General features: G+C 40.0%; 2 protein-coding genes and 1 non-coding gene across 3 annotated transcripts; 2 read left to right on the top strand and 1 right to left on the bottom strand.

Annotated features, from left to right (window-relative positions):
* The first annotated feature begins 29,603 nt into the window (after positions 1-29,603).
* LOC140861386 (uncharacterized) lies at positions 29,604-45,040 on the top strand. Its single transcript, XM_073264406.1, has 4 exons — positions 29,604-29,827; positions 30,365-30,896; positions 43,996-44,253; positions 44,549-45,040. The coding sequence occupies exons 1-4, from the start codon at positions 29,604-29,606 to the stop codon at positions 45,038-45,040; spliced, it is 1,506 nt and encodes a 501-aa protein (XP_073120507.1).
* A 5,015-nt stretch (positions 45,041-50,055) lies between these two features.
* LOC140867732 (uncharacterized) lies at positions 50,056-50,471 on the bottom strand. Its single transcript, XM_073272780.1, has one exon. The coding sequence runs from the start codon at positions 50,430-50,432 to the stop codon at positions 50,226-50,228; it is 207 nt and encodes a 68-aa protein (XP_073128881.1). The 5' UTR covers positions 50,433-50,471; the 3' UTR covers positions 50,056-50,225.
* An 8,019-nt stretch (positions 50,472-58,490) lies between these two features.
* Positions 58,491-58,595, top strand: LOC140870212 (small nucleolar RNA R71). Its single transcript, XR_012147184.1, has one exon. It is a non-coding gene; the product is annotated as a small nucleolar RNA R71 (small nucleolar RNA).
* Positions 58,596-72,089: the final 13,494 nt, after the last annotated feature.

The following is a 72,089-nucleotide window of genomic DNA, read 5'->3' as shown; positions in this document are numbered from 1 at the left end:
CTTTTCAGTATTTCATACAATGAATTCGCGAAATCCATTATTCTCGATCTTCGAACAAAACAAGTTGACTGGCGCCAACTATACGGAATGGTTCCGGAAGTTGAAGATTGTCTTAACTTCGGAGAAAATGCTCTACGTGTTAGAGAAAGCACCTCCGAAGGAAGCACCAGCTGACATAAGTCCGGAGGAATTGGCCAAACTTGATGCATGGTGTGACCATGACATCAAGACCAAATGCTATATGCAAGCCTCGATGTCTGATGAACTCCAGAGGCGATTTGAGGACACGGTGAATGCTGCTGACATTCATGCGCAACTCAAGGAACTTTTTGGGGCTCAGTCGAGGGCTGAAAGGTTCGCTACTGTTAAGGAGTTGATGACGTGCCGCATGCGTGAAGGGACTTCGGTCCGTGATCATGGGGTACGAGTGATTTGGCTCATACAGAAGTTGGCGACCCTAGATTTGGTGTTGGAGCATGAACTCAATGTGGATTTATTGCTTCTGTCTCTTCCTTCTTCATTTGATGGATTTGTGATAAATTTTAATATGAACAAGATAGAGGCCACCCTAGAAGAGATGGTCAATATGCTCGTTACATATGAATCCACACTTAAGAAGGATAAGCCAGCTTTCTTGGTGGGCTCCTCATCTTCTGCTAAGAAGGGGCCAAGTATGAAGGGCAAGAAACGTTCTACCCCACCCAAGAAAGTCGAGCCCGAGAAGAAGCAAAAGACAAAGGCTTCAAACAATGGAAAATCCAAGGATGTTTGCCATTACTGCAAGAAGCCGGGTCATTGGAAGCGCAACTGCAAGGAATATCTTGAGCAGTTGGGAACTGCAAAGGGTATGTTCTATATTGAAATAAACATGTCACTTAATACAACTTCTTGGGTATTGGATACCGGATGTGAATCTCACATTTGCAATGATTTGCAGGTGATGACAAGAAGTCGCAGGCTTAGAATGGGTGAGACCCAGCTGAGGCTCGGGAATGGTTCCAGAGTTGAAGCTACGGCCATTGGAGATGTTTGTTTGACTTTGCAGAACGGTTTTAAATTATTGTTAAGAGATGTTTTATTTGTGCCAGATTTAATTAAAAACATTATTTCTATTTCTATGCTTGATAGAGATGGTTATTCTTGCAATTTTGTGAATGGGATTTGCAATATTTACAAGAATGAATGTTTAATTGGAAATGGACAACTTGAAAACGATCTATACAACTTAAAACTAAAAGACGTTCCAGTGAATTATGTTGATAAACCGGCGACAACAAACAAAAGGAAAATCGATAGTCAAAACCCGGCAAACCTTTGGCATGCTAGGCTAGGTCATATTTCCTCAAGGAGGATGAACAAGCTAGTGGGAGAGGGCATGTTTGATATGTCTGATATCAACTCTCTACCTACTTGTGAATCCTGCCTAAAAGGAAAAATGACTAAATCTCCTTTTAAGGGAAACCTGAGCGTAGTCAGAATCTGTTGGATTTGATCCATACAGATGTTTGTGGTCCATTTAGAGTAGGGACTCAACATGGCCACACCTACTTCATTACCTTTACTGATGATTATTCAAGGTATGGGTATTTATATTTAATGAAATATAAGTCTGAAGCATTTGAAAAGTTCAAAGAATTCAAGGCTGAAGTAGAAAACAAGCTAGGTAAAAGTATTAAAGCACTTCGATCGGATCGAGGTGGAGAATACTTGAGTACCGAGTTTTTGGACTATCTGAAAGAGAATGGGATTCTCTCTCAGTGGACTCCTCCTATGACACCACAGCTTAATGGTGTATCGGAGCGTCGTAATCGAACTTTGTTGGACATGGTTCGATCTATGATGAGCTTCACTGAGCTTCCACCTTCGTTTTGGGGCTATGCGCTTGAAACGGCGGTATTGTTGTTGAACAACGTCCACACTAAAGCAGTGGACAAAACACCATACGAGTTATGGAATGGCAAAGCTCCTAAGTATTCGTACTTGAGGATTTGGGGATGTCCTGCTTACGTGAAGCGGACAGTGGGAGATAAGTTGGATAGTCGATCCAGCTTATGTTATTTTGTAGGGTATCCGAAGAATTCGATCGGATATTATTTCTATTATCCTGCTGAAACAAAGGTGTTTGTTTCTAGGAATGCCACCTTCTTGGAGAAGGAGTTCTTATTGGATAAGAAAGGCGAGATGATGGAACTCGAAGAAGTTCGAGAAGAACCCGAAATACAAAATAACGATCCTACACCTCAGGAACCATTGCTGGACACGCCTGCACCTAGAAGATCCGAAAGGACTTCTAGACCTCCAGTTCGATATGGTCTTCTTCTTGAAGGGGATCAAGATGAACCCGACATTGGATGTGATCCAAGAAACTTCAAGGAAGCAATTTCTGATGCGGATTCAAATTTATGGCTTGAAGCTATGCAGTCAGAATTGGATTCGATGCATACAAACCAAGTTTGGTCTTTAGTAGATCCTCCCGATGGAATTGTTCCAATAGGGTGTAAATGGATCTACAAAAGAAAGCTTGGGCCTGATGGTAAGGTATTGACCTACAAGGCGCGATTGGTGGCGAAAGGTTATACTCAAAGGCAAGGAGTTGACTATGATGAAACCTTTTCACCAGTTGCTATGTTCAAGTCCATAAGAATCCTTATTGCCATAGCTGCATGGTATGACTATGAGATATGGCAAATGGATGTGAAGACTGCTTTTCTTAATGGAGACATTAAGGAAGAAATCTATATGAAGCAGCCTGAGGGGTACACATCCATGGGAAGCGAGCATAAGGTATGCAAGCTTCAGAGATCAATTTATGGTCTAAAACAAGCATCAAGAAGTTGGAACCAGAAATTTGATGAAACAATTAAAGATTTTGGTTTCATCAAGAACCCGGAGGAACCTTGCGTGTACAAGAAAGTAGTTAAGGATGCGGTGACATTCTTAGTACTTTATGTTGATGACATCCTACTCATTGGGAATGATGTAGGGATGTTGCAGTCAACAAAGATATGGTTATCAGGTAGATTTTCGATGAAGGATTTGGGAGAGGCATCCTACATTCTTGGGATACAGATCTATAGAGATAGGTCTAAGAGAATGATAGGACTCACTCAATCAACCTACATCGATACCATATTGAAACGGTTTTCAATGGATGGGTCCAAAAGAGGACATCTACCCATGTGTCATGGAGTTTCTCTATCCAAGTCTATGTGTCCCAAGACTGATGAAGAGATAGAGAATATGACACATGTACCATATGCGTCAGCTATAGGTAGTATCATGTATGGGATGATATCTACCAGACCGGATGTAGCATTTGCTCTGAGTGTCACGAGCAGATATCAGTCTAATCCTGGTCAAATGCATTGGAAAGCCGTGAAGGACATTCTTAAGTACTTGCGAAGGACTAAGAATATGTTCATGGTTTATGGAGGACGAGAACTCAAATTGGAAGGCTATACCGACTCTAGCTTCCAAAGTGATGTGGATGACTCGAAGTCAACCTCTGGATTTGTGTTCATGCTCAATGGCGGTGCTGTCTCTTGGAAGAGTTCCAAGCAGGACACCACAGCGGATTCCACCACTGAGGCTGAATACATTGCAGCATCAGCTGCTGCTAAAGAGGCCGTTTGGATGAGGAAGTTCGTCCAAGAGTTGGGCATCATTCCTGAATTTGTTGGTCCAGTCCGGTGTACTGTGACAACACGGGTGCCGTTGCTCAAGCAAAGGAACCAAGGTCTCATCAAAGATCCAAACACGTACTGAGGAAATACCACATAATCCGGGAGATTGTGGAAAGAGGAGACATCATTGTCGAACGAGTGGCCTCTGCAGACAATATCGCTGATCCGCTTACTAAGCCCTTGCCAGGACCATTGTTTGACAAACATCGCGAAGCAATGGGTCTACGTAGTATGACTAGTTGGCTATAGGGCAAGTGGGAGATTGTAAGAGTGGGTGCCCAGTGAGCCAACTGTGTGGCTATGGGCTTTGATGACTCTTTGTATAAACAATCTTTTGTTTAATATTATTTACACTTTTATGGCAATGACTTTATATTACTTCATATTGTTATATTGTGATATACTATTGTTGTTTTGATAAAGACCTTGAATATACTATAGTGTATGTAAGATGTGGTAGAACATGGAGATGTCTATCATGAAATACATCTTATAGTCACTGTATATTCTAAAAACCGTTCCTAGTCGATTGAGCCGTCCGATAATAAGGATAAGGATCGCTCGAGTTTGAGACTAGCATTTGCGATGCGGAGTACCACGTTTCATTGGTAGGGAACATGGAGATGTTCGAAGCATGCAAATGGATATTCATAGGATGAATAATCGAACTACCCTATCCGGACTTTCCAAGTGGTTATCACTTATCGAGTGGATAAAGTCCGCGGTTTTGGTTGTACACCATTAGTCCTTACGACTTGAAATATCATGGAGACTCTATATGCTAGTGCTGTGCTTTGACTCGTTTACCGACTCTATGGGGGTCATCAGGTGTCGAGATTGGGTACAGTTACGACACATATAGGAGTCAATGCATTGTTGTCAAGGATTCACCACATACTTGCGAGTGTGGATATCCTATGCGATCTGAGGAGATATTAGTGTGACAAATCTCTGGCCAGAGTACTTGATGTGATTTAAGAAATGGTTTCTTAGTAGCACATGCGATGTCACTAATTTGATCTTCAAGATGCATTGCATAGTTATCGAATCTTGAGCGACTCTCGATATACCAATGGTTGTTGATTCGATCGGGATATATGGATGAAGGGACCGTACTGTACGCTAACCAAAATCTACTGGTTCTTGTAGGCACTATCAGTGATACCTAGGGAATCATGGGGCGATGTTGCTAGGCGCTTTACCATGATTCGTTGGGCAAGTCGGAAAGTGTTGTTCCGAGTCACAAGGAGTTGTGAGCCCACGGCTAGCTGTATCCCTGAACCATTGAGGGTCACACAGTGTAATGGAGTTTTAATCCCCGTTGAGATAGTTAAATTTAAAGAGTTAAATTTAATGAACTAAGGAGTTGGACTTCTTAAATAAGAGTAAGGGAGTAGGATTTCCTAAAATGACATAGGGATGGACATTTTAGGAAACCACTGAATTCGGATTCAGGAAAATTTATTTTGACTTTAAAATGTGCAGAAATGGTTTCTGTGCACATTGGTAAAATCGGTTTATCAATTGGAGTCACGATGAATTTTATATTAATTTCTGAACGAGCGGGCTTTGCTTGTCGGGCCTCAACTTATGACTAATGGGCCCTAAGGTGTTAGTGGCCTGCATTATAAATAAGTTATTTCAGTACAGAAATTAAAGAGAACAGCTCATTATTTTTGAGAAGCAAAAATCGAAAACCCTAGCCTCTCAAAGAAATAATCGGCCGACCTCCCATACTCTGCCCGAGAAATTTCGGTCTGTGATTTTGAATCGCAGTCAGGAATAACGAATCAGATTCGTTTAATCTCTTCGCAGAAAACTTCTGATAGATTTTCTAGTGCAATCTATCAGAGGGATTTAAACCCTATTCGTGGACCTGATTGAAGGAGTTCATCGGTTCCTGGGAGAGACAACAAGAGCAGATTAATTCTGTTGGTGTCCATTAATCTCGCTTCGAGATTGAAGGTAAAATTTAATTAATTGTTATTTGAATTTTACACACACAATAATTTAATCGTTGAATGGTTGATACCCACACCATGGAATTGTTCCATGATAAAAATTTTAAACTTCCGCTGCACCGGGTATCAATCGTGATTGATCTGACCGCCAGTTTTTTCCAACACCCGTGCCCAAACTTTCAAGAAGTCTGGATCTTCTTCTTCCTCTGGTTCTGGAGGTGTTGTCCGTTACGGTAAGAAGGACAAGTGTGATCACTGTGGGAAGAACCATCCATCCGACAAGTGCCGTAGAGCTTCTGGAGCTTGTTTCCATTGTGGAGAGACTGGTCACATCCGGAGGGATTGTCCACTGTCTGGGGGAGGCAGTTCTGGTTCTGGTTCAGGATCGGGTTCTCAGGCCACCGTACAGCAGAGGTCGCAGGGACAGTCTGCTGGGAGTTCTCATTTGAGGCCACGAGCTTCTGGCCAGGTGTTTGCCCTGAGACATGATCAGGCTGTGGAAGAGAATGAGAAAGTCATCGCAGGTACATTTCTGCTTTATGGTATACCTGCTCTTGTACTTATTGACACTGGTGCATCTCATTCCTTCATTTCTGCACGTTTTGTTAAGAGGCATAAGTTACCATGCATTTCACTAGACGTAGTGATGTCTGTTTCTACTCCGACGGGCCAATCTGCTTTGGCTAAGCGTCTAGTGATGGGTTGCCCTTTAGAGTTCGAAGGGAACATTTCTGTTAGCGAATCTCATGGTCCTGGCGATGGACGACTTTGATTGCATTCTAGGAATAGATGTGTTGACTACCTATCGAGCTTCAGTGGACTGCTATCAAAGATTAGTACGCTTTCATCCGGAGGGGAGTGAGAGCTGGTTTTTCTATGGTGAGGGAGCGCGACCCCCGATGCCTTTGGTATCAGCTTTGAGAGCCTGTCGAGCTCTAGAGTCTGGCGGGGAAGGCTACCTTATCTATGCAGTTGATTTTTCTGCTGAGAGTATTGGGATAGAGAGCATTTCTGTTGTGGATGAATTTCCAGATGTGTTTCCTGATGAGATTCCGGGTTTTCCTCCTGCTAGGGAAGTCGAGTTTGGCATAGAGTTGATGCCGGGTACTTCGCCTATTTCTAGAGCACCGTATCGTCTGGCTCCGTCAGAGATGCGTGAGTTTAAGAATCAGCTACAGGATCTTTTGGACAAGGGGTACATTCGTCCTAGTGTGTCTCCTTGGGGAGCTCCTGTTCTCTTTGTGAAGAAGAAGGATGGGTCGATGCGGCTGTGCATTGACTATCGGCAGCTGAATCGAGTCACTGTGAAGAACAAGTATCTGTTGCCTCGTATTGATGACTTGTTCGATCAGCTGCATGGCACGTCAGTTTACTCCAAGATTGACTTGAGATCTGGGTATCATCAGTTGAGAGTCCATGATCAGGACGTAGCTAAGACTGCATTCCGTACTCGCTATGGGCATTACGAGTTCCTAGTGATGCCATTTGGTTTGACTAATGTGCCGGCTATATTCATGGATTTGATGCACCGTGTCTTCAGGGAGTATTTGGACAAGTTTGTCGTGGTTTTCATTGATGACATCTTGGTGTATTCACGTAATACGAAAGAGCATGTTTCTCACTTGCGGTTGGTACTACAGACTCTTCGAGATGAGCAGTTGTACGCCAAGCTGGGCAAGTGTGAGTTCTGGATGGATAGAGTGGTCTTTCTTGGCCATATCATATCCAGGGAAGGGATTTCTGTTGATCCAAGCAAGATTGAAGCGGTACTTAATTGGTCGCGTCCGACGACAGTTGCTGAGATCCGTAGTTTTCTGGGTCTAGCAGGGTATTATCGTCGCTTCATTCTAAACTTCTCTCAGTTAGCTCGACCGTTGATGCAACTTACCCGCAAGGGTGTGGATTTCGAGTGGTCCTCCGAGTGCAAGGAGAATTTCCGTGAACTTCGACGGCGGTTGACTTCTGCGCCGGTGTTGGCATTACCGTCAGGATCTGGAGGGTATGTAGTTTACACGGATGCTTCTCTTCAGGGGTTAGGTTGTGTCTTGACTCAGAATGGGCATGTGATCGCATACGCTTCTAGACAGCTGAAGCTTCACGAGGACAACTACCCAGTCCATGATTTGGAATTGGCAGCCATTGTGTTCACTTTGAAGATCTGGTGTCATTATCTATATGGCGAGAAATTTGAGATCTTCACCGACCATAAGAGTCTCAAGTATTTGTTCACTCAGGCGGAGTTGAACATGAGGCAGAGACGTTGGATGGACTTTCTTAAGGACTATGATTGCGAGATTAAGTACCATCCGGGAGCTGCTAATCTCACCGCTGATGCTTTGAGTCGCAAGGTGCGACTATCCGCACTTCAGACTTGTTCGATGTCTAGTGCGATCAGTGACTGTTGTACTTCAGGTTATACCTTCAAGAATAAGAAAGGTATGCAGAGTATCCAGATGTTTGCGATATTATCTGAGCCAGCCTTGTATTCGCGGATCCGAGATGCTCAGATGTCTGATTCGAAGACCCAGCGTTTAGCTCGTCTAGCTAACGAGGGTAGCTCATCTGGATTTCATTATCAGTCAGATGGTTTTCTGTGTTTGTCTGGTAGGCTTGTGATTCCGCAGGATGAAGAGTTGCGAGAGGAGATTTTGTCTCAGGCACATCGCACTAAGTTGAGTATTCATCCTGGGAGCAACAAGATGTACAAGGATCTACGTACTCGTTTCTGGTGGAAGGGAATGAAACGCAGTGTTTATCAGTTTGTTTCGAGATGTTTGGTGTGTCAACAGGTCAAGGCAGAGCACCGACGACCTGGAGGATTGCTTCACAGTCTGCCTATTCCTGAATGGAAATGGGAGTTTATCACTATGGACTTTGTGACCCATTTGCCGGTATCCCCGAGAAATTGTGATGCTATCTGGGGTGTGGTGGACCGACTCACCAAATCAGCACATTTCATTGCCTATAGCCGGGAGTACTCTGTGGATCGCATGGCACGGATGTACATTCAGGAGATCGTTCGACTTCATGGAGTGCCTGTGAGCATTGTCAGCGATCGGGACCCCAGGTTTACTTCTAGATTCTGGGGGAGTGTTCAGCGTGCGATGGGTACTACTCTCAGTTTGAGTACAGCCTATCATCCGGAGACTGATGGTCAGTCAGAGCGCACTATCCGTACGTTAGAGGATATGCTTAGAGCGTGCGTCATGGATTTTGGTTCAGCCTGGCAGGATCATTTGTCGTTGATCGAGTTCGCTTACAACAACAGCTATCACACTAGTATTGGGATGGCACCTTTTGAGGCGTTGTATGGGCGACGTTGTCGTACTCCACTCTTCTGGGAAGAAGTGGGGGAGAGACAGGCTGAGGGACCGGAGTTTATCCAGCAGGCGATAGACATTGTTGATCAAATCAAGAAACGGATTAAGACTGCACAGGATCGTCAGGCCAGCTATGCTAATATCAAGCGTAGGCCTTTGCAGTTCGAGGTCGGGGAGAAAGTGTTTCTGAGAGTGTCACCTTTCCGCAAGATTCTCATATTTGGCCTTAAGGGCAAGTTGTCTCCCAGATTTATCGGTCCGTTTGAGATCTTGGAGAGCATTGGCGATTTGGCTTATCGACTAGCTTTGCCACCGCATCTATCCAGTATTCACGACGTTTTCCACGTATCTCTGTTGCGACGGTATGTGGCGGATGAATCTCATATTCTGCAGCGGTAAGAGGTTCAGGTAGACAAGGATTTGACTTATGTTGAAAAACCTCTTCGTATCCTGGATTATAAGGATAAGGTTTTACGGAACAAAGTCATTCCTTTGGTTTTAGTTCAGTGGCAGCGCCGAGGCACTGAGGAAGCTACTTGGGAGCTTGAGGACAGGATGCGTAAAGACCATCCTGAGTTGTTTTGATTTCATTCTTTAAGTTGTATTCAGTTGAAAACTCTGTAAACGTTTGATTTGAATAAAGAATGTTTCTGATTTCTGTATTTGCATTCGGTACTTAAGATCTGATTTCGAGGACGAAATATCTTAAGTGAGGGAGAATGTAGTAGCCCGTACCCTAATTGAGTAATTAAAGTATTAATGCTAATTAATTGAATTGGGTATCGGACGGATCGGAAGCTCCGAAGGCACGATCGGAAGCTCCGAACAGGATCGAAAGCTCCGATGAGCGATCGGAGGCACCGATGTTATTACGTCAGGCATGACGTGTGGTTGGATCGGAAGCTCCGATCAGGACCGGAAGCTCCGATCACCCCTATCCGGAGTCAACAAGTGATATTTTGACACGTGGCAGATCAGGATCTTCGGAAGCTCCGATGGCAGGATCGGACGTTCCGATCGAGGTTCGGACGTTCCGATCAAGGATCGGAAGTTCCGATCGTTGTCTATAAATAGAAGGCCGAGGCTTCACTTTCATTTGCCAACTCCGAATTCTCTTTTCCCTTCTAGTCTTTTGGAGCTGTTCTAGTCTTCTTAGGCTTGGTCCGGAGGTCGGCGAGGCGTTCGATAGTCGTAGCGGAGTTGTGCCCAAGTTCTAAAGGCATCGACATCAAAGGGCTAACGACGGACGAAGGTATAGCTTTTGCTTCCTATAAATATTTAGGAGTATGCAATAGCTTAGTTAAGGCTTTTAGAGCACTTTAATGATAGTAGTATCATTTGGCAGTGTAGAGCAGACTATAGGCGTGGACCTAGAGTTGGTAGAGCTTGCACTGTTTTGAGGTACGAAAGTACTGTTCGAGATATCCTGACTGAGTATACATGTATTATGTGACTGCATGATTTATATGCCATGATATTATGCTGCATTCATTTGCATCTTGTTGTATCTCTTTCGAGATGTCTGTTAGTAGGGTTGTACCCTATCCTGTTAGTGGATGGACTTCCATCGAGTTGGGTCCGGCGTATCCACGGTTATCTCGGTATGAGAGCCACCTCCTGAAGCGACGGCACAGCATGCTACATACCAGGGCCCGGTCTGTCTCTGTTATCTGATCCTTGACCTCGAGTCTATAGGGAGTTCACTTTGCATGCATGTATACTCATACTCTCGCACTGAGCGTTTTATGCTCACGTCTCGTACTCTGTATTTTCTGGACACCCTATTCCATGGGGCAGGTTTGCGATTGGACGAGGAGGGTGGATCCAGGAGGGGCTAGTCAGTGGTTGGCCAGCTGGAGCTCCGCTTAGGTTTTATTACTGTTGTTTGGGTTTATACAACTATTCGATTTGGTTGTATATTATTGGATAAATTATAGATTTCTTTATTTGGGATTGTATTTTGTTTATGGATTCCGCAGTTTTATTCTGATATCTGTTTAATTAAGTTAATTGCATGCATAAGTTCTGTTTAGTAGGTGATCCGGGTAAGGGTCACTACATAAGATGTGGTAGAACATGGGGATGTCTATCATGAAACACATCTTATAGTCACTGTATATTCTAAATGGTTCCTAGTCGATTGAGCCGTCCGATAATAAGGATAAGGATCGCTCGAGTTTGAGACTAGCATTTGCGATGCGGAGTACCACGTTTCATTGGTAGGGAACATGGAGATGTTCGAAGCATGCAAATGGATATTCATAGGATGAATAATCGAACTACCCTATCCGGACTTTCCAAGTGGTTATCACTTATCGAGTGGATAAAGTCCGCGGTTTTGGTTGTACACCATTAGTCCTTACGACTTGAAATATCATGGAGACTCTATATGCTAGTGCTGTGCTTTGACTCGTTTACCGACTCTATGGGGTCATCAGGTGTCGAGATTGGGTACAGTTACGACACATATAGGAGTCAATGCATTGTTGTCAAGGATTCACCACATACTTGCGAGTGTGGATATCCTATGCGATCTGAGGAGATATTAGTGTGACAAATCTCTGGCCAGAGTACTTGATGTGATTTAAGAAATGGTTTCTTAGTAGCACATGCGATGTCACTAATTTGATCTTCAAGATGCATTGCATAGTTATCGAATCTTGAGCGACTCTCGATATACCAATGGTTGTTGATTCGATCGGGATATATGGATGAAGGGACCGTACTGTACGCTAACCAAAATCTACTGGTTCTTGTAGGCACTATCAGTGATACCTAGGGAATCATGGGGCGATGTTGCTAGGCGCTTTACCATGATTCGTTGGGCAAGTCGGAAAGTGTTGTTCCGAGTCACAAGGAGTTGTGAGCCCACGGCTAGCTGTATCCCTGAACCATTGAGGGTCACACAGTGTAATGGAGTTTTAATCCCCGTTGAGATAGTTAAATTTAAAGAGTTAAATTTAATGAACTAAGGAGTTGGACTTCTTAAATAAGAGTAAGGGAGTAGGATTTCCTAAAATGACATAGGGATGGACATTTTAGGAAACCACTGAATTCGGATTCAGGAAAATTTATTTTGACTTTAAAATGTGCAGAAATGGTTTCTGTGCACATTGGTAAAATCGGTTTATCAATTGGAGTCACGATGAATTTTATATTAATTTCTGAACGAGCGGGCTTTGCTTGTCGGGCCTCAACTTATGACTAATGGGCCCTAAGGTGTTAGTGGCCTGCATTATAAATAAGTTATTTCAGTACAGAAATTAAAGAGAACAGCTCATTATTTTTGAGAAGCAAAAATCGAAAACCCTAGCCTCTCAAAGAAATAATCGGCCGACCTCCCATACTCTGCCCGAGAAATTTCGGTCTGTGATTTTGAATCGCAGTCAGGAATAACGAATCAGATTCGTTTAATCTCTTCGCAGAAAACTTCTGATAGATTTTCTAGTGCAATCTATCAGAGGGATTTAAACCCTATTCGTGGACCTGATTGAAGGAGTTCATCGGTTCCTGGGAGAGACAACAAGAGCAGATTAATTCTGTTGGTGTCCATTAATCTCGCTTCGAGATTGAAGGTAAAATTTAATTAATTGTTATTTGAATTTTACACACACAATAATTTAATCGTTGAATGGTTGATACCCACACCATGGAATTGTTCCATGATAAAAATTTTAAACTTCCGCTGCACCGGGTATCAATCGTGATTGATCTGACCGCCAGTTTTTTCCAACACCCGTGCCCAAACTTTCAAGAAGTCTGGATCTTCTTCTTCCTCTGGTTCTGGAGGTGTTGTCCGTTACGGTAAGAAGGACAAGTGTGATCACTGTGGGAAGAACCATCCATCCGACAAGTGCCGTAGAGCTTCTGGAGCTTGTTTCCATTGTGGAGAGACTGGTCACATCCGGAGGGATTGTCCACTGTCTGGGGGAGGCGGTTCTGGTTCTGGTTCAGGATCGGGTTCTCAGGCCACCGTACAGCAGAGGTCGCAGGGACAGTCTGCTGGGAGTTCTCATTTGAGGCCACGAGCTTCTGGCCAGGTGTTTGCCCTGAGACATGATCAGGCTGTGGAAGAGAATGAGAAAGTCATCGCAGGTACATTTCTGCTTTATGGTATACCTGCTCTTGTACTTATTGACACTGGTGCATCTCATTCCTTCATTTCTGCACGTTTTGTTAAGAGGCATAAGTTACCATGCATTTCACTAGACGTAGTGATGTCTGTTTCTACTCCGACGGGCCAATCTGCTTTGGCTAAGCGTCTAGTGATGGGTTGCCCTTTAGAGTTCGAAGGGAACATTCTGTTAGCGAATCTCATGGTCCTGGCGATGGACGACTTTGATTGCATTCTAGGAATAGATGTGTTGACTACCTATCGAGCTTCAGTGGACTGCTATCAAAGATTAGTACGCTTTCATCCGGAGGGGAGTGAGAGCTGGTTTTTCTATGGTGAGGGAGCGCGACCCCCGATGCCTTTGGTATCAGCTTTGAGAGCCTGTCGAGCTCTAGAGTCTGGCGGGGAAGGCTACCTTATCTATGCAGTTGATTTTTCTGCTGAGAGTATTGGGATAGAGAGCATTTCTGTTGTGGATGAATTTCCAGATGTGTTTCCTGATGAGATTCCGGGTTTTCCTCCTGCTAGGGAAGTCGAGTTTGGCATAGAGTTGATGCCGGGTACTTCGCCTATTTCTAGAGCACCGTATCGTCTGGCTCCGTCAGAGATGCGTGAGTTTAAGAATCAGCTACAGGATCTTTTGGACAAGGGGTACATTCGTCCTAGTGTGTCTCCTTGGGGAGCTCCTGTTCTCTTTGTGAAGAAGAAGGATGGGTCGATGCGGCTGTGCATTGACTATCGGCAGCTGAATCGAGTCACTGTGAAGAACAAGTATTTGTTGCCTCGTATTGATGACTTGTTCGATCAGCTGCATGGCACGTCAGTTTACTCCAAGATTGACTTGAGATCTGGGTATCATCAGTTGAGAGTCCATGATCAGGACGTAGCTAAGACTGCATTCCGTACTCGCTATGGGCATTACGAGTTCCTAGTGATGCCATTTGGTTTGACTAATGTGCCGGCTATATTCATGGATTTGATGCACCGTGTCTTCAGGGAGTATTTTGACAAGTTTGTCGTGGTTTTCATTGATGACATCTTGGTGTATTCACGTAATACGGAAGAGCATGTTTCTCACTTGCGGTTGGTACTACAGACTCTTCGAGATGAGCAGTTGTACGCCAAGCTGGGCAAGTGTGAGTTCTGGATGGATAGAGTGGTCTTTCTTGGCCATATCATATCCAGGGAAGGGATTTCTGTTGATCCAAGCAAGATTGAAGCGGTACTTAATTGGTCGCGTCCGACGACAGTTGCTGAGATCCGTAGTTTTCTGGGTCTAGCAGGGTATTATCGTCGCTTCATTCTAAACTTCTCTCAGTTAGCTCGACCGTTGATGCAACTTACCCGCAAGGGTGTGGATTTCGAGTGGTCCTCCGAGTGCAAGGAGAATTTCCGTGAACTTCGACGGCGGTTGACTTCTGCGCCGGTGTTGGCATTACCGTCAGGATCTGGAGGGTATGTAGTTTACACGGATGCTTCTCTTCAGGGGTTAGGTTGTGTCTTGACTCAGAATGGGCATGTGATCGCATACGCTTCTAGACAGCTGAAGCTTCACGAGGACAACTACCCAGTCCATGATTTGGAATTGGCAGCCATTGTGTTCACTTTGAAGATCTGGTGTCATTATCTATATGGCGAGAAATTTGAGATCTTCACCGACCATAAGAGTCTCAAGTATTTGTTCACTCAGGCGGAGTTGAACATGAGGCAGAGACGTTGGATGGACTTTCTTAAGGACTATGATTGCGAGATTAAGTACCATCCGGGAGCTGCTAATCTCACCGCTGATGCTTTGAGTCGCAAGGTGCGACTATCCGCACTTCAGACTTGTTCGATGTCTAGTGCGATCAGTGACTGTTGTACTTCAGGTTATACCTTCAAGAATAAGAAAGGTATGCAGAGTATCCAGATGTTTGCGATATTATCTGAGCCAGCCTTGTATTCGCGGATCCGAGATGCTCAGATGTCTGATTCGAAGACCCAGCGTTTAGCTCGTCTAGCTAACGAGGGTAGCTCATCTGGATTTCATTATCAGTCAGATGGTTTTCTGTGTTTGTCTGGTAGGCTTGTGATTCCGCAGGATGAAGAGTTGCGAGAGGAGATTTTGTCTCAGGCACATCGCACTAAGTTGAGTATTCATCCTGGGAGCAACAAGATGTACAAGGATCTACGTACTCGTTTCTGGTGGAAGGGAATGAAACGCAGTGTTTATCAGTTTGTTTCGAGATGTTTGGTGTGTCAACAGGTCAAGGCAGAGCACCGACGACCTGGAGGATTGCTTCACAGTCTGCCTATTCCTGAATGGAAATGGGAGTTTATCACTATGGACTTTGTGACCCATTTGCCGGTATCCCCGAGAAATTGTGATGCTATCTGGGGTGTGGTGGACCGACTCACCAAATCAGCACATTTCATTGCCTATAGCCGGGAGTACTCTGTGGATCGCATGGCACGGATGTACATTCAGGAGATCGTTCGACTTCATGGAGTGCCTGTGAGCATTGTCAGCGATCGGGACCCCAGGTTTACTTCTAGATTCTGGGGGAGTGTTCAGCGTGCGATGGGTACTACTCTCAGTTTGAGTACAACCTATCATCCGGAGACTGATGGTCAGTCAGAGCGCACTATCCGTACGTTAGAGGATATGCTTAGAGCGTGCGTCATGGATTTTGGTTCAGCCTGGCAGGATCATTTGTCGTTGATCGAGTTCGCTTACAACAACAGCTATCACACTAGTATTGGGATGGCACCTTTTGAGGCGTTGTATGGGCGACGTTGTCGTACTCCACTCTTCTGGGAAGAAGTGGGGGAGAGACAGGCTGAGGGACCGGAGTTTATCCAGCAGGCGATAGACATTGTTGATCAAATCAAGAAACGGATTAAGACTGCACAGGATCGTCAGGCCAGTTATGCTAATATCAAGCGTAGGCCTTTGCAGTTCGAGGTCGGGAGAAAGTGTTTCTGAGAGTGTCACCTTTCCGCAAGATTCTCATATTTGGCCTTAAGGGCAAGTTGTCTCCCAGATTTATCGGTCCGTTTGAGATCTTGGAGAGCATTGGCGATTTGGCTTATCGACTAGCTTTGCCACCGCATCTATCCAGTATTCACGACGTTTTCCACGTATCTCTGTTGCGACGGTATGTGGCGGATGAATCTCATATTCTGCAGCGGTAAGAGGTTCAGGTAGACAAGGATTTGACTTATGTTGAAAAACCTCTTCGTATCCTGGATTATAAGGATAAGGTTTTACGGAACAAAGTCATTCCTTTGGTTTTAGTTCAGTGGCAGCGCCGAGGCACTGAGGAAGCTACTTGGGAGCTTGAGGACAGGATGCGTAAAGACCATCCTGAGTTGTTTTGATTTCATTCTTTAAGTTGTATTCAGTTGAAAACTCTGTAAACGTTTGATTTGAATAAAGAATGTTTCTGATTTCTGTATTTGCATTCGGTACTTAAGATCTGATTTCGAGGACGAAATATCTTAAGTGAGGGAGAATGTAGTAGCCCGTACCCTAATTGAGTAATTAAAGTATTAATGCTAATTAATTGAATTGGGTATCGGACGGATCGGAAGCTCCGAAGGCACGATCGGAAGCTCCGAACAGGATCGAAAGCTCCGATGAGCGATCGGAGGCACCGATGTTATTACGTCAGGCATGACGTGTGGTTGGATCGGAAGCTCCGATCAGGACCGGAAGCTCCGATCACCCCTATCCGGAGTCAACAAGTGATATTTTGACACGTGGCAGATCAGGATCTTCGGAAGCTCCGATGGCAGGATCGGACGTTCCGATCGAGGTTCGGACGTTCCGATCAAGGATCGGAAGTTCCGATCGTTGTCTATAAATAAGGCCGAGGCTTCACTTTCATTTGCCAACTCCGAATTCTCTTTTCCCTTCTAGTCTTTTGGAGCTGTTCTAGTCTTCTTAGGCTTGGTCCGGAGGTCGGCGAGGCGTTCGATAGTCGTAGCGGAGTTGTGCCCAAGTTCTAAAGGCATCGACATCAAAGGGCTAACGACGGACGAAGGTATAGCTTTTGCTTCCTATAAATATTTAGGAGTATGCAATAGCTTAGTTAAGGCTTTTAGAGCACTTTAATGATAGTAGTATCATTTGGCAGTGTAGAGCAGACTATAGGCGTGGACCTAGAGTTGGTAGAGCTTGCACTGTTTTGAGGTACGAAAGTACTGTTCGAGATATCCTGACTGAGTATACATGTATTATGTGACTGCATGATTTATATGCCATGATATTATGCTGCATTCATTTGCATCTTGCTGTATCTCTTTCGAGATGTCTGTTAGTAGGGTTGTACCCTATCCTGTTAGTGGATGGACTTCCATCGAGTTGGGTCCGGCGTATCCACGGTTATCTCGGTATGAGAGCCACCTCCTGAAGCGACGGCACAGCATGCTACATACCAGGGCCCGGTCTGTCTCTGTTATCTGATCCTTGACCTCGAGTCTATAGGGAGTTCACTTTGCATGCATGTATACTCATACTCTCGCACTGAGCGTTTTATGCTCACGTCTCGTACTCTGTATTTTCTGGACACCTTATTCCATGGGGCAGGTTTGCGATTGGACGAGGAGGGTGGATCCAGGAGGGGCTAGTCAGTGGTTGGCCAGCTGGAGCTCCGCTTAGGTTTTATTACTGTTGTTTGGGTTTATACAACTATTCGATTTGGTTGTATATTATTGGATAAATTATAGATTTCTTTATTTGGGATTGTATTTTGTTTATGGATTCCGCAGTTTTATTCTGATATCTGTTTAATTAAGTTAATTGCATGCATAAGTTCTGTTTAGTAGGTGATCCGGGTAAGGGTCACTACATAAGATGTGGTAGAACATGGGGATGTCTATCATGAAACACATCTTATAGTCACTGTATATTCTAAATGGTTCCTAGTCGATTGAGCCGTCCGTTAATAAGGATAAGGATCGCTCGAGATTGAGACTAGCATTTGCGATGCCGAGTACCACGTTTCATTGGTATGGAACATAGGGATGTTCGAAGCATGCAAATGGATATTCATATGATGAATGATCGAACTACCCTATTCGGACATTCCAAGTGGTTATCACTTATCGAGTGGATAAAGTCCGCGGTTTTGGTTGTACACCATTAGTCCTTACTACTTGAAACATCATTGAGACTCTATATGCTAGTACTGTGCTTTGACTCGTTTACCGACTCTATTGGGGTCATCAGGTGTCGGGATTGGGTACAGTTACGACACATATAGGAGTCGATGCTTTGTTGTCAAAGATTCACCACATACTTGCGAGTGTGGATATCCTATGCAATCTGAGGAGATATTAGTGTGACGAATCTCTGGCCAGAGTACATGATGTTTTTTAAGAAATGGTTTCTTAGTAGCACATGCGATGTCACTATTTGATCTTCAAGATGCATTACATAGTTATCGAATCTCGAACGACACTCGATTTACCAATGGTTGTTGATTCGATCGGGATATATGGATGAAGGTACCGTACTGTACACTAACCAAAATCTATTGGTTCTTGTAGGCACTATCAGTGATACCTAGGGAATCATGGGGCGATGTTGCTAGGCGCTCTTACCATGATTCGATGGGCAAGTCGGAAATTGTTGTTCCGAGTCACAAGGAGTTGTGAGCCCATGGCTAGCTGTATCCCTGAACCATTGAGGGTCACACAGAGTAATGGATTTTTAATCCCCGTTGAGATAGTTAAATTTAAAGAGTTAAATTTAATGAACAAATAAGTGGGACTTCTTATTTAAGAGTAGAGGAGTAAGATTTCCTAAAATGACATAGGGATGGGCATTTTTGGAAATCACTGAATTCGGATTCAGAAAAATTTATCTTGACTTTAAAAGGTGCAGAAATGGTTTCTGTGAACATTGGTAAAATCGGTTTATCAATCAGAGTCACGATGAATTTTATATTAATTTCTGAACATGCGGGCTTTGCTTGTCAGGCTTGAACTTATGACTAATGGGCCCTGAGCTGTTAGCAGCCCACATTATAAATAAGTTATTGCATTACAGAAATTACACAACAGAGGTCACAATTTTCGAAAACCCTAATTGTTTTATTAAAAAGTGGCCGCCCCCCTCCCCTCTGCTCGGGAAAAATCCAGCCTGTGAATTTTGAATTTTCAGTCTGGTTTAACGGATCAAATTCGTTAATTCTCTTCGTAGAAACTTCTGATAGATTTTCTAGTGCAATCTATCAGAGGGATTAAATCTCTGTTCGTGGACCTGATTGAAGAACAGTTCGTCCATCAGTTCCAGGGATATACAACAAGAGCAGAGTAATCTGTTGGTGTCCATAATCTCGATTCGAGATTGGAGGTAAAAATTTATAATTGTTATTTAATTTTTACACGCACAATTTAATCGTAAAGTTTTGATACCCATTATGGAATCGTTCCATATAAAAATTTTTAAACTTTCGCTGCACAGGGTATCAATCCTGATTGATCTGATCACCGTTCTACAACAGTGGTATCAGAGCCAGGTTGCCCAGATCAAGCGATTAAATTAATCGATTGTACAAAAAAATTTTAGCCTCGGTTTTTTGAAACAAAATAAATTTTTTTAAATTAAAAATTTTTCGGGCAAAAACACGGGCAGCGATCCCGGGCAGCGTAGGGCGGCGCACGGCGCTGCCTATGGGCAGCGACCGTCCCTGGCGGCCCGCGGAAAAATTAATTTTTAATTTTAAAATTAAAATTTTAATATGTTAAAATTCTATTTTTGGTCCGATCGAAAATTGTTTTTGATTGGTCCACGAGGCATCAGATCGAATTGTTCGAGTCCAAAAATTTTAAAATTGATTTTTGGATAAATTTGAATTTTTGGAAAATTTATAGTTTTTATCCGTTAAATCAGATTTTATGAAATTAATTATTTTTGGTACAATTGATGATAAGATATGATCTTATGGAAATATTGAGTAAAATATGATTTTATGTATAAAATTGGATTTTATATGTAAAATATGATTTTATTTGATAAAAAGATAAAATATGATTTTGTATGTAAAATAAGATTTTATATATGGAATATGATTTTATCCTTTTAATTTAAATTGTCATTGCATGTTATCCAATAAATTAATTTTGAATTAAATGTTATTGGATAAGGATGATCGATTGCCATGACCAATTTTGTAGGTGTATGTTAGGAATTTACATTTGTTTTTATTGTTGTTGGATTTATTAATGGGTCTGGTTTATGGCCCAATATGAATTGTCATATGTAATAAAAGTGGACCTGGTTTATGGCCCGTTCCCACCCCTTAAAATGTATCCCCTACTTGTCATGGTTATTTATTGTAAATACATTAGACTGAGTGGGAGATGAAGATTTGAAGATGGAGGTGGGCCCATCAGACAATAAAGACAGAAGAAATGTAAATTGGAAGCTCAATGTAATAGGATTGCATTGCCTACCTACATATTACCTAGGATTGGACTTAGACTCGTGATTGGCAACCACGGGTCGATTAGAAATGGAATCGATCATCCTATATAATATATGATATTATAGTTGTATGCATGTTTTAGACAAAATTGTATGAATCCCGCAAGCATACAAATTTTAAATGATGAGACAAATTTTCAAAATTAAAATCCCTCATTTTAAATATGATTTAAAATTGATATCAAGATAAATAAAGGAAATTTAAAATTGTTTAAATGTTCCTACCTTCCATCAACGATCAATGTATGAGATGCTACCCGCGGATACGGTCCGGCTCATATTATTGGGGGGGCCCGTTCGTCGAAAAGCTGTACATTGGATCGACACATGTTGTAAGTTGGGTGGAACTCCCATGGGATCGGCTCATATTATTGGGGGATCCACATGGCGATCGTCCATCACAACTTAATATTTATGGGTCATCTTGACGTGTCACAATAAACGGCGTCATATTATTGGGCCCTTATTGGACATGAGGTAAAAACGTGGAGGTTGCTTTGGAAGCAATTGGGCTCTACCTTTTGAAAATTATGGTTGGATGATATTATTCGGGACCATAGTTTGTCAATTGGACTCCATGTTCTCACTAAGGAAAACAGTTTCCCGTTTTCACTAGAGGGTAGTGAAATCGTTAAAATAGTGGGAGTGAGATTCATAAAATAAATTTTGCCTATTTTATGTCTTAATAAATTAATTAAACAATCACCGATTATTGTCTGTTTCATCTCAGTATTTCATTACAATAAATTCGTAATCCACATGTTTCAATTCTCGAACAAAACAAACTTTCTGGCGCAATCAATACAGGATGGTTCCATAAGTTAAGATTGTCCTGAGTTCGGAAAAGATTTTCTAAGTGTTAGAAAAGGCTTCTCCGAAAACAGCCTCGGCTGATGTAACTGCCGAAAGGTTGGCCGAACTAGAGAAATGGTTGGACCATGATCTCAAGGCCAAATGTTACATGCAAAATTGGACAAGTCTAAACAAGTTTGCCATTACTGCAAGAAACCCGGTCATTGGAAACGTAACTGCAAGGAATACCTCGAGCAGTTGAGAAATGCAAAGGGTATGTTTTACATTGAAATAAATGTTTTACTTAATACTACTTCTTGGGTATTGGATACCAGATATAGATCTCACATTTGCAATGAGTTGCAAATGATGACAAGAAGTAATAAGCTAAGAATGGGTGAGACCCAGCTAAGGCTCGGGAATGGTTCTAGAGTCGAAGCCAAAGCTATAGGAGACATTTATTTAGTTTTGCAGAACGATTTTAAGTTACTTTTGAGAGATGTTTTATTTGTTCCAGATTTGATTAAAAACATTATTTCTGTTTCTATGCTTGATAGAGATGGTTATTCTTGCAATTTTGTGAATGGGGTTTGGAATATTTACAAGAATGAATGTTTGATTGGAAATGGACAACTTGAAAACGATCTATATAACTTAAAATTAAAAGACGTTCCAATAAATTATGTTGATAACCGGTAACAACAAACAAAAGGAAAATCGATAGTCAAAACCCGGCAAACCTTTGGCATGCTAGGCTAGGTCATATTTCCTCAAGGAGGATGAACAAGCTAGTGGGAGAGGACATGTTTGATATGTCTGATATTAACTCTCTACCTACTTGTGAGTCCTGCCTGAAAGGAAAAATGACTAAATCTCCTTTTAAGGGGAAACCTGAGCGTAGTCAAAATCTGTTGGATTTGATCCATACATATGTTTGTGGTCCATTTAAAATTGGTACTCAATTTGGCCACACCTACTTCATTACCTTTACTGATGATTATTCAAGGTATGGGTATTTATATTTAATGAAATATAAGTCTGAAACATTTGAAAAGTTCAAATAATTCAAGGCTGAAGTAGAAAACAAGCTAGGTAAAAGTATTAAAGCACTTCGATCGGATCGAGGTGGAGAATACTTAAGTACCGAGTTTTTGGACTATCTGAAAGAGAATGGGATTCTCTCTCAGTGGACTCCTCCTATGACACCACAGCTGAATGGTGTACCGAGTTATGATGCGGATTCAAATTTATGGCTTGAAGCTATGCAGTCGGAAATAGATTCGATGCATACAAACCAAGTTTGGTCTTTAGTAGATCCTCCCGATGGAATTGTTCCAATAGGGTGTAAATGGATCTACAAGAGAAAGCTTGGGCCTGATGGTAAGTTATTGACCTACAAGGCACGATTGGTGGCGAAAGGTTACACTCAAAGACAAGGAGTTGACTATGATGAAACCTTTTCACCAGTTGCAATGTTCAAGTCCATAAGAATCCTTATTGCCATAGCTGCTTGGTATGACTATGAGATATGGCAAATGGATGTGAAAACTGCATTTCTTAATGGAAACATTAAGGAAGAGATCTATATGACGCAGCCTGAGAGATACACATCCATGGGAAGCGAGCATAAGGTATGCAAGCTTCAGAGATCAATATATGGTCTCAAACAGGCATCAAGAAGTTGGAACCAGAAATTTGATGAAACAATAAAGGATTTTGGTTTTATCAAGAACCCGGAGGAACCATGCGTGTACAAGAAAGTAGTTAAGGATGCTGTGACATTCTTAGTACTTTATGTTGATGACATCCTACTCATTGGGAATGACGTAGGGATGTTGCAGTCAACAAAGATATGGTTATCAGGTAGATTCTCGATGAAGGATTTGGGTGAGGCATCCTATATTCTAGGGATACAGATCTATAGAGATAGATCTAAGAGAATGATAGGACTCACTCAAGCAACCTACATCGACACCATATTGAAATGGTTTTCAATGGATGGGTCCAAGAGAGGACATCTACCTATGTGTCATGGAGTTTCTCTATCCAGGTCTATGTGTCCCAAGACTGATGAAGAGATAGAGAAAATGACACATGTACCATATGCGTCAGCCATAGGTAGTATCATGTATGGGATGATATCTACCAGACCGGATGTAGCATTTGCTCTGAGTGTCACGAGCAGATATCAAGCTAATCCCGGTCAAATGCATTGGAAAGCCGTGAAGGACATTCTTAAGTACTTACGAAGGACTAAGAATATGTTCATGGTATATGGAGGAAGAGAACTGAAATTGGAAGGCTATACCAACTCTAGCTTCCAAAGTGACGTGGATGACTCGAAGTCAACCTCTGGATTTGTGTTCATGCTCAATGGCAGTGCTGTCTCTTGGAAGAGTTCCAAGCAGGACACCACAGCGGATTCCACCACTGAGTCTGAATACATTGCAGCATCAGCTGCTGCTAAAGAGGCCGTTTGGATGAGGAATTTCGTCCAAGAGTTGGGCGTTATTCCGGAAGTTGTTGGTCCAGTCCCGGTGTACTGTGACAACACGGGTGCCGTTGCTCAGGAAAAGGAACCAAGGTCTCATCAAAGATCCAAACACGTACTGAGGAAATACCACATCATCCGGGAGATCGTGGAAAGAGGAGACATCACTGTCGAAAGAGTGGCCTCTGCAGACAATATCGCTGATCCACTTACTAATCCCTTGCCAGGACTATTATTTGACAAACATCGCGAAGCAATGGGTCTACGTAGTATGACTAGTTGGCTTTAGGGCAAGTGGGAGATTGAAAGAGTGGGTGCCCGGTGAGCCAACTTGTGGCTAAGGGCTTTGACGACTCTTTGTATAAACAATCTTTTGTTTAATATAATTTACACTTTTATTAATGGCAATGGCTTTGTCTTTCTTCATATTGTTATATTGTGATATACTATTGTTGTTTTGATAAAGACCTTGAATATACTATAGTGTATGTAAGATGTGGTAGAACATGGGGATGTCTATCATGAAACACATCTTATAGTCACTGTATATTCTAAATGGTTCCTAGTCGATTGAGCCGTCCGTTAATAAGGATAAGGATCGCTCGAGATTGAGACTAACATTTGCGATGCCGAGTACCACGTTTCATTGGTATGGAACATAGGGATGTTCTAAGCATGCAAATGGATATTCATACGATGAATGATCGAACTACCCTATTCGGACTTTCCAAGTGGTTATCACTTATCGAGTGGATAAAGTCCGCGGTTTTGGTTGTACACCATTAGTCCTTACTACTTGAAACATCATTGAGACTCTATATGCTAGTACTGTGCTTTGACTCGTTTACCGACTCTATTGAGGTTATCAGGTGTCGGGATTGGGTACAGTTACGACACATATAGGAGTCGATGCTTTGTTGTCAAGGATTCACCACATACTTGCGAGTGTGGATATCCTATGCAATCTGAGGAGATATTAGTGTGACGAATCTCTGGCCAGAGTACATGATGTGTTTTAAGAAATGGTTTCTTAGTAGCACATGTGATGTCACTATTTGATCTTCAAGATGCATTGCATAGTTATCGAATCTCGAACGACTCTCGATTTACCAATGGTTGTTGATTCGATCGGGATATATGGATGAAGGGACCGTACTGTACGCTAACCAAAATCTATTGGTTCTTGTAGGCACTATCAGTGATACCTAGGGAATCATGGGGCGATGTTGCTAGGCGCTCTTACCATGATTCGATGGGCAAGTCGGAAATTGTTGTTCCGAGTCACAAGGAGTTGTGAGCCCACGGCTAGCTGTATCCCTGAACCATTGAGGGTCACACAGAGTAATGGATTTTTAATCCCCGTTGAGATAGTTAAATTTAAAGAGTTAAATTTAATGAACAAAGAAGTGGGACTTCTTATTTAAGAGTAGAAGAGTAAGATTTCCTAAAATGACATAGGGATGGGCATTTTTGGAAATCACTGAATTCGGATTCAAAAAATTTATCTTGACTTTAAAAGGTGCAGAAATGGTTTCTGTGAACATTGGTAAAACCGGTTTATCAATCAGAGTCACGATGAATTTTATATTAATTTCTGAACATGCGGGCTTTGCTTGTCAGGCTTGAACTTATGACTAATGGGCCCTAAGCTGTTAGCAGCCCACATTATAAATAAGTTATTGCAGTACAGAAATTACACAACAGAGGTCACAATTTTCGAAAACCCTAGTTGTTTTATTAAAAAGTGGCCGCCCCCCTCCCCTCTGCTCGGGAAAAATCCAGCCTATGAATTTTGAATTTTCAGTCTGGTTTAACGGATCAAATTCGTTAATTCTCTTCGTAGAAACTTCTGATAGATTTTCTAGTGCAATCTATCAGAGGGATTAAATATCTGTTCGTGGACCTGATTGAAGAACAGTTCGTCCATCAGTTCCAGGGATATACAACAAGAGCAGAGTAATCTGTTGGTGTCCATAATCTCGATTCGAGATTGGAGGTAAAAATTTATAATTGTTATTTAATTTTTATACGCACAATTTAATCGTAAAGTTTTGATACCCATTATGGAATCGTTCCATATAAAAAATTTTAAACTTCCGCTGCACCGGGTATCAATCCTGATTGATCTGATCACCGTTCTCCAACAATTACTTTATCTCTCAAAAAAATTTTCGTAGACTCTATCGAACTTCCCACCGACAGAGAAAACAAACTTTTTGATGTGCTCGATGGTAATATGGGTATTTGAGAGAAAATTTCTCTCTCACTGGCGCTCCTTTCAGGGCTCCGAACCCAAATATGGACTTGAAAATGAATTTCTGATGGTTAGCCAACATAGTGGCTAAGATTATTTTGGCCAAAGAAGGAACCTTTGAGAAAATCACTCTGGAGAAGCTACAGTCCATGGTTCTAATCGCCTCCAAGATACAAATCAACTGGTTAGATATTCTCTTCCATATCTTTTCATAGATGGTGCATGGGAAGGACCATTCGCATGGGTTTGGCATTAAAATATGCTACCTGCAAATATATTCAAAGCTGAAATCATCATGGATGAACCACTAGCTCATGCCAAAGTCATGAATGATTCATTCATTATTGGCTTTATCAAACTAAAAACTCTGGATTCCACTGAACTACTTCAAGTCAAAATTGAAGAAGGCGAAAGACAGGCTAGACAATCAAAACCTCCTACTGGGCAATCTAACGGAACCAAGAATCCGTAAGGACCAATCAAAAGGAAATTAGCCCTGATTGTGAGCGATGAAGATGATATACAGAGGACGATCCTATCATCAGTGTATTTTCCAGGCAAAAGACACCATAAAATACTGCCAAAACTGCTGATATCATCTCTAAAGCTGCCGCAGTTCAAGCACAAAAGTCAACTGGTGCTAAACAAGTCCACAAAAAGGTTCCCATCAAAAAGCTGAAGTTTATCAAGTATATTCATGCTCCTCTCCAGTCAGCTCACATCCCTACTAGAACAAGTGTAGTAACCCGTATCCAAAATTACTGATTAATCGATAATTAATCAAGTAATTTTGTTAGGTTAAGTAAAACATGATTAAGGGATTTCTTAAAGGGTCTAAGGAGTTGATAAATGGATCCAAAATGATCAAGAATGGTCCGCTAAGAGCTTTGGGCTTCAAGAGGAATGGAAGCTCTGAACCAGGTTCGAAAGCTCCGTTGAGATCGGATGCTCCGAACTCAGATCGAAGGCTCCGATCAGGTCCCCGAGCCAGCTATCAGAATAATACGCAAGCCATTATGTCAAAGCAGATCAAAAGCTCCGATCATGAACGGAAGCTTCAATCGAACTGTTGGTGACCAGTCAGGGTTTGATACGTGGTTGGCCAGGAACGATCGAATGCGCCGGATTGGAAGCTCTGATCGTGCGATTAGAAGTTCCGATCGCCGTCTATAAATAGGGGTGTCGAGCTCATTTGTTAGATGCACAATTTCCTCTCCTCTCTCTCTTTCTTAGCTCCTTCTAGGCGATTTTAAGGGTTTCTAGGCGTCGTGTTGGAAAGCCAGAAGTGGCAGAGCGCTTCGGAGGCACTCGCGGAGCTGTGCCTAAGTTTTGAGAAAGTCGTCATCAGCGGGATGACTACGGACGCAGGTATAAATTTGGGTCCCTATTGAGATTAGGGAGTATGTAATATCTTAGTTAAGGTCTTTACAGCACAATAAGTGATATAGTGATTATTGCTTATAGGCGTGGATTTTGAGTACCTGGACTGCTAGAGTTGCTAGGGTGCTTGGGTTTTCTCTATAGAAGTACGGACGTATTATCCGAGATAGCAGGTTGAATATACATGTATTATGTTTGCATGTTTTGTGTTCCATTATTATGTGCATTGATGTTATGCGGCATGCATGTACACGTTGAGCTTTATGCCTTGTTTTGCATAGCCTGTATTAGGGGTCGCTCAGTCTCGTATTTTTAGTGGATGGATTCCATGGATTTGGATCTGGATATATTCACGACTTTATATGGTATGGGAGCCACCTCCTGATGCGACGGTCTAGTGTGCTACATACCATGGCGCCTTGACTGAGCAGTATTCTGGATAGGTTTTCCAGTACCCTTCATATTGCATGTGCATGCATGGTATATGTATATTCGTACTTCTGTACTGAGTTTTTATGCTCACGTCCAAGGGTTTTGTGTTGGACACCCTATTCGATGGGGCAAGACTTAGGTTGGACAGACCCGGCGGTGGCGGTCGTTGAGCTGCAATGGTTGCATGGAGATCCTATTTTCGTTTAGATGGTTAAGTTGGAATTTTAGTACCTTTCGTTTGATGGGGTTGTATTATTATGGTTCAAGTTTTCCGCTAGATTTATTTAATGTCGTTTTAAGATTTAATTGAATCCTTAATCTCTGATTAGTTAGTGATTTTGGGATGGGTCATTACATTTATTGGTATCAGAGCATGCATTAATTTTGGTATTTAGTAAGACCGTTTTGGGATAACTTCTGTTACGTCTTTGACCAGATGACTGATTTCGATGAAAGCCACGGCAGCGGTGGCGGGCGTTGGGGTGACGGGGACGGTCGAGAGAACCATCGGGACCATCATCATCGCCGAGATGATCGCAGGCGTTTTAGTATGCATCGTTTTACGCAGATGGGTCCTAAGCCTCAGATGGGAGGAAAATCACCCGAGGATGCGAAGAATTGGCTGGAACGCATGGAGGTTTGTTTCCGCGAGTTTCGATGCACCAAGGAGCAAAAAATGGAGACTCTTGACTTTCTGGTACAGGGGCGTGCGTGGAAGTGGTAGAAGTCCACATCTGCACCTTTTGTTGCTGCGCGAGGCACCAATACTTGGGCTGAGTTCCGCACAACTTTCCAAAAGCTATATTTTCCTCCTGCTCTTTGTCAAGTGAAATCCAGTGAGTTGCTGAGTTTGCGTCAGGGCGCGATGACTATAGACGAGTATCAGCAGAAGTTTTTCGATCTCTTGCCGTATTGCCCAGAGATTTCAGCACCGAAATGAAGTATAATCTATTCCTTCAAGGTCTCAATCCGGAGATTCATGATCGTGTTGCGGTTGGTGAGGACATGACTTACGAGGGTTTGGTGAGCCGATGTCATCAGGCGGAGGATAGAATTTGGCGTAACAGATCCTTTCTCTCTTCTTCCAGACCAGCTAGTTCATTGGGCCCGAGAACTCAATCTTTCAAGAAACAGGGTGTGTCTTCTTCTTCTTCTGGTTTTGGTTCAGGTGGGTTTCACCACTTTGGAAAGAAGAAGGGCCAAGGACAGTGTGCTACTTGTGGAGGCCGTCACCCAACTGAGAAATGCCGCAGGTCAGGAGCTTGTTTTCAATGTGGTGAGATTTGCCACATGAAGAGGGATTTTCCACAGGGTACCAGATGGTCATCGTCTGGTTCTGGTTCTCATCCTTCCATTCCACAGAGGTCGCAGGGACAATATATTTGGAGCACCAATCAGATACCTCGGGTTTCTAGACAGGTGTTTGCGCTGAGTCAGGATCAGATTCAGCAGGAGAATGAGGACGTTATAGTAGGTACATTCCTTTTATGTGGCATACCTGCATTTGTTCTCATCGACACTGGTGCATAGCATTCTTTTATTTCAGCGAGATTCGTTAAGTGCTATAGGTTGTCGTACATGCCTCTACACGTAGTGTTATATGTCTTTACTCCAACTGGTCCTTCGGCTTTAGCCAAGAGTTTAGTCTTGGGGTGTACATTAGAGTAGCTCTGAGTTGTTAGCGAACCTTATGGTTCTAGCAATGGAGGACTTTGACTGCATTTTGGGTATTGATATTTTGATCTCGTATAGAGCTATGGTGGATTGCTACCAAAAGATTGTCCAGTTTCATCCGGTTGAGGGCGATAGTTGGTTTTTTTATGGTGAGGGAGCGCGACTCCTTATGCCTCTGGTCTCAGCTTTGAGGGCCGGACAAGCTTCAGAGGCGGGTGGGAAGGCTACTTTATCCATGTTATTGATACATGCGTAGGTAGCAGGCCTAAGGAGGAGTTACCAATAGTTTGTGAGTATCCAGATGTATTTCCATACGAGATTCTAGGTTCCCTCCTATCCGAGAGGTCGAGTTCGGGATTGAACTTGTACCAGGGACGACATCGATTTCTCGGGCGCAGCACCATCAGAGATGAGAGAGTTGCAACAGTAGTTGCAAGATTTGTTGGATAAGGGATATATATGACCGAGCGTTTCACCTTGGGGAGTGCCAGTTATTTTCGTAAAAAAGAAGGATGGTTATATGCGTCTATGTATAGACTATAGACAGTTGAACCGTGCGACGGTTAAGAACAAATATCATTTGCCACGGATTGATGATTTGTTCGATCAGCTTTAGGGTACCTCTGTGTACTCCAATATTGACTTACGGTCAGGATATCATCAGTTGCGTGTTTGAGATGTGGATATCTTGAAGACAACATTTCGTACCCGCTATGGTCACTATGAGTTTTTAGTGATGCCTTTCGAGTTGACGAATGCTCCTGCGGTGTTCATGGATTTGATGAACAGGTTATTCCGTGATTACTTACAAAAGTTTGTAGTTGTCTTCATTGACGAAATTTTGGTCTATTCGCGCAGTATTAATGAACATGTGCATCACTTGAGGCTTGTATTGCAGATTCTCCTTGAGAAGCAATTATACGCCAAGTTTAGCATGTGTGAGTTTTGGATTGACCGAGTGATATTTCGTGGCCATGTTATCTATCGAGAAGGAGTATCAGTCGATCCAAGTAAGACTGAATCTATTTTGAATTGGTCGCGTCCGACTACAGTTTCAGAGATTTGTAGCTTTTTGGGATTGGCAGGATATTATCGATGGTTCATCGAGAATTTCTCGCGAATTGCTAGACCATTGACACAGCTGACAAGGAAGGATGTTCCTTTTGTATGGTCGAGTGAGTGTGAGCAGATCTTCTACGAGTTGAAAGGCCGACTGACAACCACACCGATCCTTGCATTGCCATCAGGACCCGGGGGATACGTGGTTTACACCGATGCATCTCTTCAAGGGTTAGGTTGTGTGTTGACACAGAACGGGCATGTGATTGTGAAACGACCCAAACATTCTAAAATAATATATGCGGAATTTTTTTTTTTTTTAAAATAATACTAAGTAAAATAGATGTACATACATGTCCATACATATATGCACAAAATAAACAGATTTAAAAATAACATAAATAAAATGCAACATTTTTACTTAAATAACCGAGTCAAACTTAAATAAAATACTGTCAAACAATCCCCTTAAAAGTTTGCATGCAATAAAAACTAATTAATAAAAATAGTACTAAAATTCACCACTGGAAAGACATAAAAGAAATAAATAGGAAACAGAGTTTAAAAATTCTTAAAATGTTCATAAGGACTCAGCCGACGGTCACGGGGGATCACTGCATGTCCGCTCATACGTCCTCACCACCGGTAGGAACTACATCTTCCTCTACGTACTCACCTGTACCATATAAGTGTAGTAAGTCTAGAGGCCCAACATGCTAACATAACAAGGGTTTAAAATAATTTAAATCACTGAAATACTAATACATAACATATACATGAATGGACATGCTTAAAATCATGAAACATAACTTAAAATCTTGCTTAAACTTGAACTTAAATATAATCATATAATACATACATAACATTGTTGAGCATATCATTTTTTTTTAACATCGCATGGTCATATCCGTAGTGTAACATTAAACTTAAAAGGTTCAACTGATCAGTCTCTTAAAACCAACGTACGCGGCGGTGACGAATCACCTCTTACTGGTAGAAAACTACCCTTAACATGTGGGGACTTGTCCCCCTTAAATTGTTACACTACTTCAACTTCCAACATAAAAATTATTTTCTAGCTCAACCTTAAACATTAAATCATGCCATAAAATTATTTCATGAATGCATGTACTTAAATAAAAATGTGTGTCCTTCATATATATTTAATTTAATTTTTATACTAACATATAAATACTAAAATAACTTTCATGCATAAAATAATTAAATATATAATTAGGACACATGCAATTTCTCATGGTTTGTGCTGACCTGCTGGCCCTAACACTCAAGCCCATTTTCTTAAATTCTGGCTCATTAACACTGAGACTGGCCCATTAACAAACTTAAGCCCAAAAATAAATTTCTAAGCCCAATTAATTTATTCAAGCCCATTAATGCATTCCTGGCCCAATAACAACCTATTCAGGCCCAATGGGCCCAAAAGCCCAAAGACTGGCTCAATAACTTCCATGGGCCCCCAAGCCCATAAAAATTATTGGACTAACTTAATTAAATTTATTTAAGCCCAATAATAATTAAAGTTCAACAAAAAATAATTAAATGGAACCCAATTAAATTTTTGGATTTAATTAGGCCCATTTAACACTTAATTAAACTTAAAACTTAAAAAAATAAAATACCCGAGCCCGACTCACTTAACCCGGACCCAGACCCAACTAACATAACCCATGACTTTCCATACCCGACCCGAACCCAACAACCCGACCCGGATCCACCCTAAACACTAACCCGATTCCCCTTTCTCGTCTTCCCCTCGGCCGTGAGCAGCAGGCCTTCAAGGCCTGCTGCCGGCCAGCTCCGACCACCCCTGGCCGGAGCGCCGCCGCCCAGACGTAGCCCACGTCTGGGCGGTCCTAACCTAGCCCTTGAACCCAACCCATACTGACCCTAACCCATCCATATCCCATCTCTTCCTCCTAACCCTAAGCTGCGATTTCTGACCAACCCAGCCAAAAGCCTTCGGCCGAGCCCCTGGCTAACCAAACCCCACCATCCTAGGGACCCTCAGGAACCCCTTGATAGCCCAGACCAGCAGCCATGCACGCACCCTAGTCAAAACGTGAGTATGAACGAAAAAAAAAACCAAAACATGGTTCAACCCATCGAGTTCTTGCATATGAATTGTAAATCTCAATATCAAGCAATAAAATATGTCAATGATGTGCATACATAGCTTATATGGTGTCCAAACAAAGGAAATAGACATGCCTTGATAATTAAATCGACGAAGATAGATGCGTTTACGGGCTCCGGGACGACGAACGGACCAAAATCTTCAAAGATGGAGCTTGGTTGGCTCGGCTATGGGTGTTTTCTGCTGAAGAAAGCGTGAACAGGGTTGAAGAAAGGGGTTGGAGGTGGCTGATGGTTTTTTAATCGGTCATAGGGATTTAGTTTAGGTTTAAATTTGAGTAGATAATAGGTTTAAAATATCTCAATAAATTAATATATAAATATTATACCTTAAATATAAAGTTTTAAACTCCTAAAATATTTAAAAGTCTGATAATACAGCCAAAATCTCGAAATATAATATTAGGGAATTTTTAAATATTAATAAAAGTCATTATTTTGGCTAAATTTGGATAAAAATGGACTCCTAAAATTATAAAAAATTAAATACTGATAATTTTGAGGAAATAAAACTCAAAATAATATTTTTGGGCTCCTAAAAGACTCATAAAATAATTTGGGTAGAAAGTTGTCATCTCGTCCGTCCACGGTCCCGTCTACGCGATAAAATAATTAAATTCCCATAAATCATGAAAATCACTAATTATGGGTTAAATGCTTAAAAATAACTTAAAACATGCACAAATAATTTCACATAATTATTTAACCCGCAATCCAAAATTCTAAATAAATAAAATCCCTAATTATGCATGCGAATTTACGTACTAAAAATACTGGGTGTTACATTTCTCCCCCCCTTAATTTGAATTTCGTCCTCGAAATTAAAGTACTTGCCCGAACAACTCCGGGTAGCGAGTCCTCATGTCTGCCTCGGTCTCCCAAGTAGCTTCCTCCTCCGAGTGATTCAGCCACTGGACTCTGACCATCGGTATGACCCGCGTCCTAAGTCTCCGCTCCTCTCTGGCTAAGATCCGAATAGGCCTCTCCTCGAATACTAGATCCGGTGCTAACTGCAAAGGTTCGAAATCTAGTACATGCGCCGGATTCGAGACGTATCTCCATAGCATGGATACATGGAAGACATTGTGCACTGCCGCAAGCCCTGATGGTAAGGCCAAACGGTAGGCCAATGTGCCAACTCTCTCCAAGATCTCAAAAGGTCCAATATATCTCGGATTAAGCTTACCTCTCCGGCCAAATCGTACCACTCCCTTCATAGGTGACACTCTCAGAAACACGTGATCACCTACTGCGAACTCCAAATCTCATCGTCGAGTATCTGCATAACTCTTATGACGACTCTGAGCAGTCCTCATACGATCCCGAATTTGAATCACAATGTCTGCAGTCTGCTGTACAATCTCGTGACCCAATAGAATCCTCTCTCCAACCTCATCCCAATGAATAGGAGATCTGCATCTCCTCCCATACAAAGCTGCATAAGGAGCCATACCTATAGACGCCTGAAAGCTGTTGTTATAGGTAAACTCTACTAGTGGCAATCTCGTCTCCCATGAGCCCTGAAAATCGATGACACAGGCTCTCAGTAAGTCCTCAAGAATATGTATCACCCTCTCAGACTGACCATCTGTCTGGGGATGGAACGATGTACTGAACAAAAGTCTAGTCCCCAATGCTGTGTGCAAACTCTTCCAAAACGCAGACGTAAATCTCGGATCTCTGTCTGATACTATCGACACTGGTATGCCATGCAGTCTAACAATCTCCTTGATGTAAAGCTCTGCATACTGTGTCAACGAGTAAGTAGTCCTCACTGGCGAGAAATGTGCTGACTTGGTGAGTCTATCCACGATCACCCAAATAGCTGTGCACCCTCTGTTACTCCTCGGAAGGCCAACTACGAAATCCATCGTGATGTTCTCCCACTTTCATACCGGAATGGGTAGAGGATTAAGAAGTCCTGCTGGACGCTGATGCTCTGCCTTGACCTGCTGACAAGTCAAGCATTCTGACACAACTCTCCCGATGTCTCTCTTCATCCCGGGCCACCAATACAATAGCTGTAAATCTCGGTACATCTTCGTACTTCCGGGGTGAATGGAGTACGGAGATGTGTGAGCCTCTGCTAAAATCTCAGCTCTCAAATGATCGACGTTTCGGTACCCACATCCTACCACGGTACTGAACAATGCCATCCACAACTGTATAAAGAAGACCACCCTTGGCCTCATCTCTCTGCCTCCAACGCTGTAACTCCTCATCAGTGGGCTGTCCATCTCTGATCCGATCTCGTAGAATCGGCTGCACCGTCAATACTGACAAGCTCGGTGCATGACCACTCGAGTAAAACTCCAAATCAAACCTCTGAATCTTGATCTGCAGTGGTAACTGCACTGTCAAACACGATGCTATTGACGACTTCCAACTCAAAGCATCGGCCACTACATTAGCTTTACCTGGATGGTAGCTAATGTCACAGTCGTAATCCTTCACCAACTTCAACCATCTCCGTTGCCTCATGTTCAACTCCTTCTGAGTGAAGAAGTACTTGAGGCTCTTATAATCAGTGAAAATCTTGCACTTCTAGCCATACAGATAGTGCCTCCAGATTTTCAAAGCGAAGACCACTGCTGCTAACGCCAAATCATGTGTCGGGTAGTTCTTCTCGTGAATCTTCAACTGCCTCGACGCATAAGCAATAACCTTACCACACTGCATAAGTACTACGCCTAAACCTAGCTTAGACGCGTCGGTGTATACCACTAACTCCTCGTGTGGTACTGTCATCGCTAAAACCGGTGCGGTAGTGAGTGCTTCCTTCAGCTGATCGAAGCTCCTCTGACAGTCTGAACTCCAAATAAACTTCGCATTCTTCTTGGTTAAGGAAGTCAAGGGTACTGCAATAGAGGAAAAACCCTTGATGAACTTCCTATAATATCCTGCCAAACCCAAGAAACTGCGAATCTCCGAAGCATTCCTCGGAATACCCCATTTCTGCACTGCCTCAACCTTTGACTGATCCACTGCGATCCCATCTCTCGAAATAATGTGGCCAAGAAATGCCACCTGCTCAAGCCAAAACTAGCACTTGCTGAACTTGGCAAACAAACGATGCTCCCTCAAAGTCTGCAAGGCTGTCTGTAGATGCTGCCTATGCTCCTCAATGCTCCTAGAGTAGATCAAGATATCATCAATGAAGACTATGATGAACTGATCAAGATACGGCTGAAATACCCGGTTCATGAGATCCATGAAAACCGCTGGAGCATTTGTCATTCCAAATGGCATCACTAAGAACTCGTAATGCCCATAACGTATCCGAAACGCAGTCTTGGACACGTCTGCATCTCTAACTCGCAGCTGATGATAACCAGATCGCAGATCGATCTTGGAGAACACTGAAGCTCCCTGCAACTGATCAAATAAGTCCTCTATCCTCGGTAGTGGGTACTTATTCTTCACCGTGACTCTGTTGAGATCTCGATAATCGATGCACAGTCTCATACTTCCATCCTTCTTCTTCACAAATAACACTGGAGCTCCCCATGGAGAAAAACTAGGACGAACAAAGCCTTTCTATAATAACTCCTGAATCTGCTCCTTCAACTCTTTCATCTCGGTAGGAGCAAGTCTGTATGGTGCCGTTGAGATAGGCACCGTGTCTGGAAATAAGTCGATACTGAACTCCACCTCTCTCACTGGTGGAATCCCTGCAACATCCTTCGGAAAGACGTCCGGAAAATCACGAACCACCTCTATCTCTGATAATGATCTACTAGCTGGTTCTGAGGCCGTGACAATACTCTCTAGGAAACCTCGGCAACCCCGTTTCAACAGCTTCCTCGCCTGAATAAGAGATATCACCTGAGGAATATCACTGCCCTGAGATGCATGAAAAGTAAACGGGTTGCCTCCCAGCGGTTTCACTGACATTGTCCTCCGACGAAAATCAATCGAAGCTCCATTGACTGTCAACCAGTCCATACCCAATATCAAATCAAATCCGCTCAATGGCAAAACCACTACATCTGCGCGAATGGAGTGCCCCTGTAGCTCCAACTCCAGCTCTCGAATGATACTAGAGGTAGAAATAATCTGTCCTGAAGGCATAGTGACATCATAACCACTGTCGGCAATCTCAGGTGTGATGCCTATCTGTCTGATAAACTCTAGGGATATAAACGAATGCGTAGCCCCTGATCTAGCAACGCAAACGTGGAGTTGCCTCCAACTAGAATTCTCCCTGCACGCAGAAGAATCCCAACAACTTCATACCACTACTAAACTTTTTCCCCAAAGATGAGTCACTAATAACCCTTAATTCTAATCACAAGTAAAACATGCTTCCTATTCTAACATGCAGATAGAAAAATCCCAAATAACAAATTATTCCACAAAGAAAAATCGAAATTCTTAACCAAAAGAAGAAATTATAAAATACTAGGGGTAAGATATACCGGTGATCAAGGAGGTATCTGGGTCTGCCTCCTCAGCCTGCATCACGAACACTCTCCCTGTAGTGTTCTTCTTCCTCGGGAAATTGGCCATCTGGTGCCCTGGCTCTTTACAATGAAAACAGATGTCCGCTCCTAGAAGACATGGTCCTGGATGCATCTTCTGACACTTCGGGCAAGTAGAATATCCTCCAGCATTAGGGGCCCCGCCCCTAGGCTGCTGTCTCTGCTGCTGAGGCTTCTGCTGATTCAGGCCCTTAGACGGCCCAGTAAATTGCTTCTTCGCAGGAGGCTGCGAAGATGGTCGCTGATACCCAGACTGAAACTGCCTCTTACTCTGCTGCTCCCTCTGGATCTCTCTCCTACCCTCCTCAGAACGCAAGGCTCTACTGACTGCAGCCTCATAAGTGGGAACGTCCGCCATGCGAACGTCATGCTTGATTTCTGCCCTGAGCCCCTCAATAAACTGTCTCATCTTCTCAGGTGCACTGTCAGCAATCAATGGCACAAGGTGACAGCCCCTCTCGAACTGTCGGATGTACTCCACAACGGTCTTGTCCCCCTGTCGGAGACTCATGAACTCTCGGATCATGCGGCTGCGCACGTCCTCAGTGAAATACTTGGAGTAAAACATCCTCCGGAAGTCTGCCCAAAGCATAGTAGTCAGATTCACTCCTCGTGATGCACTTTCCCACCATATGTCTACATCACCCTTCAGCATGTACACTGCGCACCTCACCTTGTCCGCATCAGTCAACCCCATGTAAGCAAAGATGATCTCCAAAGAATGGATCTACCCCTCAGCAATGAGTGGATCTGTGGCACCTGCGAACTCCTTAGGTCCCTTCTTCTGGAACCTCTCCGCCACATCCTCATCATGGGACAGTCTTGGACGTGCCGCTTGCTGCTCCAACAGAGCAGTAATCCCGGCCATCATGTTTTCATTGGCCTGCTCCAATGCTGATAGAGGGTTTTGCGGAGGTGGGGATCCTCCACGCCTGTTCACTGGTCTCGGAGGCATTCTGCACCACCACATATTTCTTTACGTAAATCGACATGCATAACTAAGTACTTAGAAATTTTTTGCTAACATAAATGTTTAAGTCTTAAACATGATACGACTAAATCATACTAAAAGCAATTAAAACTTACAGACTGGTAGCGTGGATTTCTGAGCTCGCATAGCAGTGATGACCCCTCCAAGAACGCGGCTTTGATACCAATTGAAACGACCCAAACATTCTAAAATAATATATGCAGAATTTTTTTTTTTTTTAAAAATAATGCTAAGTAAAATAGATGTACATACATGCCCATACATATATGCACAAAATAAACATATTTAAAAATAACATAAATAAAATGCAACATTTTTACTTAAATAACCGAGTCAAACTTAAATAAAATATTGTCAAACAATCCCCTTAAAAGTTTGCATGCAATAAAAATTAATTAATAAAAATAGTACTAAAATTCACCACTAGAAAGACATAAAAGAAATAAATAGGAAACAGAGTTTAAAAATTCTTAAAATGTTCATAAGGACTCAGCCGACGATCACGGGGGATCACTGCATGTCCGCTCATACGTCCTCACCACCGGTAGGAACTACATCTTCCTCTACGTACTCACCTGCACCATATAAGTGTAGTGAGCCTAGAGGCCCAACATGCTAACATAACAAGGGTTTAAAATAATTTAAATCAATGAAATACAAATACATAACATATACATGAATGGACATGCTTAAAATCATGAAACATAACTTAAAATCTTGTTTAAACTTGAACTTAAATATAATCATATAATACATACATAACATTGTTGAGCATATCATTTTTTTCTAACATCACATGGTCATATCCGTAGTGTAACCTTAAACTTAAAAGGTTCGACTGATCAGTCTCTTAAAATCAACGTACGCGGCGGTGACGAATCACCTCTTACTGGTAGAAAACTACCCTTAACATGTGGGGACTTGTCCCCCTTAATTTGTCACACTACTTCAACTTCCAACATAAAAATTATTTTCTAGCTCAACCTTAAACATTAAATCATGCCATAAAATTATTTCATGAATGCATGTACTTAAATAAAAATGTGTGTCCTTCATATATATTTAATTTAATTTTTATACTAACATATAAATACTAAAATAACTTTCATGCATAAAATAATTAAATATATAATTAGGACACATGCAATTTCTCATGGTTTGTGCTGACCTGCTGGCCCTAACACTCAAGCCCATTTTCTTAAATTCTGGCTCATTAACACTGAGACTGGCCCATTAACAAACTTAAGCCCAAAAATACATTTCTAAGCCCAATTAATTTATTCAAGCCCATTAATGCATTCCTGGCCCAATAACAACCTATTCAGGCCCAATGGGCCCAAAAGCCCAAAGACTGGCCCAATAACTTCCATGGGCCCCCAAGCCCATAAAAATTATTGGACTAACTTAATTAAATTTATTTAAGCCCAATAATAATTAAAGTTCAACCCAAATAATTAAATGGAACCCAATTAAATTTTTGGATTTAATTAGGCCCATTTAACACTTAATTAAACTTAAAACTTAAAAAAATAAAATACCCGAGCCCGACTCACTTAACCCGGACCCGGACCAAACTAACGTAACCCATGAATTTCCAGACCCGACTCGAACCCAACAACCCGACCCGGATCCACCCTAAACACTAACCCGATTCCCCCTTTCTCGTCTTCCCCTCGGCCGTGAGCAGCAAGCCTTCAAGGCCTGCTGCCGGCCAGCTCCGGCCACCCCTGGCTGGAGCACCACCGCCCAGACGTAGCCCACATCTGGGCGGTCCTAACCTAGCCCTTGAACCCAACCCATACTGACCCTAACCCATCCATATCCCATCTCTTCCTCCTAACCCTAAGCTGCGATTTCTGACCAACCCAGCCAAAAGCCTTCGGCCGAGCCCCTGGCTAACCAAACCCCACCATCCTAAGGACCCTCAGGAACCCCTTGATAGCCCAGAACAGCAGCCATGCACGCACCCTAGTCAAAACGTGAGTATGAACGAAAAAAAACACCAAAACATGGTTCAACCCATCGAGTTCTTGCATATGAATTGTAAATCTCAATATCAAGCAATAAAATCTGTCAATGATGTGCATACATAGCTTATATTGTGTCCAAACAAAGGAAATAGACATGACTTGATAATTAAATCGACGAAGATAGATGCGTTTACGGGCTCCGGGACGACGAACGGACCAAAATCTTCAAAGATGGAGCTTGGTTGGATCGGCTATGGGTGTTTTCTGCTGAAGAAAGCGTGAACAGGGTTGAAGAAAGGGGTTGGAGGCGGCTGATGGTTTTTTCATCGGTCATAGGGATTTAGTTTAGGTTTAAATTTGAGTAGATAATAGGTTTAAAATATCTCAATAAATTAATATATAAATATTATACCTTAAATATAAAGTTTTAAACTCCTAAAATATTTAAAAGTCTGATAACACAACCAAAATCTCGAAATATAATATTAGGGAATTTTTAAATATTAATAAAAGTCATTATTTTGGCTAAATTTGGATAAAAATGGACTCCTAAAATTATAAAAAATTAAATAGTGATAATTTTGAGGAAATAAAACTCAAAATAATATTTTTTGGCTCCTAAAAGACTCATAAAATAATTTGGGTAGAAAGTTGTCATCTCGTCCGTACACGGTCCCGTCTACGCGATAAAATAATTAAATTCCCATAAATCATGAAAATCACTAATTATGGGTTAAATGCTTAAAAACAACTTAAAACATGCACAAATAATTTCACATAATTATTTAACCCGCAATCTAAAATTCTAAATAAATAAAATCCCTAATTATGCATGCGAATTTACGTACTAAAAATACTGGGTGTTACAGATTGCATATGCTTCTAGACAATTGAAGACTCACGAAGGGAACTACCCAGCGCACGATTTAGAGATTGCAACAATCGTGTTTGCACTGAAATTTGGCGTCATTACTTGTATGGCAAGAAGTTCGAGATCTTTTCGGATCACAAGAGTTTGAAGTACTTGTTCACTCAGGCAAAGTTGAACATGAGACAACGTTGATGGTTTGATCTTCTCAAGGACTATGATTGCGAGATCAAGTGTAACGCCCCGAATTATTTAATTTTGATCCGAGAATATTTAATTTGGGAGTATTTAGAGTTTTGATTTAAATTCTAATATTCTTGAATTATTTAGGATTGAAATTGAATGAATGGAGAATTTGAGGACTGAATTGCAAATATTGCATAGTTGAGGGATTAAAGTGAAATTTTCAGAATTTTAAGTGCTTAGTTAGCAGGTGTACGTGGATTATGTGCATCAATTCAGACAAGTTGAGAGAAAGAAGAACAGAGCAAATCGATCCCTTTGCTTTTCTTTGCAATTTTCATATTCAAATCGCCGTATCTTTTGATCTGGCTATCCGTTTTCGATTCCGAAAGATGTTCTGGAATCCTCTCAACAAGACCTTCGATTTGATGTAAGTTTTTCTGTCTTTCATGTTGGTTTGAGAATTCGAAATGGATAGGGATCAGAAGTTGGAATGAATTTGATGGTTTTGATCTTCTAGCTTTGATGTTCTTGAAGTTTGGTTGAAGAGTGATGTGTATATCATGTCCTTATGATTTCCAGATATGTTTCGATTGATATATACTTGCTGATATGTTGAGTTGAGTTGTTGAATATCTGATATGAATGTGAGAAATGATTTAGAGTTGTTCGGGATCGCCGAAGTAATACCGAAATGCTGTCGAACTTTTGAATTGGAATGATTTGCTATCATTCTTCAGCTTAGAAGTGGATGAGCTCTTAGCTGATGATTCTTTGCTTGTTATGTTGTTGTTTCAGTGCTTGAACAGGACATTTCAATTGATTAATCTCGACGTCGAAACTGATAGACGATAGCACAAGGTTGGTAGAGTTTCCTTTGGCATTCTTGTTGAAGTTTGGGGTTGATCTTGAGCAAATTTTGAGTTGTGCTTGGTGCTTGATATTGTACAGCTTTTGACAAGTTTGAAGACCTCCTGGACATCACATTTGAAAGGTAAAAGTGGACTCCAATTTGATTGGGATTATAACTCGAGATGGTTTGTATCGAGTTCCCTCAATTCACATACTTGTTTGTTTAAGTGCTCTTATGTGCTTTCTTTTGATTACTTGAATAAGTTCTTGATATAATGAATGCTCTGATTATGTTACATGTTGCATTCATCTTGATGACTTATTCCTTTGAGTTTGAAATGAACGGACACGTTCGAATAGACGATTTGAGGGATTGTATATGTATGGCCTAGGTGGTTGTTTGAGCCTAGCGTCTGAGCTACATATATAATGGCTTCAAAGTCTAGAGGAGCAAGATAGTAGCCCCACCTCGATAGGGTGTGTCGGTGGATTAGCTATGATATCTTCTTCTCGGGATCCCAATTGATGAATGATGAAAAGAACCTTGTTTTGAAAGCATGCATTGTATTTATTTCTATATCATGATTGTGATATTGATTATGCATGTTTAGTTGCTTTTACTGGGAAATCTATTTCTCACCGGAGTTATCCGGCTATTGTTTTGTTGTATGTGTCATTGCAATAGGAGGAAGTGGAACCGGGCAAAGGCGGACTTAAAGAACAAGGGATGAAATCGATATAGCGTGAGGATCCGAGTTAGGAGTTATGTGTGCTGTCATGAAGTTTAATGAGTCTTAATCATGATCATGTTTAAGGATACTTGTACCAAGACTTGTAGATGATTGAGTTGTGATTTTGTTGATGTTTATAGGATTGGAAATATGTTGTAAATCCTTGAATCAACATAAGGTGTCTTGATCTGGATATATGACAATGTTATTGCATGTTATGAGAATTATGATTATGTTGTAAAGCCTTGGAATGGTTTATTACTAGCATTAAAAGCATGTTAGAATGCATGGTAGTTGTTATGCTTGATTTCATCATGTCTAGACTTTGGTAGGATATGATCTTGAATCAATCATAGGCATGATCTCGTTTTTGACAGCAGCTGAACCATTATTTTTTTTCTGTTGGTTTGGCTGGCGCACGGGCGAGCTCCTGCTCGCGCGCGTGCGAGCCAAGCAAGGGGACCTCGGTCCCATTGGCCGGCGTGCGCGCGAGGGGTGATGCCCGCGCGTGCGCAGTGCAACTTATTAAAAAAAAAAAAAATTTATTTATTCTTTTGTTTAGACTTTGATTATTGTCTAACATGGTTTAATAATGATTAATGAGATTAATGAGAGATTAGAACTCGGGTCATCACATCAAGTACCATCCAGATACTTCTAACCCAGTGGCGGACACACTTATCCGAAAGGTGAGTATCAGTGCTCTTAGTATCAGTGCAAGGGCTAGCACCATTCGAGAATGTTGTTCTTCAGGGTTTATGTTTTGACATAAGAAAGGACAACATGGGATTCGAGTTTCTTCAGTACTAACCGAGCCATCTTTGTTTGCTCATATCCGGGAAGTGTAGTTTTCTGATTCGAAAGACGCATAAATTAGCAAGACTTGCTCAGGGGGACAACACATCTGAATTTCATTTTCAGGCTGATGGATTATTGTGTTTGTCTGGCAGAGTCATGTTACCTGACGACTCAGCCCTGCGAGACGAAGTTCTTTCACAAGCACATCGTAGTAGATTCGTAGTACAACCAGGCAGTGCCAAGATGTATAAGGATCTACGTACCAGGTTTTGGTGGAAAGGTATGAAGCGTAGTGTGTACCAATTCGTCTCTCGTTGCCTTGTTTTCCAGCAGGTTAAGGCAGAGCATCGTCGACCGGGTGGTTTAGTGCATAGTTTGGATATTTCGGAATGGAATTGGGAACATGTGATGATGGATTTTGTCACCCACTTGCCAATTACCTCCAGACAGTGTGATGCTATTTGGGTTGTGGTAGACAGATTTTTCAAGTCTGCTCATTTTCTCCCATACAATCGCGAGTTCAGTTTTGATCGCATAGCGAGATTGTACATTCAGAAGATTGTGCGGTTGCATGGAGTGCTATTGAGAATTGTTAGTGATAGAGATCCGATGTTCACCTCACGTTTTTTGGGGGAGTTTTCAGCGAGCCTTGGGTACTACCTTAAGTCTCAGCACAACGTATCATCCAGAGACTGATGGTCAGTCCGAGAGGACCATTCGGACATTAGAGGATAAGCTGAGATCTTCCATGATGGATTTTGGGTTATCATGGTAGGATCACTTGCCAATGATAGAGTTTGTGTATAACAATAGCCACTATCGCAGTATTGGCATGACACCGTTTGAGGCTCTCTATGGTCGACGTTGTCGGACACCCTTATTCTAGGATGAAGTAGGGGAAAGACAAGTGGAGGGACCACAGTTGGTTCAGCAAATGGTGGAAAAAGTTGAATTTATCAGGAAGAGGATCAAGACAGCTCAGGATAGGCAGGCCAGTTACGCCAACACAAAATGCAGACCTTTGAATTTCGAGGCCGGGGAGCATGTATTCTTGAGAGTTTCGCCTTTTCGGAAGGTGGTGAGGTTAGGTCTCAAGGGAAAGATAGCAACGAGATTCATTGGTCCGTTTGAGATCTTGGAAAAGGTCGAGGATGTGGCCTATCATTTGGAGTTACCACAGTATCTATCCGGTATTCATAACATGTTTCACGTGTCGCTACTTCGTCAGTACGTAGCAGATAAATCGCACATTCTACATTCAACGGAGGTTCACCTGGAGCCCGATCTGTCTTATGTTGAGAGACCGCTCAGAACCCTTGACAAGAAAAACAAAGTGCTTCAGAATAAGCGCATCCCTCTGGTCATGGTTCAGTGGTAGCGTCGAGGTACCGAGGAAGAAACTTGGGAGTTCGAGAATCGTATGCGTTCTGAACATCCAGTTTTTTTTTGATTGTATCTTATTTTTGCGGTTAAGTTGTAATTGTAATTGCAATATTGTAATAAAATGTTTTCAGCTTAGTGTACTGTTATCCTAGTCCTGATTTCGAGGACAAAATCTCTTAAGTGGGGGAGAATGTAGTAACCCGTATCCAGAATTAATGATTAATCGATAATTAATCAAGTAATCATGTTAGGTTAAGTAAAACATGATTAAGGGATTTCTTAAAGGGTCTAAGGAGATGATAAATGGATCCATAACGATCGAGAATGGTCCGATAAGAGCTTTGGGCTTTAAGAGGAACGGAAGCTCCGAACCAGGTTCAAAATCTCCGAACTCAGATCGGAGGCTCCGATCAGGTCCCCGAGCCAGCTGTCGGAATAATACGTAAGTCATGACGTCAGAGCAGATCGGAAGCTCTGATCATGAACGGAAGCTCCGATCGGACTGTAGGTGACCAGCCAGGGTTTGACACATGGTTGGATAGGAACGATCGGAAGCACGGGATCGAAAGCTCCGATCGTTCGATTGAAAGTTCCGATCGTCGTCTATAAATAGGGGTGACGAGCTCATTTGTGAGATATACCATTTCCTCTCATCTCTCTCGTTCTTAGCTCCTTCTAGGTGATTTTAGGGGTTTCTAGGCATCGTGTTGGAAAGCCGGAAGTGGCGAAGTGCTTCGGAGGTACTCGCGGAGCTGTGCCTAAGTTTTGAGACACTCACCATCAGCGGGCTAACTACGGACGCATGTATAACTTTGGGTCCCTATTTAGATTAGGGAGTATGTAATATCTTAGTTAAGTCCTTTAGAGCACAATAAGTGATATAGTGATTATTGCTTATAGGCGTGGATTTTGAGTACCTGGACTGCTAGAGTTTTTAGGGTGCTTGGTTTTTCTCTATAGAGGTACGGACATATTATCCGAGATACCAGGTTGAATATACATGTATTATGTTTGCATGTTTTGTGTGTCATTATTATGTGCATTGATGTTATGCGGCATGCATGTACACGCTGAGCTTTATGCCTTGTTTTGCATAGCCTGTAGTAAGGGTCGCTCAGCCCCGTATTTTTAGTGGATGGATCCATGGATTTGGATCCGGATATATCCACGAGTTTATATGGTATGGGAGTCACCTCCTGATGCGATGGCCCAACGTGCTACATACCATGGCGCCTTGACTGAGCAGTATTCTGGATAGGTTTTCCAGCACCCTTCATATTTCATGTGCATGCATGGTATATGTATATTCGAAATTCTGTACTGAGCGTTTATGTTCACATCCAAGTGTTTTGTGTTGGACACCCTATTCGATGGGGCATGACATTGGTTGGATGTACCCGGCGGCAGCAGTCGTTGAGTTGCAGTGGTTGCATGGAGATCCTATTTCTGTTCAGGTGTTAGGTTGGACTTTTAGTACCTTCCGTTCGATGGGGTTGTATTATATTTTATTTAGCCCGGTTGTTCTGCCGGTGTATGTTGTATTATTATGGTTCATGTTTTTCGCTCGATTTATTTAATTTCATTTTAAAATTTAATTGCACGTTTAATCTCTGATTAGTTAGTGATTCCGGGCTGGGTCACTACAACAAGTATGGGGATATTTGAATCGTGCAACAAAATATTTTTATTATGGACTCTGGACTGCCTCAACTTAAATACAAAGGAAAAGGTTTAGTGACCTTCTCCGAAATCGCTTACTAACAGAGATTTAAGTATGCAATTAAAGCTTAAACAAAAATAATCAAAGATAACTACGAAAACATAAAACAAATACTAACCTGGCAGAATACAACCGGTAATTAACTGGAACTAGAAATAATATACAACCCAATCGAAAACCCGAGACACAATAGGGTCAATTCTAACTAGCACTACTGACACCAACTTAGTCCAAAACCCCTGGTCACCAACAACAAACTGGTCCCAAAACCTAGAAACCTAAAACTTCCCCGTCGAATGGTGTATATTCCAAAGAAATTTCACGAACGTGAGCGATAACAACGCTCAACACGAAGGTATAAGTATACACATGTTATGAATGCTAATGTAAATGAACCGGTACCGAAAACCTATCACGGTAAAAACTCTTGCCCATCAAAGGGCGCCATGGTATGTAGCACACTGGGCCATCGCATCAGGAGGTATTCTCATACCATAAAAAATAAGTAAAATATCCGAACTCATATCCATGGAATCCATCCACAAAACTCGGGGCTGAGCAACTCCTCTACTGGTAATATCAAGTTACATGCTCAATATGATAATGCAAGCAGCATAATAATCGTGACATAATAAATGCACACAAGTCATCTCATATAAACTGTGAAAACATAAAACAAGCATACTCAACCAGGGTATCTTGGATAGTACGTTCGTACCTCAAATCGAGTAACTCAAGAAACCTAGCCACTCGGGGTACTCAAGTCCAAGCCTAAAAGCATATTATAGTCATATCATTTATCGCTTACTAAAAGATTAACTAGACTAATAGCTACTCACAGAAGCTAATCATAGTCTAGCAATATACCTACATCCATCGTTAGCTCTTTGATGGCGATGACCTCAAAACTTAGGTACAACTCTGCTACATACGATCCCAGTAGCATCTCGTTATCGTCCGACCTCTGAAACGACACCTAAAAATGCCTAAAAACCCACAAGAATCTGAGTGTGTGTGTGTGTGACAGAGAGAGAGAGAGAGAGAGAGAGAGAAGGGAATGCGCAAGGAAATGAGGCATCGGCTCCCCTATTTATAGACCACAATCGGAACGTCCGATCTCTCATTTGGAGCTTCCGAACGCACTTCGAAACTTTCGATCTCCCTTTCGAACTCCCTCCACCAAACGCATGTCTTGATTGGACAACACAGCGCTGTCGACACAGTTCAGATCTACCGAACTCTAGTTCAAAGCTTGTGAACTCTTTCAAGTCTAATCACCAATCAAGACCCATACCTGTCTAATTGACATGAGATCGGAGCTTCCGATCTACAGATTGATGCTTCCGAACTGCTCGGTAATTTCTATCAATAACATTGGCTTCTGAGCTAGTTCAGTGCTTTCGAATCTCTCTTCGAAGCTTCCGAACTGTCCCAACACTTGAAATCTTCGGAACAACTTTTGATCATTCTAGATCTTTTTTCCAACTCTTTAAAACCAAATGAGAATCCCTTAATCATGTTTAGGCAGTAAATTAACTTAATTAGGAGTCGTGTTATTACAAAAAAGAAAGGCTGGCGCAAGTCCAAAAAAACTTTCGACAATTCAAACAGTTATAGATCTCATAGTCCTTTGGTGCATGGAATCAAACTTTAGAAAAGAGAATGACTCTTTTTTCATAAATGAGTGGAGTACAGGAATATCACTATAATATTTTAAATTTTCACTTATTCTATTCATTTGAAATCCATAAACGAAATAAAAATGGTTTTTTTTATTAATAATTTTTCAAATAATTTTTTTTAAATTTATTTTGAATGTTGAAGTTTTGCAAAACTGCAACAATACTCCACCAATAAAAGTGGAGGCTGCAATTTAGTTACAACGTCCGCTTGAAGTTGCAGCTCTTTCTTTCATTTATTTTTTGTTTACAATCATGTTGCTGCTTTATTTCAGCCTTTTTATTGTTCTTTTAGTTTTTTGGTTTTCTTTTGTTTTTTATACCATGCTCTTTTATTTTTTATACCATGCTCTTTTATTTAATAATTGAGATTCGAGATCACATGCATACCAAACAAGTGATTTAACCAATATGAAAACAAATAATTTTTCAAAAAACATATTATGAGAAAATTTTACGGTTCTTAATTTATACTTGAAAAGAAATAATCCGGTCCATGTTCATAAATGGGTGGAGTACAAGAAACTGTCTTTCTAGTTTCTTCAATGGTCTTGTCGTGTACACGTGTCGTAAGGTACTTGGTCAGTTGCGCGTTCACATTCCATGCATTTAATATGACAAATAAGTCATTCAATACATATGATTTGTCACGTTAGAATAACACATGAAATAACATACACACACACATATATATATATATATATATAATGTAATTGGAAAAGATTTTTAAAAAAATTTTTTGAAAAATATTTTACATTTTTTTAATGTATAGTTTTTTTAAAAAAACAATTGATATATATATGTTTTTAGATTTTTTAAAATGCAAGGCAATGAAGATAATAAAAACAATATTGTTTTAGAAATGTTAAAATGTTTTTATAGAATAATTGTTTAAACATAAAAATTTTATTAATAAAAAATTTTTATAAGTATTTGTTAAAATAGAATTTAGAAGTTGTACACTAGTGTTGAGTATAATTAAATACGCGTGTATCAAAGTATGCCCATAGTTTTCTATTTACATGTTGGGCGTCGATCGTTAGTTAGAAAATGGTAAAAAAAAACTCTTTCAATTAAATGCATGCATTCTTTTCGATATTTGTAATTTCGCATAGTTTTCTATTTGCATGTTGGGCGTGGATCGTAATTGGTAGAAAATGGTCAAAAGAACTCTTCAATTAAATGCATATATTTGGATTGTTTTATAATTTTAAATGTACGTAATGTATCAGTATAACCTTAATTAAGTTAAAATAACATTCATCATAAATATAACATTTTTGAAGAATTGTTAATGTGGAAAGCCATCGAAGTACTTTTAGTTGATTCATATATCCATCTTTGTTTGCGGTTTAACTTATAAGAAAAAGACCATTAAACACACTCGAGTGTATATTACAAATAAGTGACGGAAAGGAACCCAACTCTTGATTATCATATTCACATGCATGAATGAATTAAAAAGAATTGTGGGGAAGATTAAATATAATTAATTATAAGATATATGTGTGCGCGTGTTCGTATATGATCAAATTTTGCTGTTTAGAACATTAAAAAACGAATTCAAATTATCATATATATATATATATATATATATATATATGTGTATTGTTGCTTATTTAATTAATAAAAGAAATAAAATACGAAGAAGAAATTCAAATTTGAGGATCAGCAAGTTCGTGACTCAACTGTCAAAAGCAAACCACGTGAAAATAAAGGTTTGCAAGAAAAGGAAAAGATCAGAAGAATGGAATTGGACTGCGCTCAAGAATATATATAATTCACCTATACGATCTCAAAATGGCACCACAGAAAGTACAGATAATAGCCCTCCAAGTTCTCCAGTAAAAGGGGACGTAGCAGAACCTGGTGGCCGTCTTCATGTCGGCCACGCTGACTCCGCCACCGCACCGCGAGCACGTTCCGGCCGCCGGCTTGCTGTGCCTCACTTGTCTCGTCTGATCAACAAGAAAACAGAAGCACACCATTTCTATATATATTTTAATTTGGAACTAACGAATATTATTATTATATATTCTGCAGTGAGCTGAGAAAATGGTGAGAGTTTGTTTATATATATATATAGTAGGGAGCTAGGCGGGGTGGGAGCGTTGATAGTTAGTAGTTGGACTTTTCTTACTGCAACAAAAGTATGTGTGAAAATTAATTAGTTTTCGAAATAGTCAACGCAAAAGGATAATACTATATATATATGATCATCAATTTTTATTTATTTTTTTAAAAAAAAAAACCAAGTGTTTTTTTGAGTCGGTCCTCTTTATTTTGAAAAATTCGTTATTTACTAGCTGTTGGTGGGAGACTCCGCCAATCATTGAAATTCTTAATCAGAAAATGAATCCAATATGTACGCGTTACAATGTTGTTTCATTCAAATTCTACTTGGTCTTGAAATACAAGTTGGTCTCTGCATAATAATTATACACGTTGGTCCCTGCATCATAATTATGATGGTATATATATATATATATATATATATATATATATATGAAAATTTATACTGATATTGTATTAAATGTTTCGATATACGTACACTAATTTTCGGTATGTGTAATTAGCATAAGATTATATTGAAATTTTGCAACTTAGTGAAATTACGTTACATTACTTGTTTATATCATTTTATACCGAAAAACATATTATAAATTTTTAAATTTAAACATTTATTATTTTAAAATATTATATGTTTTGTTAATTTATAAATATTGATTCGATATTTCGATGTATACAAAAATTTCATAGCGTTATCGTACTGAAAAGTTCGGTATCAATACCGTATTATACTGAATTTTTCAATATACTGAAAATTTTGGTAAATTCAATATTTTTTCAGTATGATAAACTCAGTATATCAAATATTTCGATATTTTTTCCACCGCTAACAATGATATACATTCGAACTAAGAAAATACTTCTATAAGATATGATTAGGGGTGGTTCGGTACGGTATACCGCGGTATTCAACAAATGCCGCATACCGTACCTAAAATTTTGGTACCGAAATTTTTTATACCGAAACCGTACCAAAATTTTCGGTAAACCGAAATGTCAGTATACTGAAATTTCAGTATGACATAAACTCATACCGTTATTACTGAAAAATTTTGGTATACCAAAATTCGGTACGATATCGGTATGATACTGTGTATACTGAATTTTTTATATTTTTTTCGGTATACCTAAATACCGAAATTTCGCAAATCCTATATCAATACCGATATCGAAAATTGATATCGTACCGAAATTTTCGGTATACATGATTTTTTTTCGATACAGTATAGACGGTATGACGATATTTCGGTATTTTTTCCCAACCCTAGATATTATTAATTCAATGATGTTGATTTTTCCAAACTCTATTGGATTTCTCAAATTTGATAGAAGTTGATGTGTTGTATAATCTCTGCACTATAATAATATTCGAAAAACAATAATTTTGTGGGAAACAAAAAATTTCCGTCCAAAATGATGAATTAATAAATTTTGTAAAAAATAAATAGATTTGGTGTATGTCACCATTTCGAAAGATGAATGAATATGAAGTGTCACAAAATAAATCATGTCGACGAAAAAGACAAATACAGTTGGGAGTTGGTAGCGTTGCGGTAGTTCTAGAATACTACGTCCCATGCCCATTGCCCACACACATTTACTTCATAATAATTATTTTTGTTTTTTGGATTTGGAGCCACGGTTGGCGATTGATCGAGAGTTTTCTTTTCTTTTTTTTTCTTTTTATTTTATTTTTTTATTTTTGTTGGTGTCTTAGTTTGTGTCCAACATCTGTTGGCTAAATAATCTGATAGCCGACAAGGGCAAACCTCATCTCTTGAGCTAGCTTTTGAAGTAAGTTAAGTCCAAGTCAATTTTTAACATGATATCATACCTCAGGTTGCACCGTTATGTGTTGGACGTCCCATAGTTGGTCACACATTAATATCTTCACGCTCTAGTCGTTTTATTGCTAAATAACCTGAGAGCCCTTTATATAGATAAGAGCAAACCTTCCCTCTTGAGCTAGCTTTTGAGGTGAGTTAAGTTCAAATAAATTTCTAACAATTTTCTAAAAATAAAATAATTTAATAAAATTTTCATCTTGAATTTAAGATGTCAAGCTCCACCCGATTTGGAGCAAAAAGGTTCGGTTTGTGATTGAATTGCTCGAGCTCGGTATGTTCCATTTTTTTGAGTTCGACACTAATTTTTCCTTCTTAAGGGTTGCACCTTTTAATTTTTTTTTAATAGAATTAGGCTTGAGATCGATGTTAATACTTGAAGTGGACTTGATCATATTACTAGAATTCAACACAAATTTATTTAGGCTCGATCCTTTCCATGTATTTCGATTTATACACATACCTTCATTATTTAGGTAGTTTTTAAAATTCATTTATTTCAACTTTGACATCTTCAACTATAAGTATTTTTAACATAACAAATCAATATAAGATTTTAAATTTTCACTTATTTTATTCATTTGAAATCCATAAACGAAATGAAAACGGTGTTTTTTAATAATAATTTTAAAAATAATTTTTTTTAAAATTTATTTTGAATATTGAAGTTTTGCAAAACTACTGCAAAACTCCACCAATCAAAGTGGAGGCTGCAGCTCTTTCTTTCTTTTTTTATTTTTTATTTTCTTACAATCTTGTTCCTTTATTTCTTTCTTTTTTTTTCGGTCTTCTTTTGTTTTTTAACAACCATGTACCTGTAGATATATATGTGTGTTGTGTTGGGACTGTTTTGAAGATGACAATAATCAGAAACAAATTGGAACTCTTGAGGCAAAGCCGGCTCTAGGGGGAGGCCACCTAGGCGGCTGCCTAGGGCCTCCTTTTTGGTGGGGCCTCAAATTTTTTTAAAATATATTATATTTTATATATATATAAATATATATCTAATTTTTTAATCTTTTATTAAAAATTTTAGATAGGTCATGGGCCTCTAATTATTTGTTTAAAAAATATTAAACATTGTCGATTTTTGTGTTGTTGCTCCTCCCCTTTCTTTGCGTACAAAAAAAAAAATTCGAATTTGGATGATGTTGTAGTGGGTATTGAACCAATCTTTATTGAGATTATCAATTATCAAAATTTGAATATTGAGAAAGTAGTTGCAGATCAAATTTTAATTGAGAATATATATATATAGTTATGAATGATGAGATTCAAGTAAATAATAGTCATGAAGGATTGAAACTGAAAAAAATGATAATAATCGAATGGGGATGTAGATGATACTAAAATTTGAATGAAAATATAGATATGAGTGGTGAAAAATTATATGATTTGTTCGATCGGGAAATTTAGAGAATAAATTAATATCCCTAAAAACAATAGATTTGCTAATAGAGAAATGACCAAAATGAGTTATGAATATCGTATATTCGGTTAATGACCAAGGTAGAAGATTCAATGATAAAATTCGTATATTAAATTAGATGTTGGTGATCATTATGTTCATTTAATTATCAATTCGTATTTAATATTTTTATATTTTACAAAAAAAATTATATTAACGTTAACTTAGCCTAGGGCCTCCAATTTTCTGGAGACGGCCTTGTGTTGAGGCTCGTGTTGAACACGATATCCTTAAGAAGTTTTTGTCTCGTTCTTAGTGCTGACAGAATTTGACAAACTTCTCCCAAGATATAATAACAAATTTGTGATAATAGCATAATAAATCACAAGTTCAATCACCAGAAATGATATAAATTCTTTTTTCAGAAAAAACATAAGAATATAAATGCGGATGTTTTTGCAGATAAAACTGAATGAATCTTCAAGAATTAACTTTAATCAGATATTTAAGTTTTTTTCACAAAGGACATGTTTCACCATGTAGTATAACTTTTGATCCAAAAAACTGATCATAACCACCCAAAGAATGAAATAACATCAAAAAACTCAAAAAAAGAATGCACTTCATCTTGAAAAAGTATCACAGGATCTTAGGAGCCACTTTCCGGGCTTATCACGCTTAATTTCAATTCATAAATCACAAATAAAATTTCTAAAGAACAAAGTGTCATTATAATAATTTGATCGTTCTTCGGTGTCTCGACGCTGTCATTAAACCATGATGAGAGGAATGCGTTTGTTCCGAAGTACTTTGTCCTTCTTGTCGAGAATACTCAGAGTTCTCTCTACGTACGACAAATCGTGCTCAAGCTGAACCTATGTCGGATGCAGAATGTGCGACTCATCTGCAACATAATGACGAAGTAATGATACATGAAATACATTGTGGATGCTCGAGAGATCTGGTGGTAATGCCAACCGGTAAGCCAAGTTTCCAACCTTTTTAGAATGTGAAATGGACCAATAAATCTAGGCGCTAACTTTCCCTTTAAACTAAACCTCATCACCTTTTGGAAAGGTGATACTCGCGGGAATATATATTCCACTGTATGCAATAGTCTGTGCTTGGTATTGGCATAATTGACATGTATGTCTTGTATTTTCTTAATCATTTTCTTGAACAACTCAACCTTGTCAACGATCTGCTGAATCAATTCCGGTCCTTCGACCAGTCATTCCCCTACTTCATCCCAAAACAAGGGTGGTAGCGATTAGTCGTATCACTCCAAAATTAACCCAACTCAGATTAACTAAATAAACATGTAGTAGCGAGAGTAAGGATTATTTCCACGAGGAATGTAAAATTTATTTGTGTTCTTAAAAATACTAAAAATAAATAAATGGGGGTTTTGGATTTTAAAATTAACTACCAAAAATTAAAAGCAATTAAAATGAAATTTTATCAACTAGCATGCAAGATTAAAATTCTAACGAAGAAATCAATTAAAAACAAATCTTGGTATCAGTCGACTACACCGTTGAAGTTATTCACTCGATCAATGATTCTTTAAAAATAATTAATTCTCATTGAATATTCATAATTAGAAATTTAATTCCTATCTCACCTTAATTCTAGTTATTTAGACACAAGCATTCTAAATTAACTCTTATTAATAAATCAATCAAGATACAAGTGATCAAAATTAAAATCCAAGGTAGCATTCAAACTAGTGAGACTGATGAACCTAGACAACACAAACACAATCGAATGTATTTAATCTAGTCAATTATTGTTCTTACGAATTAACAAATTCACAAGCGGAAAATTATTAATCATAGTTGATTCACAAATTAGATGGTTCAAACAATTACGGATTTGATTATATCTAATTTAGCTTTAGATTGTATAGAAAATTATCAGGTGATCAATCCAATAATCAAACAAACAAGCATGACAATCAATTCCAAACAACTCTTGATACTCATATAAAAATCAAACAATAAAAATCAAAATCTCACGAGATAAATAAACTTCAAAGGGTTTGTCTTCCTCTACCAATAATTAAAACTTAGAACAATTTAAGAAACAAATTAAATCTAAGAACAATGAAGATAAAACCGAGCCGTCAAAGAGTTTCTCTCATGTTCAGCCGTCCTAGCCATCTCTCTATCTCTGCGTGCGATCCCCCTCATCTGATGTTTTATTTTCTATTTATATGGCTTGGAAAGACCACGAAATAAAGTTCGAAAATTCAAGGATTTTAATTCCCAAAAATTCCTATTTTAAATGTTGCGGATCGAGCGAAACATGCTCTGTCCAAAATTTTTTTTTCCAGCCCATATCTCGCTCGATCGGTAGAAAGTAACCGATCGAGCAAGCAACATTCTGTCCAGGGCGCAATGATTTTTAAAAAAATCATATATGGAGTTCTAGCAGTCGGATCGAGCCAAAATTTGGACAGCAGCTTCAAAACATCTTGAATTCATTTTGAATGGTGGAGATCGGATTTGGATTCTCAAACATCAAAAATAAGTTTTTTATCATTGCTTCTCCGTAATTCATTCTTGCTCAATAGCTTTTCCATCTTTTCCTTTCAAATTCATCTGTTTTTTGCTCATTCTCTTTCTTCTTCTAAATCAAACCAAAAACAATAATTAGCTAGGAACTATACAATGCATTAATCAATGTAAATTCTCCTAATCATACAAATTAACTCAAATAAATATAAGAAAATATCACCACATCAAACTCTCCCATACTTTAACATTTCTCGCCCTCGAGTAAGACATGTAAAGCGTGAACGTGTGTGTATTCCATGTTATTCCAATTCATGCAACTTCAAAAGAATCCGTTTTACGACTGCTTAACAACCTATAACAAATCGGTGTGAGTATCACAATAAAAGGGCTCCTTCCTCCCAACAATCCCTAAACAAAAAACACGACTTTCTTGATATTTATTACGCATCTCCGGATTTTTCACCCGGTTTTCTTAAGCCCCAATAATTACCCGCAAACTTAGCTATAACTGTGATATGATTAGAATTTCAATCCCCTCATATATAGCTCGGATGGAGCATCAATCCCATTGAACCCACAAACTTAGCCATGGAAAAGTGATTAGAATTTCAATCACTTTCAAGCCCGGATGGAATTGTTCATTTAAAATTTTAAACTTTTAACCCCATTGATTCCGCATACTTAGTCAAGAACAATATGATTAGGATTTCAATCTCTTTCTCATAATCCGGATGGAGCCAACTTTATTTTTATCAAAAAATTTCATTAAAAAGTTGTAACAGGTGCGCCCAAGATCGTACATGCAATATCATAAAAATCATTAGAACTCAAAACACACTATCAAGATCAACAAACACCTATTGCCGTGCAATGGTCCAACAGATACAAACATCATCAATTACTTTGCTACATTTCACTGGTCTAACATGTGTACTTAAGATTATTCACAATTCAACCTACGGTTCTCATGTCCAATCAAGAGGAAATTTTTTCATAAAAACAGTTTTTTAACAAAATTTCATCATCATAGGCTAGTGAATTTCAGCAGTCATATTCATCATTAACTATGTGCTCTAAATTTTTTTTTCTCTAAAACCGGGTACATCCTCTAAATGACTGGCTAAGTCCTCTCCCTCATACTTAAGATCTTATATCGTCCCCAATGTAAGTAAAAATAACACTAAAGAAAAACAAAAAACAAAAAACAAAAAAAACAAAATATATGGAAGAAAATACTCCCCTTGGGTTGCCTCCCAAGCAGCGCCTGATTTTCAGTCTTCAACTTGACCCTCAGAAACACTCCTCAAAGAGCGGCTGACACTCAAAATAAGTGTAATATGACACCACCAATGGGTCTTTGTCCCATGTGCCCTCAAGCTTGGCTAGATGTATACAGTTTAAGCTCGTCACCTCAATAACACTCCATAACAGCTGCAAACATGGGAAGTGAACATCTCTGTGGGCTCTCGGAAGCCAACATCTTTTGAAATTGGTATTGATGGAAGGGAAGGATATTGGGAATGTGTGTATGATAATACTATCGATGAGCTCAAATCATTAGACTCTTGAACTCCGTCATCCTCAAACTTGAGTGGAAGTATATTTCCATCATTCCTTATTTCTTCAAGAACATCTTCCAACTAAAGTTCAATAAGAAGAGAAGACTCAAACACCTTTAAATCTAGAGCATGATTTGATTTTCACTCTCAATCTTGGTTCTCTAAGTCATCATCATCGTGCCAAATTGGGTTGGTAACTGCTTGAGTATCTTGCTTCACATTCTATTCTTGATGTTCATGGAGAATTGATCTCTTGATATTCTCTATTTTCTCCACAAGTTGGCATCTAGAATTGATTAGATCTTCTATAGCTGCCTCAGTCGATGCCACAAACTTGCTCCTTATATCCTCTAGCGGATGTAAGATCAATTGAGAAAAACTTTCCTCCTCCTTTTGAAGTTCGAATGGTTGGTCTGTAAAATCTGAGTATTGAGTATCTTGTGGGTATTGGTGGCTCCATACATGTGGTGTAAGATCCCAATATCAGTGATAGTCAAATTCTGCCATATCATCCAACAGGTGTATCATACTATCATCATCTCGGCAAAATAGTGGAGTACCGATTGTGAAAGCTCCATCAATTACCCATCTTCTTGTCATTGCATCCAAACCCTCAAGAAAAAATGTAAGGATAGAAAAGTTAGAAAAATCATGATACCGGAAGATGGTTTCCAAATCCTTGAATCTCTCCCATGCTGCGTAGAATGACTCTCCGTGTTGATGGATAAAACTTGTGAATACTTGTTGATTTGACATCTAGAAGTATTACACCATAATAATTCTTGCAAAAATAGATTAGAAAATGGTGAATAGAACAAAAAAAACACAAATAAATTAAATGTCTTCCCCGGCAACGACGCCAAAATTTGGTAGCGCTTAGTCGTATCACGCCCAAATTAACCCAACTTAGATTAACTAAATAAACATATAGTAGCAAGAGTAGGTATCATTCCCACGAGAAAGGTGAAATTTATTTGTGTTCTTAAAAATATTAAAAATAAATAAATGGGGGTTTTGGATTTTAAAATTAACTACCAAAAATTAAAAGAAATTAAAATGAAATTTTATCAACTAGCATGAATGATCAAAATTCTAACGAAAAAATCAATTAAAAACAAACCTTGGTATCGGTCTACTACACCCTTAAAGTTATTCAATCGATCATCGATTCTCTAAAAATAATTAATTCTCATTGAATATTCATCATTGGAAATCTAATTCCTATCTCACCTTAATTCTAGTTAATTAAACACAAGCGTTCTAAATTAACCCTTACCAATAAATCAATCAAGATACAAGCGATCAAGATTTAAATCCAAGGTAGCATTCAAACTAGTGAGACTGATGAACCTAAACAACACAAACACAAGCAGATGTATTTAATCTAGTCAATTATTGTTCCTACGAATTAACAAATTCACAAGCGGAAAATTATTAATCATAGTTGCTTCACAAATTAGATGGTTCAAATAATTACGGATTTGATTATATCTAATTTAGCTTTAGATTGTATAGAAATTATCAGGTGATCAATCCAATAATCAAACAAACAAACATGACAATAAACTCCAAACAACTCTTGATACTCAAATAAAAATCAAACAATAAAAATCCAAATCTCACGAGATAAATAAACTTCAAAAAGGGTTTGTCTTCCTCTACCGATAATTAAAACTTAGAAGAATTCAAAAATTAAACTAAATCTAAGAACAAGGAAGATAAAACCGAGCCGCCAAAGAGTTTCTCTCATGTTCAACCGTCCTAGCCGTCTCTCTATCTCTGCATGCGATCCCCCTCATCTGATGTTTTATCTTCTATTTATATGGCTTGAAAAGCCCACGAAATAAAGTCCGAAAAGTCAAGGATTTTAATTCAAGAAAATTCCTATTTTTGAGTTTGCGCGACGCCTCGCTCGATCGGTTAAATGTTGCAGATCGAGCGAAACATGCTCTATCCAAATTTTTTTTTTCCCAGCCCATATCTTGCTCGATCGGTAGACAGTAACCGATCAAGTGAGCAACATTTTGTCCAGCGCACAATGATTTTAAAAAATTCATATATGGAGTTTTAGCCGTCGGATCGAGCCGAAATTAGGACAGCAACTTCAAAAATTATTGAATTCATTTTTAACGGTGGCGATCGGATTTAGATTCTCAAACATTAAAAATAAGTTTTTATCATTGCTGCTCCGTAATTCATTCTTGCGCAATAGCATTTCCATCTTTTTCTCTCAAATTCATCTACCTTTTGCTCATTCTCCTTCTTCTCCTAAATCAAAACAAAAACAATAATTAGGAACTATACAATGCATTTAATCAATGTAAATTATCCTAATCATACAAATTAACTCAAATAAATATAAGACAATATCACCATATCAAACTCCCCCATACTTAAACCTTTCTCGCCCTCGAGCAAGACGTGTAAAAACAATATGAACACAAAAAAAATATATAAGCAAGGATGAATTATTGACATCACAGCCTCAGAGAAATTCCTACATACAAAACAAAATTACGAACACTCTCGATTTTCTATAATACACCATCAGTCAAGAGTGAACGTGTGTATGTGTGTCATGTTATTCCAATTACATGCAACTTCAAAAGAATCCATTTTACGACTACTTAACGAACTATGATAAATTAGTGTGAGTATCACAATCAAGGGCTCCTTCCTCACAACAATCCCTAAACAAAAAAATGACTTTCTTGAGATTTATTACGCACCTCCGGATTTTTCACCAGGTTTTCTTAAGCCCCAATAATTACCCGAAAACTTAGCTATGACTGTGATATGATTAGAATTTCAATCCCCTCTTTTATAGCCCGGATGGAGCATCAATCCCATTTAACCCACAAACTTAGCCATGGAAAAGTGTTTAGAATTTCAATCACTTTCCAAGCCCGGATGAAATTGTTATTTTAAAAATTTAAAATTTTAACCCCATTGATTCCGCATACTTAGTCAAGAACAAGATGATTAGGATTTCAATCTCTTTCTCATAACCCAGATGGAGCCAACTTTATTTTTCTCAAAAAAATTCATTAAAAAGTTTTAACAGGTGCGCCCAAGATCGTACATGCAATATCATAAAAATCATTGGAACTCAAAAGACACTATCAAGATCAATAAGCACCTATTGTCGTGCAATAGTCCAACAGATACAAATATCATCAATTACTTCGCTACATTTCACTGATCTAATATGTGTGCTTAAGATTATTCACAATTCAACCTACGGTTCTCATGTCCAATCAAGAGGAAAATTTTTCACAAAAGCAATTTTTTCACAAAATTTCATCATCATAGGCTAGTGAATTTCAACAGTCATATTCATCACTAACTATGTGCTATAAAAAATTTTTTTTCTCTAAAACCGGGTACATCCTCTAAATGACTGGCTAAGTCCTCTCCCCATACTTAAGATCTTACATCGTTCCCAATGTAAGTAAAAATAACACTAAAGAAAAACAAAAAAAAACTCAATAATAATGTTACCGTGAGTAATTTTACCCTTACCCACAGTCGTACCCTTTGAATTATCACCAAAAATAATTTTAGGCCCTTTGAATTGTATGATTTCGGATAATAGATCTTTATTTCCAATCATGTGTCTAGAGCATCCGCTGTCTAGATACCATGTTGTCTTTTCCATTGGACTATTCTTCTCGACTGATTTTACCGATAGTACCTGCAAGAAGAATATATAACCATGGTACCCTTATCTATTTGGGTCCGAACTGGATTAGACCTTTCGGGACCCATACCTGAATTATTCTAACAATTTTACCAGTATGTGCATCTATAAATTGAGTCGGTCGAGGTGTGAGATGTGTACTTGTGTGTAGTCTGGATCTTACAGTGTATTGTATGAACTTTTGATCTTTGTTGTCCAGTCTGTATCGTTTTTGAACAGGCGAACAATTAGAGTGTCGGTTCTGTGTCACCTGATGATTCCTGTACTTGGGTTGACTCGGTTCAATCCTCGACTGCTTGAACTTAGATTGGTTTCCCATTCTTTGTTCATTCAATCTAGGTTTACTCCGTGTCTCTCCTTTCCTTGGAATCTTAGGCTCCACATATCCCAGTCCTTTGTGCTTACTTTTGCTCTCATAACGTCTTGACTGTTCATCATAGATCTTTGGTTCAACATGTTCATATATCATACTAGATCGAACAAATCTTATTACATTAAGATTGTTCTCAATAGAATACGATTGAGTATTTTCCTTCGGAAGAGTACATTCATTTGAGCCATATCTAAGACAGGTTCTATCACATGCTTGTTTCTGGTTCTCATGTATCTTATCCAATGAGGTAGAAGCATTATTTCAAGAGTTGATTGTTTTAAGTAACTTTGGATTTTCATACAAAGTGGCTTGGAATACCCGTTTCATATCATCATTCTCAGCTGCTAACAGGTTTAGCTTAGTCCTTAGACCATCAAGTTCTTTTTGTTGTAAACAACTAGATTCCCTTGACTTATCCATGAGACATGCTTTTTCTGTCTTTGCTTCCTCGAATGATGTAGAAAGCTTCTTATACTCGGTGACCATCTCATTAAGTGCTTGAATGAGTTCTTCTTGTGTAAAATCAGATGATTTAAAGTCAAATACCTCAGTGTCGTCTTCTTCATGTTGAGAGTTAGCCATAAGACACTGAACTTTCTCTTCCTCACTTTCTTCGGATGAGCTATTTGTATCGGATGAGTCAGACTCTGTTTCTGCCCATTTGCTTTTACCTTCGTCTGCAACTAACACTCTTTGTTCCTTCTTATTTCTGAACGTTCTTCTTCCTTTTTTGCCTTTATTTTTCTCATAATGCTGCTTTCTTTCTTCGTTCTTGGGCTTAGTGCAATCTGCAATGAAGTGGCCTTGCTTGCCACAGTTAAAGCACGCAGGACCATCCTCTGTATGGTCTTGTTTATAATAAGGTTTAAACTTTATTTTATTATTACACATAAATTTTCCAAACCTTTTGATAAAGAGAGACATTGCTTTGCCACTCATCTGCTCAGCTGTCTTCTTTGCTGATGCTTCCTCGATCGGTTGAGGTGAGATGGTTGACGTCAATTCCTTGGTGGGGTTTGAGATTGATGGTTCTTCCTCTGTTCTGATTCCGAGTTCAAACTCGTACGCTTTAAGATCTGCAAATAAATCATGAAGCTCTAGTTTGTTTAGATCCTTTGATTCTCTCATGGTTATGGTCTTGACATCCCATTCTTTGAGTAGTGCTTGCACATCCTTCAAAGAAATTTCACGGTTAGTGTATATTTTTTCGAGAGCAATCAATTCACAAATAATATTGCTAAATCTTTCATCAAACTCAGCCATGGTTTCTCCTGATTTCATTTTGGCATTGTCAAACATTTGAATGGCTACAGTGAGTTTGTTTTCCTTGGTTTGATCGTTTCCTTCGCATAGTTGAGTAAGTTTTTCCCATATTTCATTGGCAGTTAAGCATTTCTTGATCTTGCTAAACATGTTTTTATCCAGCGTTTTTTACAGTATGTCTTTGGCCACGTTATCAAGATTTGCTTTCTTTTTGTCTTCATTAGTCCATTCTGCTCTGGGCTTTTCAACCATCTGCGGTTCGCCTCCTGAAATGGATGCAGCAGTGTTGAGTTTTTAAAATCTTTATGGGTACATCAGTGAAGACGTACCACATGTCATCATCTCGAGCAGAAAGATGTTCCTGCATACAAATTTTCCAGTCATCATAATCTTCTTTAGAGAACATAGAAATTTTATTTAGAGAAGTCATGATGAATATCAGTAGCTAATAGAAAAACCCTCTCTGATACCACTTGTTGGGAATCGAATAAGTGTGTAGATGGGGGGGGGGGGGGTGAATACACATTTGTGATAATATTTAATTCTAATGCAATGTGATTGAGAAAATGTTAGTTTATTCAACCGATTTTCTGTTAGCTTGCTAGAAGTATAAGAGCTACTTATGATAGTGCGGAAACAACTCTTAATATGCTAGATGATAGTAATGGAATATTGTAATGCAGTAACTTAAATAAACACAGATATGTTTCTGGATGTTCGGAGCTCAATCTCCTACGTCATCCCTTCTTACATCTCGGAAGGATTCACTAGAAGACTTTGGTTATTACAACGTCTGCAATACACCCGATCCAAGTTAGGACTTATCCAATGCCCAAGATGGAACTCCTAGATTCACAGTGATAAGATTTAAAGCTCTTATCAAAACTTTTTTTCAGTTGGTGATGATAAACGTTAAAGTTTCTTGAAGACTTAGACTCTCAAATCCTTATAGTAGATAGTGTTCTTCAAACAACAACTGGATTTGAGTAACCCTTGAAAATATCTCCTTGTAGATCGGATATGCTTTTTAGCTAAGGTTTGAATGAGCGGTTGAGTATTCAAAGTAGATTCAAGAGCTCAAGTGTGCAAATTCTTTGTAGTCGTGGCGCACTTTCTTTGTAGAGAGACTTTGATATTTATATCAATTTTCTTCAACGTCTTTATCTTTTGTTTCAAAGTTAGGAAGATGTCTAAGATGTCAGATGTCAATCTGTGATAAGTAGGCAGTGATAATATCTTCTGAATATCTTGTACTAGGAGCTCCTTTAATTGTCTATTCAATGTGTCTACACATTAAATGCTATTTATGGCTTTCTCACTTTATCAAACGGCTCCTTAAATACTTCGTCCTTTGCTTGTAAGTTTTCTTGTCAACTTTCCGAGAACTGGGAATCTGTGAATTTTGAATGTGGCGTGTATTTTAACGCCTTCGCAGTTCAGTAGATATCTTAGCCGGTAGATATGTCTTGCTCGGTTGACAAGTAGCGGTTGACATGCTTTGATCAGCTGATACTGTTAATTTCAGTTGATATCTCTTGGTCAGCTGATGTCTAGACTTCGGTAGATTACCTGTGTATACAAGTAAATGGCGGCCGATCTAAAACAACGATTTATTTGATTCATCTTTCAACTAAGGTTCAATAAGAGGAGAAGACTCAAACACCTTTAAATATTCAACATGATTTGATTCACACTCTCAATCCTGGTTCTCTAAGTCATCATCATCGAGCCAAATTGGGTTGGACACTGCTTGAGTATCTTACTTCACTTCCTGTTCTTGATGTTCATGGAGAATTGATCTCTTGATATTCTCTATTTTCTCCACAAGGTGGCATCTAGAATTGATTAGATCTTCTATAGCTGCCTCAATCGATGCCACAAACTTGCTCCTTATATCCTCTAGAGGACGTAAGATCAATTGAGAACAACTTCCCTCCTCCTTTTGAAGCTCGAATGGTTGGTATGTAAAATCTGGGTATTGAGTATCTTGTGGGTATTGGTGGCTCCATACATGTGGTGTAAGATCCCAATATCGATGATAGTCAAATTCTGCCATATCATCCAACAGGTGTATCGTACTATCATCATCTCGTCAAAATAGTGGAGTACCGGTTGTGAAAGCTCCATCAATTACCCATCTTCTTGTCACTGCATCCAAACCCTCAAGAAAAAATGTAAGGATAGAAAAGTTAGAAAAATCATGATACCGGAAGATGGTTGCCAAATCCTTAAATCTCTCCCATGCTGCGTAGAATGACTCTCCGTGTTGATGGATAAAAGCTTGTGAATACTTGTTGATTTGACATCTGGAAGTATTACACCATAATAATTCTTGCAAAAACAAATTAGAAAACGGTGAATAGAACAAAAACAAAAACACAAATAAATTAAACACCTTCTGTAGTGACCCGTATCCGAAATTAACGATTAATGCGTTATTAATCGTGTAATCATGTTTAGGTTAAGTAAAACATGATTAAGGAAATTCCAAATGGATTAATGGAGTCCAGAAATGGATTCAGGACACTCGGAAATCGTGGGTAAGTTTCGAAGGGTTCGGACGCTCCGAACCTGAGTTCGGAGGATCCGAACATGGGCGGAGGCAGGCTTCGGAGGCTCTGAAGGCTTCGGACGATCCGAAGATCGTTCGGACGACCCGAACTATAGCCCAGCCAGCTGTACCAAATTAATATGTCATCGGTGACGTCATCCGAACAGGGTTCGGACGACCCGAAGGGCAAGATCGGACGATCCGAACTGTGTTCAGGACAGGTGCATGGTTTCATGCGATAGGATTGACACGTGGCGGAGATCAGACGACCCGATGAGATGATCGAACGGCCCGAAGCACTTCGAATGCTCCGAAGGCTAGTTCGGACGATCCGAACGTGTTCTATAAATATGAGGTCCGAGCTCCTCATTCGTGCAAATTCCGAAATCCTCTCCTTCGCACACGTGGCTCTATTTTAGGGCTTTGGGTACTCTTATTTTAGAGTTGGAGTAGGGAAAATATTCTAGCATAGTCAGACAATGTCTAACATAGTAGCAGAGCAGTGCTCGTGTAGCAGAGCAGTGCTTGAGGCTGTGGAGCTGCAGCAGGGGTGTGCCCCTAGTTGCGGGATAGTAGCCATCAGAGGGCTAACGACGGATGCAGGTATAGATATGGTCTCCTTAAATTATTTAGTAGTATGCAATAGCTTAGTTATGGATTTTAGAGCTTAATTAATGATGCATGGATATTTGCATTGTAGAGTTGATGTTAGGCTGGAAACCTAGAGTGGGACTGCTAGGACTGCCTGTAGTAAGGTACGTAAGTACTGACTGAGATAGCCAGCGGGTTTTGCATGCTTATAGGTTGCATTTGTGTGTCATATTATTATGCGGCATGTGCATATCATATTGTGCCCGTACGTCTTTTGAGATGAGCTATGGAGGGCCGCTCAGCCCTGTTTGGATGGTTGATGTCGAGCGCCCCGCGACTGACGGGTTAGCCGGCACTGGCATCTGTAAGACATGGTCTACATCCATTGGGAATGAGCAGTGTACACAGGGTTTGCTCCCTGGGTTGTACCACTCATGTCCTAGGCGCCATTACCATGATGACACTACTATAAAGATTCTCCAGTCTTAGTTGGAGAGATTGTCAGATAGACCTTTACCAGGGAATGCCTCAAGTGCCTAAGGCATGACAGGTTTCAAGCGTAAGGTCTTTAAACTCATGCAGAACATAGTATTGCCGGTATGCTTGTATCGATGCGTTCGGTAGGCAAACGGGAAACTTCATGTTCAAAAACATGATTTGGTTACAAGAAGAAGGCTGATGGTAGATCGTGAGCAGAAGAGGTTGACTGACATGCACTGACACAGAGCATAGCTGGTTAGCTATCACGTGCCATTTCTCCGGAGTTCTTTGTAGGAGGACAGTTAGAGAGACTTGGTCGGGAGTATGCTTGTATCGATGCGTGTGTCGATTAGAAGCTTCATGCTCAAGAAACGAAGACTAGTACGATGATTTAAATACTGTATTGATATAATTTGTAAACAGTATTTCAGTTGTAATGAATCATCATACTTTGGTTGTATCATTTCAAGTTCGATTGTACATTTCATTGTATTTTGAATACTGTATGTATTACATGAGATTGTAATAAAGAAAATTGTACATAACTTGAAATAAGTGATATATGTATTATTTATCCAGCAATTCATGAATGATTGCATGATTATGCGGAAGTTTGGATTGGGTTTAGTTGATTAGTGTTCAACTATTGCAGCTCATGGGACTTGAGTGGATCGATTGTGACTGTTTGACTTGCGGTTAGTCTAGGCCTTTTCCTAGGATTGACCTAGTTGGTCAATGGACTAAGATAGTGCCAGCGATGAGTGGACTCATCTAGAGGAATTAAGATTATTGTTCGGTTTAGAACATTGGGCTTTGTTCTAGTTTTTTTTCTTAGAACAGTAAGTTGTTTGACCTTCATTAGGTTGAGACTTGTGATGATGGGTTTTCATCGAGATACCAGGTCAAGTATATGCCGAGAGTTGTGGGCTATGACCATGACTAGACGTTATGGAGCGCGACCCTATGCCCGTGTTACTCTGGGAGTCCTTGTACTTCAGAGGGTACCTGGGAGCCTTCTTGCTTCAGGATTGGCGGTGGGAAGGCTACTCAGTCTAGGGATTTGGTAGCAGTCACGACAGGGTATGAACTTGGATTAAGATATCAGGTTTGATATCGATGGTTCGATATCGTCTGGTGTGCTAGAGATACAGTTTGAGTATTCTGCTGTAGGAACCGGTTTTGGAGGATTTCCTTGACAAGTGTGTATTCTGAGCAGATAGGTTTTAACCTTTGGGTTACTGCTAGACATGTAGATCTAGTAGGTGGACGGATTTCTACTAGCGATGACTAGGGGTTGTCATCAGAGTTGTGGTTAGAGTTTTCCAGTGATAGGAATCATCCGAGAACTTGGAGGGGATGTTGTTTTAAGACTTTGACTCGAATACGAGGACTACTCTATGATGATTGACTTCATCTGTGATAGATTATGTCAGACGCTAAGGATTGTACAGAGCTATCTGAGATATGAGGGAAGCGTGGCCTATACCCGTGAAGCCTTGGTGGTTGTCCAGGTGGGTTAACATGGTAAGCTACCTTAGTCTTGAATTGTTGCACAATCTTAGCAAGGGATATAATCAGGAGAGTGTTCGAAAATTGTAAGAATCTTGGAGATTCGTTAGTTATGATTCTGAATTTGACAAATCGTGATATTCATCCTAGATGAACGAAGCAAGGATAGTGAGTCCAGTGTTTGCGCTAAGTACTGTCCGATATTTTCAGATATTGAGCGTAGGATTTTCCATGGGATGGAAATGGGATTAGTTCATCTTGATGTTTGCCTTGGGTGAACAAGACAATGATTAGTAGTGCTAAGTTGGCACGTGATCTGCGCTAGTGAATACCAGTGGCAATTGGCTAACTCTGTCAGAGTTAGGTTGATTAAGCTCAGTGTACAAGGCAGCTGTCAGTAGTAAGGCACGAGATTGTGTCGATAAGCTACTAATAGCTATTGTATGGATTATCAATTATGGGTGTGTTGGAACCAGAGCGAACTGAGTATTCCAAGTGTTTGGAAATAGTTCTTCGTGGCAGGTGAGTCATGGTTATTGATTGAGCCACGTAGGTTTAGATGATCAGTGGTTGTTTGATCGGACAAGTGCGAGCATCAGTAGTTCAACGAGATCGATAGGGTAAATCCAATCAGTGATGATTTGGATATAGCAATCGAGAATACTTGGGATAGTATTTTGTCGCTTAGTGCTTAGAAGATGAGTACTGGGTACAGTCTCAGAGCATTCGGCAATTTGGATGAATTGGAGTCTATAGGTTTGCCAGAGACGAATATAACGGAAGATTTCAATTGACTTGTATGGTCAAGTTAGGTGTTAACTTGACAGGAGAAACAGGCGAGTGAATTGGTAGTTCCCAGGACAGTGTTCTTGTGATGATGTCTTAGTATACCGTTGGGTTTGAGATCCAATGAAAATTGTGTACTCGTATGGACATCAGTGGATGATCGTGAGATGTGACATTGGCTGGGATCTAGTTCTCGAGATCCAGCAGGTGGTGTCACTAATCTTTCAGCGAGTGATGTGTGATATCTCTGAAGTGACTGAGATAGTCAAGGATCGACTTAGAAGCCAACGAGGTTTGCCTTTGGGATAGAAGATTTCGCAAGATCGTGATGAATCAAAATTGTTTTTTCGAGTCAGTGAGTCACATCCATGCAGACTGTTTGTCAAAGATATTGCGTTTTAGCAATGAACGACAATAAAAGACGTTTTGTGTGACAATTTGCTTCGAGCATAAGTGTTTTCCCGGAGTGTCTAGGGAATAGATGAATTAGTCTTTTCACCGCTAAGGATGATGCCTTCAGCAAAAAGGAATGATTTGACTCTGGAGGATCCGTTGAGATTTAGTTTTCAGGATCTTTATGTTCAACCTTGGGAAGTTGGGATGAGCGATGATGGTATCACCAGAGACTCCGAGTTGAGTTATACCAAGCGCATGTAACTGTCGAGTGTCGAGACGGAACATGAAGCTTTTCCATATGTCTGTGTACTGTGGAATGTCCCAGTCGATCATATTGGTGGGAGCTTGCCTTAGTCTTGATGTGTGAATAGTGATTGCAAGTATGTATAACAATCAGGAGGATGTCTATCGATTGAATTCGTGGGTGAAAACCTATGGTCGAGATGATGTAGATCATCAGAGGTGTGATAACTTCTATTGCAATGTATGCGTGACTTCGTAGGCCGATGGTTAGAAGATGACTTAGTGTCATTTTCGGTGAACTATGATAGTTTTCATCAGAGCACAGTGTTGAGTTATACTAAGAAACATGAACTGTGATTGGTATTAGACTGGATGGTCTGAGTTCTCAGTAATTGCTTGGGAAGCTCGTTCGCTTCGGTGGAGCATGGGATGGATGACCAGTTTGGAATCACTTTAAGCAGTTATGTACATTGGAGTATAGCTTTGGGTCAACAAGATTCTCTTGACAGGGAATTCGGGTTTTGATGTGTCAACACAGTGTTGGGATTAGTGTTTCCTGACTAGAGGTGTTGAGCACTGAAAAGTTTTGGAACCATTAGATGGTTAGATCGAGTTTCGGTTAGTGGTTCGGCGAATGTCTTAAGCCGGTTAGGTTATGACTTAGTCTTCGTCAGTTTAAGATTTCACTTGGGATGATGATCTCGATCAAGCAGGTGTTTGTATCCTTCGTGGGCAGTGAGATCATAGTCAGGATGGAAGATGTATCAGTGTTGTGACACACTAGCTCTAGAGGAGTTCGACTGTCGACCAGTAGCGCAGTAATCTTCAGTTGGAATAATATTAATACGGTGCAACATTAATGGATGCTTGCAGGGAATTTGACAAGAGTCTGAGTTTTTCGGAAGCTATTTTGACCAGACACTCAGGCAAGTATTTTTAATACGTTCTCGAGGTTATACCCTAGATTTCGAGGACGAAATCTTTTAAGGGGGGGAGAATGTAGTGACCCGTATCCGAAATTAACTATTAATGCATAATTAATCGTGTAATCATGTTTAGGTCAAGTAAAACATGATTAAGGAAATTCCAAATGGATTAATGGAGTCCAGAAATGGATTCAGGACACTCGGAAATGGTGGGTAAGGTTCGAAGGGTTTGAATGCTCCGAACCTGGGCGGAGGCAGGCTTCAGAGGCTCTGAAGGCTTCAGACGATCCGAAGATCGTTCGGACGACCCGAACTATAGCCCAGCCAGATATCCCAAATTAATATGTAATCGATCACGTCATTCGGACAGGGTTCGGATGACGCGAAGTGCGAGATCGGACGATCCGAACAGTGTTCGGGACAGGTGCATGGTTGCATGCGATTGGATTGACATGTGGCGGAGATCGGAAGATCCGATGAGACGATCAGACGGCCCGAAGCAATTCGGATGCTCCAAAGGCTAGTTCGGATGATCCGAATGTGTTCTATAAATATGAGGTCCGAGCTCCTCATTCGTGCAAATTCCGAAATCCTCTCCTTCGCCCACGTGGCTCTATTTTAGGGCTTTGGGTACTGTTATTTTAGAGTTGGAGTAGGGAAAATATTCTAGCATAGTCAGACAGTGTCTGACATAGTAGCGGAGCAGTGCTCGTGTAGCAGAGAAGTGCTCGAGGCTGTGAAGCTGCAGCAGGGGTGTGCCCCTAGTTGCGGGATAGTCGCCATTAGAGGGCTGACGATGGACGCAGGTATAGCTATGGTCTCCTTAAATTATTTAGGAGTATGCAATATCTTAGTTAGGCTTTTAGAGCTTAATAATGATGCATGGATATTTGCATTGTAGACTTGATGTTAGACTGGGAACCTAGTGATAAGTGTATTTTATGCACTTAATTTATATATGATTTTAATTTTTAAACATTTGTTTCGAGCAGATTTATGCCTGGATTTTGTTGTTTTTGTGTTTGTAGGAGAGTATGGAGATTTATTTGGAAAAGAGAAGAAAAAATTATATTTGTGAGAAAATGGAGAAAGAAATTAAAAGGAGAAAAGAAAAGAAATTAAAAGGAAGAGAAAAGAAAGAAGAAAAGAACGTACAAAGAAAGACTTAATGGGCTTTCTAATTGGGCCTCTTGTTTGCGCTTGATGAAGCGCTAAAGAGGAGATTCCTAGAGCTATCGCGCTAAGTCTGTGAAGGCGAGAAAGTAAATTCCAGAGGCATATGCCCGGGCGCGTGATGGATGAAGCAGGCGCCCGTCCGAGATTTCAGCATTTTAGAGTTTTTGTCCGGAAGGAAAGTTTTAATTTTTTTTGGGCTTTTGAGTGGGCTTTTTCAGACACTATAAAAGGGATTTATATCAGAGAGAAGA

Source organism: Henckelia pumila, chromosome 4, assembly GCF_033568475.1.
Source record: "Henckelia pumila isolate YLH828 chromosome 4, ASM3356847v2, whole genome shotgun sequence".
In the NCBI taxonomy this organism is placed as follows: Eukaryota; Viridiplantae; Streptophyta; class Magnoliopsida; order Lamiales; family Gesneriaceae; genus Henckelia; species Henckelia pumila.
The sequence above is the reverse complement of the archived record's forward strand: the minus strand, read 5'-3'. Positions and strand labels throughout refer to the sequence as shown.

Coding starts and splice junctions, on each gene's coding strand:
- LOC140861386 (XM_073264406.1), top strand. CDS start 29,604: ATGGAGGACTTTGACTGCATTTTGGGTATTGATATTTTGATCTCGTAT. Junction 29,828..30,364: donor TCCATGTTATTGATACATGC/GTAGGTAGCAGG, acceptor TTTGATGAACAG/GTTATTCCGTGATTACTTAC. Junction 30,897..43,995: donor TGTTGACACAGAACGGGCAT/GTGATTGTGAAA, acceptor GTTTTCCAGCAG/GTTAAGGCAGAGCATCGTCG.
- LOC140867732 (XM_073272780.1), bottom strand. CDS start 50,432: ATGGTGTGCTTCTGTTTTCTTGTTGATCAGACGAGACAAGTGAGGCAC.